The sequence below is a fragment of the Nicotiana tomentosiformis genome, chromosome 1, assembly GCF_000390325.3.
Source record: "Nicotiana tomentosiformis chromosome 1, ASM39032v3, whole genome shotgun sequence".
Taxonomy (NCBI): Eukaryota; Viridiplantae; Streptophyta; class Magnoliopsida; order Solanales; family Solanaceae; genus Nicotiana; species Nicotiana tomentosiformis.
Genome location: NC_090812.1, coordinates 110,829,768 through 110,901,856, shown reverse-complemented (window position 1 = coordinate 110,901,856; position 72,089 = coordinate 110,829,768). Strand labels below are relative to the sequence as shown.

The following is a 72,089-nucleotide window of genomic DNA, read 5'->3' as shown; positions in this document are numbered from 1 at the left end:
AACATGGCCGAAAGCAATCATGGTTTGATTGTCACCGTCAATTCTTGCCTGATGATCATGAGTTTAGAAGGATGAAAAATGCATTCAAAAAGAATAAAGTGGAATATGATTCTCCACCTCCGATACTTTCAGGTGAGGAAATTTGGGAGAGGGTCCAGAACTTCAGTAAAGTTACTGAGGCTCCACCTTATAGATTCCCCGGATATGGTGTTAATCATAATTGGACGAAACAGAGTATATTTTGGGAGTTGCCTTATTGGAAGGATAATCTTCTCCGACACAACCTTGATGTCATGCATATTGAGAAGAATTATTTTGATAATTTGTTCAACACAGTGATGGATGTTAAAGGTAAGACAAAAGATAACCCGAAGGCTAGAATGGACTTACAAGAATATTGCAGGCGGCCTGAATTATACTTGCAGACAGCAAACAATGGTAAGGTGTTCAAGCCCAAAGCAAGTTACACATTCACTTTGGAGGAAAGATGACAAATTTGTGATTGGGTTACGAAATTAAAGATGCATGAGGGTTATGCGTCGAATCTTGGAAAAAAAGTAGATATGGAGGTAGGGAAGTTGAGCCATTTGAAAAGTCATGACTGCCATATTTTCATGGCGACCTTAGTGCCTATTGCATTTTGTGGTTTGCCTAAAAGAATCTGGAAACCCATCACAGAGATTAGTTTGTTTTTCAAAGACTTGTGTTCTACCACATTAAGGGAAGAAAACCTACTTCGGATGGACCAGAACATCCCTGTAATTTCTAGTAAGATGGAAAAAATATTCCCATGTGATTTCTTTGATGTGATGGAACACCTTCCAATACACCTTGTTCACGAGGCACGACTTGGAGGGCCTGTTCAGTGCAGATGGATGTATCCCTTTGAGAGGTAATATTATAAGTTTGATGTACTATTCTATTTTATTTGAATGTTATTGGCTAACATGAGATTATGTAGGACAATTGGCAAATGCAAACAATTTGTTTAGCAGAGGAATAAGATTGAAGGATCTATATGCGAAGCCTATCTTGCAAAGGAAACTGCACATTTTTGTTCTTATTATTTTGAGAGTAATGTGCCATGTTCTAGGAATAGGCCCAATAGGCACACAGTCGAATGTGTGAATGATCCATTATATCCACCAATGTCCATATTCAATCAACCAGGCCGATGTTCAAAGGATGTTAGAAAGAGAAGTTTGAGTGATATGGAGTACAAGTCAGCTACACTTCAGGTGTTGCTAAATTGTCCCGAAGTTGTACCATTTCTCAAGTAAGTATTGATTTATTAGTTATCAAAATGTAAAATTTATTGTGACTACATATTGATGCAACTACTAAAAATATTTGATATGTCACAGTCACTTCGTGGGTCAATTTAGCTATGATGCTGTATATACGAGATTTGATACGTCGTTCAAACAGTTTGTAAGTGTATATATATATATATATATATATATATATATATATATATATATACATATGTAGTGAATGTATAAAAATTGATTCATAAGTTGTGCTAACTTATGACTTTTTTTAACTCTATGTAGATAAATAATCCAAATAATGGTGTAAATTAATTTTTGAAAGATATATCTTGGGGACCTGGGCTTCAGGTCACAACAATGTTTAAGTACGTAGTGAATGGTTATAAGTTTCATACAGAGGATTGCTCTAAAAATAAAAATAGCAACAACAGCGGGGTGTGGGTTCTAGGTGGTGATGGCAACCAAGTTGGAGATATTGATTATTATGGTGTGGTCAAAGAAATATTACAACTAGAATATACAGGTTGGCCATATAAGAAATTGATACTCTTTAGATGCAAGTGGTTTGACCCAAATCCAACAAGAGGTACAAGAGTACACAACCAATACAACATAATTGAGGTTAATCATACGAGGGAGTATGCTCGCTATGATCCTTTCATAATTGCACATAACGTTAGGCAAGTGTATTATGCTCCTTATCCATTGCGGCGGAATAAGTCCGATTGGTGGGTTGTAATAAAAACTAAGCCTGTAGATAGGGGTGGAAGTCGAGAATGTGTTAGATGTTGCATATCAAAACGATATCTCCAATATTCACCAAATAGTGGACGATCAGTTAGAAAATGATTTGGAACATCCTGAACGCATATTGGAAGAAAATGATATAAATGAAGTAACAATTATAGAAAATGAGGACGAGGAATCAACTGATGAAGCTCAAACAAGTGAGGATGAAGAATTCTCGGATGAGGAACAATACGTCGATGAGGATTAAAAAGTTGGTTTTTTAAATCACTCTCATTTTAAAGCTAGTTTCTTATATGTTTCAATCTAAATGTGTATTATATTATGCAGATGGCAGGCAAGGGTCAAGGTAACAATGACCCTACTAGTTCTCAGGGTCGAGAAAAGGGTAGGAAGGGAAAGAGGAGGGTAGAAAATAATACTCCCTCTTGTCCACTTTTTTCAGAGTTGCCTATGTCTTATCCTCCACCACACGGCTATACTGAACTGCCACAGCATCACGAGCCGTACACCTTCATTCAGACACCCAGTCTTCCATCACAGGGCCACAGGACTATACGTCTGACATACAGTTCAGCTGCCTCACAGCCATCTGCATCACATCCACATGGATCGCATCCCTACATATCACAGCCACATGGATCGCATCCACCCATGTCATAGCCACTCGGGTCACAGCCACTCGGGTCACAGGCATCGGTATCACATCCACTTGGGTCGCATCCAGCTATGTCGCAGTCACAGGGATCGCAACCATCTTCATCATCGACTCCATCTATTGCAGGCCTTCGCCTGGGAGGCATTAGCTCTGACCCGCCTACACCGTCTTCACATGCATCTGATACACATGCTTCGGATGGTAATGCCGATGTAGTACATTATGATCGATATGGCAGGATCATCATAGTCCCTGAGGGTGATGGGTAAGTGTTATTCATTATTTTTGCGTCTATTGATTTGTAACATTTTTACTAAGATATTAATGTGTTTTTATTGTTAAATTGCAGGTTCAGGCCGGGTAATAAAACTACGAGGATAATCACCAATGCCATCAGAAAGCTTTATGATGGCCCTTATGCGACTTGGACTGATTGCCCATTCTCACTGAAGGAGCAAATTTTCAATCAATTTAAGGTATAAATGTTCTTTTAAACAGTTTAATAATTTATATTTATGATGTTTCCATCTAATATTTAACTTTTGAAATACAGAGCAAGTGTGTATGGGAAGACCGCTATAGCGCGGAAGTGGCTACAAATTTTCATCATAAAGCTCGCAAGAGATTGGCGGATGCTTTCTCGGATGCTAGAAAGAAGAACAAGAGGCCTGGCTGGTTACTTGAGAATTTGTGGAATGATTTGCAAAGGCAATGGCTTACCGCAGAGTTCTTAGAGAGGAGCGAAAAAGGAAAGAAAGCTCGCGCATCCGAGAAGGGAGGCTCCTTGCACACTGGAGGTGCGATCAGCCTAAGGGACAATAAAAAGAAGATTGGTACGTAATTGCTTAAATTATTTTACTTTTCTAAGTATATCTATTCTGTTTATTAACTAAATTAATTTGTTTTCAGGAAAAGAAGTATGGGCGTCCAATGAGTCATGATGAGCTATTCAAGGAGACACATGTTGTGAAGAAGAAGAAAGAGGGGGATCAAGATAGGTGGGTCGAGGACCGGGCCTCGACTGCATATGTAAGCTTTCAATTTTATTTAAGTATTATAATTTACTTTTATAAAAAACTTGAAATACTGATTTAATTTAAAATAATATAGGGTCGCTACCAAAGTAACGTGGAGGAATTCATCCGTAGTCATCCAGCTGGTGAATCGGGTGAGCCAACCCAACCTTCGGACGAGGATGCTGAAAGAATATGGTTGGAGTCTGTTGGCGGTCCAAAATGGGGGAAGGTATACGGGCTTCCTACTAAAAACTTCCATCGCTATAAGTGTGGAATGCGAGGAATAGGGACTTCCTCGCATGGCGAGCAACTTAATAGGGAGAGCCTCTCCGCTATGCGGGAGACAGTGACAAAGCTCACATCAGAGCTAGAAGCGGCCAAGGAAAGAGAAAGGCTTAGAGATGCTCAATTCCTTGGCATGCAAGCTCAGATCAGAACTCTCCTATCTAGTGGAGCTTTTCCGTTGCCCCGATCTCGTGAGTCATCTCCAGAGGGTCGACCTCCACGTGATCGTTCCTCCCGTCATGCTCGTGATCGTTCCTCCCGTCCTCCCCGTGATCGTGATTCCCGTCCTCCACAAAACCGTTCTCTATATCGTCTTGTAGATGAAAGTTCATCAGACAGTGATGTGATGTTGTACAAAACACCCCTTGACTTTTATATTCTTTGAACTAGACCAATAGAACCAGTTTTGAACTAGTTGTAATTAGTTTTAACTTGGTTTTGGATTTTTATGTTCAATTGAACTTTAATTTGTTAGTTTTAAAGTATTTATTGAATGTTTTGGTTGTTGTTGTTGTTGTGTTGTTGTTGTTGTTGTTGTTGTTGTGTTTTTATTGTTGTTGTTGTTGTGTTTTTGTTGTTGTTGTTGTTGTTGTGTTATTGTTGTTGTTGTTGTTGTATTGGTATGCTGGCATGTGGTTTAGCTATCAAAACAGGTATTTTATGCCAAAATTAATCCCAAAAAAACCGACCAACGTTGGTCGATTTTTAATATAAAAAAAAAATTATTTTAAAATACCGACCAAAGTTGGTTGGTTAATGAACGTTGAATTCCCAGAATTCAAGACTACCGTCCAACTTTGGTCGGTATTTTGCTTGCATTGTTGAGATTACCGACCATAGTTGGTCGGTAATGTTTAATTTTAATTAGTTTTAAAAAATATATATTTTCAATTACCGACCAAAGTTGGTCGGGTTTTTTTAATTTTAATAATTAATAAAAAAAGATAATTTAGTTAAACCGACCAACTTTGGTCGGTAAAATTAAATTAATAAAATATGTTTCCGACCAAAGTTGGTCGGTAAGTAATTAAACTTGTCAGATGGTCGTTTTAATATACCGACCAAAGCTGGTCGATAATTACCGACCAACTTTGGTCGGTAAGCCGTTCCGACCATCAAAATACCGTCCACACCGTAAAGGTCGCGTTTTGGTCGGTAATTTGCCATAACCGACCAACGTTGGTCGATATTTTTGGTCGGTTTTTAGCGAATTTCTAGTAGTGTATATTTTCTTACTTTAATTTGTGACATTATAGTTAAATTGTTTAATTGGTGTAAAAATACTGGAGGATATTTCCCTGATGATTAGCACTTGCAGGAGTTCAGATTACAATTTCCCTGATGATATTTGAAATGAGTCAAAATTTAACAGAGAAATTAGTTCATGAACTACTGTAACTGAGTAGAAACATGATCAAATACTATCTAACAATAAACACGCAACACATATATTATAAAATAAAAGTCCAAGGAAATAAATAAAAAATCAAAAGCATGCTCTTTATAAATTCAAAACGATGCAACATATTAAATTTGAGGAAGACTAGAGGTGATTTGAAGTTTTAACTAAACTTGAGTTAGAAATTCGGGTTATCAAATTTAGAATTTGTTTCGAGTGAGTTGTCGAAATATATCGGGTAGATCTCAAGGAGTTTGAATCTCAAATTTGAGACGATTTTGCGGAGATTTGAGGTGGTTTGAATTGAAATTTGAACCAAATTTGAAATTGAAGATAAACGCAGAAGAAGATGATATGTGATCTCACGTGCTCGTGTATCATTTGTATACCGCATATGTATCAAATGTGTATCTATGTATACTTGTGCGTGAGATACATGTTAGATATATTTGGTATAAAGAAAATTATAAACTCGAATTCAACTACAAATTTTGATTCTAAATGAGTTCAAATTGCCTTAAATTTCGTATATTACCTCATCTATGAAATTTCAACGAATTCCTATATATCATACAAAAAAGATCCTTTTTGCCTAGGTTTTTTGAATATTATAGATAACGAATTTTGACTCCAAACACTTTCAAATCACCTCAGTTTTTTCTCAAATTTTGTATATCTTCTCATATGTGTGTTTTCAATGAATTCCGACCATATCTATCGAAAACAAATCCTTTTTTCCAAGGTTTTTAAATGTTGAATATCTTTGGTAGTTTTTTTTGACTATTTTGTATAGCATGACTTAATGGTTATTTATTGATAAGTAATCTATTTGGGGCTATTTCGGTAATTTTCTCTTAGTTTTCAGTTGTTAACTCCAAGGCCCTTTAGATAATTGATTTTAGGCCCGTTATTTTAACCAAATCACCTATTTTTGAACAAGAATATAAACCGAGCCTAAAACAATTTTTTTAAGCAAACCACGTTAGAAGTAACGTTCGCGTTCCCCCACCCCATTTCTTAAACAACAAACTATGACAGAAAAAGACACTTCTTTAAAAAATTAGATCTATATACATACATCATTTTTCAAAATTTAAACTTCTAAACAACAGCCAAAGTGACAAGAAAGTCAAAGCATTTAATTGATCGGAAATATGGGGCAAGAAGAAAAACAACTACTGTAGTTCACACTGTTGAAATATGTGACATTGAAGGTGTTTGTATTGACTTTTAAGCTGGTCAAATCAACTTTTAAACTCTTTTTAGTTTTTTTAGTGTTTGATAAAGTTAAAAAATACTTAAAATAAATTAAAAATTACTTAAAACAAATCAAAAATAATAAATTGAACAACCCCAAAAAGCTAATTTTTAAAGTCAATCCAAACGGGCTAATTGTATTGTCTGAACTTTTAACTTCTAGAATAACCAAATTTGGTCAAAGTAAACGATGGCTTTTGAAGTTAAATATTGTTATTTTGCATCATTGGTATTCCTTAGTCCTATTCTTCCCAATCAAATAAGTATTTTTGCGGAGTTCACCTTTCACGTGGTCAAAACAAGACTTACGGATAACAATCAAACCTTATCAGGGACAAGAGCTAGATTATAGAGCCTAATTAAAAAAGAATTCGGACTTGTTTCTTCAATTCACATCTACGAGCGAGGATTCCTTTATCTCTTGCTCACTTCGATCGGACTCTGACAGCTTAGGAAAAAATAATGGATCGCTAACGAGGCCTCTAAATGACCTCTCTGAAGGCCTACCTATTTTTTTTCCCAATGTAAGGTTTTACAATTCTAGACTGCGATTATAACCAATCTAACGTAATAAACCTATCATAAGTTAAAGGATCTAGGAACTATGTGATTTTCACATACTAAACAAAGTAAATACATAAATCAAGAATACATACCCGATTCCATAATATTTTCTTGATAATTTATAGTGGAATTGTGTGACATTTACTTATGATTAAAAAAGTTTTTCTCTCTCTTTTCTTTTTACTTTCTTTCAAAAAAAATATTATTCTTTGCCGAGAGAGAAAACCGGTAGTTTTAACGCATAATCCCACTTTCCATCAAAGTGAGGAGTGAGGAGTTTTAATTAAAATCAACTTTCCCAAATAGCCAATAGGAATTTAGCAAATTTAATTTAATATTTATTAAATTTGCTAACTTGACCAATGTAACCAACGTGTGCCATATTTTACATCCCTCTCTTAATATTTGTGCTTATCTCAATTTAGGTTTTTCATTTTTTCTTCCAAATATCAGTTTAGCATTTAAGACTGACGTTTTAAAATGAATGAATTGAATTTGATATTTTGGCAAAGATATAAAAGAAAATCGACAAAATTAGGCTTTTTCTTTAAGTCAATTTACACTACCTCACTAGTTCAGTTACCTAAAGGAATCATCTCCCACCAGATATATATATCTACACATGATTTTAAACGAAACACCCACATAAGTTCATTTGCCATCCCTATTGCCAGTCTGCCATAAGCTACTGGTTCAAGAACACTTTGATACTCACTATACAACATAACAAGTCCGAAGGTAATGCGCATGCACTTTTGAATTAATTAACATGTGTGAAAATGTACAGTAAGTTTTTGGCAAAAGAATTTGAAATATGTCAAAATTCTGCTTTAAGGATTATACTTCTGTCCCTAATAAGGTTTCTCTTTTTCCTAGTACCTAATCCACTCATATTGGATACTCATGATTTAGTGCAGTTTTTGTTCCCCTTGATAAGACATCACCATCGTCCCACTTTCATAAACAATCATCAGGGAGAAGAAAATACTTAGGGTAAATTAGGCTAATTTATTATGATTAAATAATAAATTGAGATGTCTAAATGATACTTAGTAAAGCTGTATATACTTAAGATATCAAGCTGGGTTATAGCTTAGTTGTGGTGCTTTTATTGCTTACTTAGCGATTAATAAAATGTAATGCACTCATCGTTTTAGTGTATGGATTAGATCCTAACAAGTATTTACTTCGTTATGTAATCCTGACGCATGTATGATGCCAGCTCTATCTTGGAACTTTCCAAATTTAGAAACCTTACAAAATAGAAAGTGAACGTCATTTACAAAAACTAAACTCGAATAAACTTTAAATCATAACTGTTCATTTGGAAAACGGCACCAAAGTGACAACAAAGTCAAAGCCTTCAAGTTAGAAATATGGTGCAAATAGAAAACTTAGTTCCCACTTTTGAAATATGTGCCACTATCTCATGGTTTGAGCTTCTAACTTCTAGAGTCTAGACTAACAAAATCTGGTCAAAGTAAACGTTGGCATTTAAAGTTAAAAATTGTTATTTTGCATCTTAGAATATACAAAGAACAAAAAGAAAGATAAGTTGGAAAAACCAATTGGTTGTATCCCTCTCTTTGTGCTTTATCTCAATTTAGCATTTGAACATGATTCAAGTGAGTTGGATTTGACGTATGCACAAAGGCTGACCAAAGTTGGCTACTTTACTCTTTCTTCCCAGTAATGAATGTTAAATAATCCTGGCTAATGAGTTGATGTGTTGTGTATGTAACTGCCAAATCTTTCAAAGGACACTTAAAAGTGTATATAGTACCTCATCACTTCAGGTATCTAAAGAATCCCACTTTATCCCTTATTGGACATTTCGAGTGGACATTTCGAGCATGAATTTGGATTAGTCGGACCAGTAGATTTTGGATACCAGACAAGAAAAGTACCTAAAGAATCATCTCACACCAAATACCTCTTATTTTCACATAAGCATTTGACTATTTAGGGTTTAGTTACTACAAAGAGATTTTTTAACATAAATAATCCATTATTTAAAATAAATAACAAAAATAATACAAAAAATTCAAATATATTAAGCATTTTCAGAAATAGACTACACATATGTTCGAGTAACGTTTTAGGTAATATTATTTCCAGAATTTCAACAGGCAAAAATTGTCGGCTTATGGAGTAAAATATAAATAGAGGTAGAAAAAGTAACTGTGAGTAACATCATATTTTACTCAATGAAGTTTTGTGAGCTATCGCCATTCAATTTCCAACTGTATCTGACACAGTGATACACACTCACTAGAAAAGTATAGTATAGTATAGTCAGAAAGAAAGAAAAAAACTATATATATGTTGCTCGTTTCTGCAATTCCAATTTCCAGTGCAAGATGCATCTAACCGTAGCCATCTTCTCCAACATGCACGTGCCCCCGTAGACTATCTCTCAAACATTTTAGAAGCTTGAAACTATTTATCTGATTTGGAGCAGGAAGCAACTCGAACTACTTTTAGTTTTAGATTAATCAGAAAATATCATTGATGCACTTTAAGGATTCATACGGTGAGAAATTCAAACTCAGAATGCTAAAGCAACATGATATTAAAGGGCATTACAATGATTTAGTCCTGTATTCTCATATTCAAATAGAGCATAGTCCTCCATTCTGCACTCAAACTCTTAGTCTCAGAGCATTGAAATTAGCTCCAAGACAAAAACAAAAAAGTGATCCTTCCATTGGTACAGTTTTCTTTCCAAGTCATTAAATATTTTAGCATCAGACATATATGTTCGAAAAAATAAGGTTGCTCTATATTAAAATATACTCCTCCTAATCAATCATACAAGTAATGCAAAGTTGGTTAACGACCATGTGATACAATCTTGTGATCTTCACCACTGTCACCATCTAGTTGCTATTAACTTCATACATCACAGTATCAAGGAGCAGAGAAACACAAAGTTACAAAAAAATCCAGTACATCACCACTTATCATAGTTACAAAAAAATTACAACAAACAGTTTCCCCATATGCCACTTTCAAATTCACACATACACAACCAAAATCCATAAACTGTATAGAAATAATGAATGTCTCACAAACAGGTGTGCCAGTTTAGATATACAATAATCAAGCTTTAGAGGCTTCTGCAGAACCTTGTTTCAAGGCTCTGTCCAGTCTTGTCTCAAATGGAGTTGAATGCCAATTCACTCTCTTATCCTGCATTGTCGTGAGAACCTCTTAGTACCCCTAGTGATTGTGTAAGCAAGTCGTATCATTACTGAAAAAAATTTCATATCAACCTTACCTCTCTGTACTTGCTAGTTGAGTTTGGTATGCCTTTAAAAGAAGAAGCTGACCCAAAGTTCGTAGAGGGATTCCAGTAGGTCCCAACAGTTCCTATGATAGGCATCTCATCAGGGCTCCGACTGGGTGATTTCCTCGGGGAGGAATACGCCGACATCTGTTTCAGCTCCTCAACTGTCAAGGCACCTAAAATCGGTCTGTCTTCAAAGCTCATCACAGAGTTGGAACCCTGTGAAATACTCTTTTCTGATGTAACAGCCTCAAGCATACCGGAGCCAGCCTTCTTAGTGGTGTCAGGTGTAACCAACCAATTTGAGAGACTAGCATCAACTCCAGTTTCTTGATCCTTAAGCTTTGGCCTGAAACTAGATGATGATGATTGCTTAAATGTCGGTTCTAAACTGAATGAAGCACGAGGGCCTTCTACTTCTGCGGCAAAATTTTCCTTCTGCGGCAGCAGCTTCAAGGGTTCTGCTGCTTTTGATTTAACAGTTTTCCACTGACTGAGGTTTTCCACAGGGTTCAACACAGGATGGATATAAGCACTCCTATCTCTTACATATCCTTTTATTTCGCCCTTTCTCATTTCCTTCTCAGGCATGCCAAACATAGCAGGACTATCCACTTCCTCCTCGTCATTCACTAGATGAAAGGACTTGTCATCAACCTTAGATCCCAATGATGCAGTTACCACTGATTCAGACCACACTTGAATTCCACCTTCACAATCGGAATCCCCGCTGTAGTCTTCATCATCGAGATCACATTCGCCGTCCAAGTCACTGTCGTCACCAAACTCCTCACCCTCATCATCACTGTCTCTACAGTTCTGATACCTGTGGTTTGGAGGGTATGATCTAACACTAGATATGGCTGAACCCTCTTCAGAGGAAGTGTTGGACTGGCTTGATTTAGCAAGACAACCCTCCTCTTCTTCGTTTTCACCAGCTTTCTTGCTTTCAAGTAAAGAATCTGTACTTTCATAGATTGAAACAGGATCATATGTAGTGACCTTTGAATCAAAGGTAACTCTTTTTCTAGCACTCAAGCTCAGTTGTTCCTCAGACCTATCTCTGCATCACAAAAATCCATATTATTTAACTTGGTAAAATGTGGTGGAAAATATAGAAAACAAATTAAAGGCACTAATAAAGTCAGTAACTCACTGTGCTTCTGCAACCAAGTTTCGAGACCCATCATCTCTACATCACAACAATCCATATCATTCAACTTAGTAAAATATAGTGGAAAAGATAGATAATGAATTTAAGATACTAGTAAAAGCAGTAACTCACCGTGCTTCCGCAACAAAGTTCTCAGAGGAGGGTTCCTCTGTGATGCTTTGTTCAGTGGAGATGGTGCTTTTTGGAGGATCCCTACAGACATGTTTCTGCAGCAAAATAGTACACCAATCAAGAAATTAACTTAATTAACCCTAATGGGAGTAAAACCTTATACTGAACTTGACTATAGCTCAAATTTAGATCAAACAAATTTCAAGAATTTATTTTTCTTTCTACCCTAGGAGTATAGCAAGTAATAAAGGGTTAGTCCAAAACACTCATTTAATCAAGAATAAACTTTTCTGAAGTAAAATCTTATTTTTAACTTGTTTAAATGGTTCTAAAAGACAAAATCATAGCTCTATCCATTTGCCCAAAAACTGTTAGGATAATTTATGACACTAACCTAGAAATGTCCATCATCATCAGTTTAATTAACCCTAACCCCACTTAAACCAACTTCCACAACATTAACTAAAGCTGAAATCTTGCTCAAAAACAATAGAATTTCAGGAATTCACTTTCCAAGAATTTCATAAATAGAACAAGGAAAATAGGGAAAAGTAACAACTAAAGAGTAGCCCAGAAGGGTTATTCTGAAACACATACTTGGTCTCGAGGGATGACTTTGTGCCTCTGTTTGCTGCGACGTTTCTTGTCCTTATCACCACCAAAACACCCAAGAAAACAACCCATTTAAGCAGAACTCAAATTTGTTGTGAACTCAAATCTTGGTTTCAGATTTGGATTCTGTTCCAGCCAAGAATGGTGGAGAAATAATAACAAAGGGGTATGTATTAGCCAAGAATCCTCATGATGATAGCAGAGGAGGAGCGTTTGGGGAGTGGAGTAACTGAAACGGTCAAGAAATTTGGTGGGGGGGCTAAGACAGGAAGGGGGAAAGGGGTTTATTACTTTGAAAAAAGTGCAAGTGACCGTTATACTGGAGTTGATAATTGTAGTGGGGTTTTGTGCAAGAGAACAGCCTGTACTACCAACGTTACGTATCACAGCCGTGGATTTTGTTACTTTATTTTGATTTCTTTCTTAATAAATAATAATACTTTGTTTCAATTTACATTGACATATTTGATCGAATACGGAGTTTAAAAAAAGATAAAAGACTTTTGAATTAGTGGTGTAAAATGAGGCACATATAATTCGTGTGGTCATAAATGAATGCATAAAGGTAAATTATTTTCAAATAAAAAAAATGGTCATTCTTTTTTGCACGGACTAAAAAGGAAATAAGTTTACATAAATTGAAACGAAGGGAGTAATAATAATGGTGGGTTAAAAGAATTTTATAATATGAACTACCGGATAACTATTCATAATAAATGAATTAATAAATCAAAAAATTAAAGTAAACAATTTGCTATAATAGAATATTAATTTACACCTGGTAATATAAAAGAATCATTCCATTAGTACATATAATCTAAATCTTTTTAATAACACTTTCACTTCTTTTTTTGGAGGGACGAGATTCAAACATTACAATTCAAATCAATCTCTAACTCCACTGAAATAGCTCTAATCAGATTTAATTAGCCTATCTTGTGAGATCCGAACCACATCATCTGGTAAATCCTTTTTAGTATAATTTTTTTCTATTTTTGCAGCTCCCTCTAGGTGATGAAGTACTTCCTCTATCTCAACTTGTTGGGAACTATTGTTTATTAAAACTAGTTTGATCAATTTTTTATATTAAACAGAGTAGATTAGTTTTTTAAAAGTTAAATTTAAATATTCATAAATTACATGAAAACAACAGTAAGTTAAAATACTCCTCGTATCAAAATGACAAATGAATACAATCATAAATGTTAGTCAAAATTCATGTAAATTTTCAAATATTTTAATATAGAGAGATTAGTAATGGCACCCACTTTCCTTAAAATCAGGCAAATAGATAAAAGACACACATAATTTTGGCTCGTCAATTATATTTGTTTATTTTATTTCTTATTCTCCTTCAAATTTTATAGGGATATGCAGTTTCCTTTTCCAGATTTAGCACTATAAATGCATTCTTAAAATTGCTTTTATCGGAAAGCTTTACTTTTTCGTGTTCTCTAATCGTGCAAATAAGCTAAGATATGTTTTAAATAACAGCTTTTTATATTACATTAGAAACTTATTTACCCTCACTAAAAAAGTTATCATTTAATTACAATTTGATATATAATTTACCATTTATATACAAAATAATGTATTAGATCACAATCTTCCTCATTTTTTTCTTCCCTGGTGAATTTTGGTGGTCAACCATTTTTTCTTTTTCTGGTCACAACCACTGCCGCCTCCCTTTTCTTCTTATATCAATCGCCCCACGGCCATCAAGATTGAAACTTCTAAATGAGAATTCACTCCCAAAAAATAAGGCCTTTCAATATTGCAGACGAAAAATATCAAACAACAGTAACAATAAGTACAATGAGCTACAACCTTGATTTTTTGAATCCTTATAATCCATAAAATATAGTAGTTAAAGTTAGAAAATATCAATCTTCAGCTGAAAAATCACGATTACAGAAGATGAAACAACTGGATTTTGCATTTGGTGAAACAGAAACGTAAACATATTAATGATTTCTTTTAGCTTTTTTGAATCAATAAACTAATCATATTAATCAGAAGCGTGTAAATTAAATTGGAAGTCTGAATCTATTAAAAACTCCATTGACAGACATTAAAAAGTTTTAAATTCGAAAATCGAATTTTGCAAAATTGTTGTTTGTTTGGATTGGATGTTGTTGCAAATGATTGAGAATATCCTTTGGAGTTTATATCTCAATTTTGAGAGAATTTGGAGAAGATTCAAGGTAGTTTTGGTTGGAATTTCATATTGAAACTCAAAGAAAAAGACATAAACAAATTGTATATATTTTGTATGTTGGTGTGTATATACAACTAACATAATTGTATACAAGTTGTATATAAATTGTATGTAAATTGTAATTTTTGACCGGATTTCTGTACAAAATATTTTGTATTTAAGTTGTAAATGAATTGTAGATTTTGACCAGATTCTGTACAAAAAAATTGTATTTAAATTGTAGATAAATTGTAGATTTTGACCGAATTTGTATATATTTTATAAAAAACTTTAGTTACTTTTCGTAAATAGAAAAACTTAGACAAAATCGGGTAAATAAGTTTAAAATCTCGTATATATACGAAAAAGTCTCTGGGATAAATGTCAAATAGAGGTCCATCACAGAAGTTAATATTACCTTAGTGTGGTTTGTGACTTAACAAAAATTATAACTTCTTCTTCTCCTAAAATTAGTTTGGGGGTAACAGTTGAATAAGCAATAAAAAGAAGTCAAAGTTGCAAAGCAAAATGTAGTTTAAAATAAAGAACAAGGTATACAGTTGAAAAATAAATATTAGTCTAATCCAAATGTGATTTCCCAAGTGTGGCGATTCGAACGTAGGAATAACCCCAAAATACAAGGTAAACGTTCCCTAAATACTGAAAAATCTATCTATAGCTAACAAACTTGTACCATCTATGACATGTGTCCAACCCTCGACTAGCCAATACACGAGGACTTGATTGAAAATTAGGAAAACTAGGGACTAAATAACAAAGGCTAAAAACTTAATTTTATATATATATATATATATATTTGGACTCATTCTTGTTCGGACTCTCAGCTGGACCGGTCCAATTCTAATAATATACACAAATACCCTGTCTTACTTTAAATTTCAGAGTCTAGGTCCAAACCGTGACATCCCATAACAAACCTTGTCCTCAAGGTTTGGGTATATACCAGCAATGACATTCTTATGTTCACTTCCTTCTATTTTGTTACTCAAAATACCACTGACAATCCATTGCACATGTGGAATCGGATTGAAGGATCCCATTTTCCATTGGAAGAATTCATTCAAGTCAAAAACAGTAGTAGTTTCAGTACCAAGGACAAAAGTAGCAATATGCACGAGTCAAAACAAACTACAATTTATAATACTCTACAAAGTTAATTAAAGTTTAGAGTCACCACCTAATATTTAAGGTATACCAGGACACATATATTACACTATATAACAACAACAATAACAACAACTCAGTATAATCTCACTAGTGGAATCTAGGGAGAGTAGTGTGTACGCAGACCTTACCCCTACCCTGGGGTAGAGATGCTGTTTCCGATAGACCCTCGGCTTCCTCCCTCCAAGAACTCCCCACCTTACTCTTGGGGTGACTCGAACTCACAACCTCTTGGTTGGAAGTGGAGGGTGCTCACCACTAGAGCAACCCACTCTTGCCTTATATTACACTATATAATGTACACTAAATTATGGTCTGCGAAACCGTTGAGATTCTGAGTAAGGATTCAAGTTATCTCGAGGGGAAAGTGTTAGGACATCCCTCAAGATTCACAAAATGTGATTCATGTGGACTCAATCAAATAAATGAGTGAAGGTTCAAAAGAATGATTAATTTGATATATACAAAGAACGGTAAAGTAGCTTGAATGAGGTGTGATTAAACAAGAATGTCACATGGTAAAGGATAAATGTCTATGTATGATAAATTATATACAAAAGGGGGATGAAGTATGTGAAAATTATATTTTTTTTAAACTGACAAAATGCAAAGCAAATATGTAGTAACAAGTGAAGTATTTTGTAAATTAACTAAATATATTGTAGTTAAAGAATACACTTGAAAAAATTTGATTTATATCCAAGGGTAAATTATTTTGAATGAGAGGCTAGAGTGTAAGGAAAGGAAAACTTACTCTGAAGTAATTGGCTAAGAGAGGAAAGAATTATTTTTCGTGTAATGAATAGGGTAAGAAAAGAATTAACACAATATTTTACAAAAATACATTAAAAGGGGACAATTAATTGAGACAAGCAAATAATAAAATGTTTGTATTTACGTGCAAATGTAGTAAAAGTAAATGATCAAATGTATGAAATAATTTATATTTTTTAAAATCGGTGCACAAGACACAAAGAGGAGAATTTGGTGTTTTAAAAAAATAGGTTAAATGAGTGAAAGGTATTGATATATGTATTTGACTAACGTACAAAATATAATAAAGAATGATAGACAATAAGTAAGACAAGGTTAAATGTTACAAACACTATGTCTTGCGCCTTTCAATTTAATGAGTAGAGTATGAAAGAATTTTGTTTATGATAAATGAACAAGTATAGGAAATTGTTTAAGGAGTGAGAGTGTAAGATAATATGTGGTGATAATTAGAATATTAACAAATTGACCAAATGAACATTAATTAAAGAATACATTTTGAAAGAATTTGATTGATGTACAAAGATTAACCATTTAAGTGAGAATCTAAATTAAAGAGATGTACTTTACATGATTGACAAAAGGTGAAAAAGAATAATATTTGAACAACCTTTGCATATAATGAATAAAGTAGAAGAATTAATTTGATGAGTACAGAATGAACGTGGTATAAGAAGATGTGTCAAAATATTTATGGCATAGAAAATTATCCTGTTAATATAAAGAAATATTCGCGCTAAAGAATAGGTTATCATTCAACGAGCAACTAAAGACCATTTCTAAAGTCATGGTCTTGAAACACAAATTATGTGAGGCAAGCCCAAATGACGACAAGGCCCAAATCTCTCAAAGAATAGTATAATAATTCAATTATAACTTCTATACAAATTATATCTATCTGAAGCGTGTCAATTAAAGAAGAATTGACATACAAGGAGGTTCGGAAAGCATGCTCATATAATTTTATGACAAAGACAAAATTATTTATTTAATTTTTGGAAAAAAATGACTGTGTTGTCATTTTTTTTTTTTATGTATATAATTAATTTAATTAGTTAGGTATACACCGATTCTAAATTAATTAACCATGTTACAAAATATATCTCATACATACTTCAAGAATTACTCAACACACAATATTTCAAGTTAGTCTGACAATTCACCCTAAGTGTTTGGCAAATGGATAAACATCAAAGCAAGCAAGCAAAAATAACATCTATTTAATTCTTTACTATACTTTACGTTTGAGTACATCCCGACAACGGAAAGTATGAAGTGAGGATCGATGAGAGATTTGTCTTCGTCTCCGAACGACATCTTTCCAAAGCGTTTTGGATAAAGTACGAAACATAGGCAGCTATTAGGGAATCAAAGTTGGCCAAAATAGCATCAAGCGTTCAACAATAAGGCGACGGCAAGGCAACAAGTTCCTCACAGGCTACCACAAAACAAATAAATGGGTCTTTGTAAGAGATTCAAGACAAATAAAATCAAAGACTTGTTAAAGAATTTGAACTTCGTAGCACAGTAGGATAATATGGATGAAACAAGCAAAACAATCTCCTGTCAACTTTGCCGTCTTCAATGAAGGTCGCTGGAGAATATGGAGGTCACCGTGTGTTGAGTTGGTAGCATCGCTTCCACGGCAAACACCGGAACGACGCCTGAAACGGGGGTCAAAGAGCAGCGGTCACATGAGGTCTTCTTCTCGGTTATCTGAACAACTCTAAAGGTTTCGATCTTAGACCAACCATTTTTGTCGGTGTTCGATGGCTCGTCGGCATTTCCATTTTTTGACCACATCTAAAATGCTCCGACCAAAGTCATAATAGGGAGATAAAGGACAGGACAATAAGGTTTTCGGCCACGTGGATGGTCGACTGTCTTCTCCAAAATAAGGGGATGAAAGAGACGGATGGTTCTCCGTGTGAGAACAAGAGAGAGTATGAGGGGAGAACAATGAGAAGTGAGAAAGAAGATGGTGAATCAAGTTCGCCGGTCAGCCGGTGACAAAATCCGGCAGCGGCGGTCACTGGCAGGGGTAAGGAAGAAGGGCGTTGCCCCTTTATTCTCAAAGTAAGAGGGAAGTCTCCAAGGGGATGTAGCTGAAGGTGTATAATAAAGGGGGTTAGAGTTTTGAGAGGGTAAAGGGAACTTTTATAGTAGGGCTTTTAGGTTGTAAAAAATATCTCCTATGGGGACCTAATTTTAGTAATAAATAATTGTAAAATGGAAAGCAAAATATATGGTCAAAATTGTAAAGAATGTCATGTCACATCGATGTCATGTCACGGCATTGTCATGTCACATCAAATATCTTGTTACATTGAATGTCGACGGGACACTAATTTGAATAGATTGGATCCGTATTTTGAACTAAACTCAATTGGCTTTCGTGTAATTAATAGACTATGTTATATAAGAAAATATTTATTTAATCACTAAATATTGTAGTATTTATTTAAAATTATAATTGCTACGATGATGTAGTAATTATTATTTATTTTTGAAGGACAATAAATTGATGTCATATCCTAGTATTTGGAAAATAGGAGAATAATCAATAAATTATTCTGATTTTGTTAGAAAATGCACAAAAATGATAATATTTAACTAATTGCAATAAAATGATAAAAGTTCCCATATTTTGTAAAAATATGAGTAATTATCAATAAATTTCATTAAAACTATATAATGTGCAAAAACTATATTTTTATCATTTTTCACTAGGGAGTATGCATAAGTTAATTGTAAAATACGGATGGTCAAAATTGAGTATCAAAAACTGCCCCTCTTTGACCGGAGATGATGTAAGAGTCCATGGGCAATGAAATTGACACCATACTCGATTTTGACCCGATATGACTGAGTGGGAATGAGGCGATTTAGACGATTGTGACCGAATTCTGGTTTCTGAGTTGCCTATATATCTCAGGTTGCATGAGAATCAGGTCGCCTATAGTTCTGGAATGAAACTGAGTACTACTTATGATTCGTAGCCTCATGCAGTGGAAGATAAATGTTTGAGGACGAAAAGGTTCGTGTAATCTCGGCATTGCTTCCAAGATCGCCCTAGTGTCTGACTGTTGTAACACTAGGACGTGGATGTTGGATGATGGATGGATTTCTATGTGAATGCGGTCGGGATTTGTGTTGAGTTTTCCTACATATCTCGGATGTAACAAGAATCAAGTTGATTGTAGTTCGAGAAAGCGGTGGGATGATTTTGATTTTTGATTTTTGATTTTGAAAGTTCCCCCAACGTCAAGTTGTGATGACACTAGTGTTATTTTGATTATGGGGGTTCGGATTTCCTACACACCTTATGTGAATGGGACATAAGATGATACTTGGGGACATGCCATTGATTGCTGTTTGGAAAGCTCGACATCCGTTCTCAAAATCTGTCCCAATTTATTGATGGAAGATAATCCCACATTGTATCGTGTCAGTAGAGTTGACGAGGTGTGGACTATGAATTCTAGGATAGAACTTTTAACTCGAAAGGGACCCGGGCTAGATACCATTCCGAAGTGATCGTAGCACTTTAGATTTTGGAGGAAATCTGGCTGAGTACCAGTCCGAAGTGATCGGAGCACTTTGAATTTTGGAGGAAATCCGGGTTGAGTACCGATCCAAAGTGATCGAAGCACTTGAATGAAAAAGAAAATTCGGGTTGTGTACCAGTACGAAGCTATATCGGAGAATTTAAATCTAAGATACTCGTATTAGAAGGTGGATGCTTGTAAAATTCGAACTTGAAATGAAATGCCCATTGTTCAGAAGGGCGCCTGGAAAATATGGCTTGAAATGAAATTCTCATTGTTCATGAGGGCGCCTGGAAAAGCAAAAAGTTATTATTTAGATGCAAAATGATGGATTTTTTGAAATGATATGGTCGGGTCTGACTAAGATTGCCTACGTATCCCAATGGAATTCGGCTAAAGCGAAGTTCGATTTCAATAAATGACTGAATCCGATGTGGATTGCCTACATATTCCTACCAAAAGAAATCAAGTCGCAACGTAGTTCCGAATATATGGAAATGATTTTTTGATTTTCTATTTCAAGAGTGGGACCGGACCCTACGTGAGTTGCCTACGTATCACCCCGTGGGAAGTCAGGTCGGGCGTAGTTCTGCTACAACAAAACCTAACTACACTGTCAATAAAACTTGACTCTTTTTGTTTTATGTATTTTTTGCTGTTTTGTAGAAAATATTGTAAAGAAAGACTAAGATTTTATTGATTGATCATCATTTTTAACTTGACTTTGGTTGGTACCAACTATTAGTTTTGTGCCTAGTAATTTCCACCATATACTTTTCATCAAACCGATATCGTCTTATGGGTAATTCCAATAGCTTCGAGTGATACCTAATATATATACCTAAGTTCGACAAGATTTGTTCATCTTGCTTTAATCAAAGGTTTTGAATTCTACCTATCATCATGTTTCGAGTGCCCTCGCTAAAAGAAAGTCCTAATTTGCACACATATTTTGAAGTATTTTATATTTTGACTTTTAGGACATTTTGAGAAGTACACTCACACTTAAAAAGATGTTCAGTGCATGCACTTGAGATACCATATGCTTGATCTTTATGTGAGTACCCACTAATGTGAGGACACTTGGAATAAGATCATGTAGGCCTTTGTTATTAGCTTGTAATGTAGGCTTAAGGACATGTAGGATGTTCATTTGGGATAAAAGTGATTAATTCTCCTTGAGCGTTGCACTGTCTCCATGCCTTCTGTGTTCAAACCATGCTTCAGCGCTTGATTTTGTTCGACTCGATGTCCCTTTCTTTTGTTTTGACTACTTTTTGAACTTGTTGGAGGTTCTTCTTCCTTTTCAGAGATTTCTTCTTTCTTTTTTTCTTTTTTCTTTTTGTAGTTTCTCATGCTTTGCAGGAGTTTTTCCTTCCTTTTGTTGAAGATCCTCCTCTTTGAGTTGTGGAGTTGTCTCCTTTTTGTTGGATTTTCTTCGAATTTGCGGAAGGTTTTCTCCTTCTTGTTGGATTCTCCTTTTGAACTTCCGGAGTTTCACTTTTTCTTTTTCCTGAAGTCATATCTTTGGTTGTCTTCGACTTTGCATCTTTTGCCTTTACATACATGTCACATTCACCTTGGTGCGCGCAAGGAGGTTGGGCCAAGAGGGTGGTAGTGCTCGTAAGCACAATGAAGGGTATAGGCTAAGATATGGTTGTCCAAAGAAAAGGCTTAAGTCTCAAAGGGGGAAATGCTAGGTATTGACGTCATTTGGTAGAAATGCTCAACCGGGTCAAAGAAGTCCTATGACCATTTCCCAAATCAAGCGTTACTCAGGATTTTGCCTTAACATACATTCAGGCCAAGTTCTAGATCTACAATACAATGCAATAAATTTTAAATCTAAAGCTCACCACACAATGCACAAGAAATGATGAGGTCGGCTTTATTCTTACCCTAACTGTAAGCAGGAGATTTTTCAAGCGTCACTAGGCATAATTAAGAGGTATCACAAAATTTTATGGTTTACCCGAAACTGATCATCACCATCATACCACTTAAATACTTGTTCTTTCTCGTGCACACTCCTAACTATACTGGTACCATCCAAGCCAATACATTGGTTGATTTTATTTTTTTTGTCTTTCTTCTCTTCTTCCTCTACCTTTTGGATTTTTGATAAATGGGACCAGATGCGAGGAAGGGTTCCTCTTTTTTTGTCTTTTTTGGGTTCCCCTTTTTTTATGAGTACAGAATGAATGTGGTATAAGAAGTTGTGTCAAATTGTTTATGGCATAAAAAACTATCCTGTTAATATAAAGAAATATTCGCGCTAAAGAATAGGTTATCATTCAATGAGCAACTAAAGACCATCTCTAGAGTCATGGTCTTGAAACACAAATTATGTGAGGCAAGCCCAAATGACTACAAGGCCCAAATCTCTCAAAGAATATTATAATAATTCAATTACAACTTCTATACAAATTATATCTATCTGAAGCGTGTCAATTAAAGAAGAATTTACATATAAGGAGGTTCGAAAAGCATGCTCATATAATTTTATGACAAAGACAAAATTATTTATTTAATTTTTGGAAGAAAATGACGTGTTTTCATTTTTTATGTATATGATTAATTTAATTAGTTAGGTATACACCGATTCTAAATTAATTAACCATGTTACAAAATATATCTCATACAAACTTCAAAAATTACTCAACATACAATATTTCAAGTTAGTCTGATTATTAACTAGATGCAATTCACCCTAAGTGTTTTAAAAATGGATAAACATCAAAGCAAACAAGCAAACACAACATCTATCTACTTTTTTACAATACTTTACGTTTTGAGTACATCCGAGAACGGAAAGTACGAAGCGGATGGTTCCCATGTGAGAACGAGAGAGAGTATGAATGAGGAGCGATGAGAAGTGAGGAATAAGATGGTGAATCAAGTTCGCCGGTCAGCCGGTGACAAAATCCGGCAGCGGGGGTCACTGGCAGGGGTGAGGAAGAAGGGCGCCGCCCCTTTATTCTCTCAAAGTGAGAGGGAAGTCTCCAAGGAGATGCGGCTGAAGGTGTATAATAAAGGAGATTAGGGTTTTGAGAGGGTAAATGGGATTTTTATAGTAGGGCTTTAGGTTGTAAAAAATATCTCCTATATGTGGACCTATTTTTAGTAATAAATAATTATAAAATGGAAAGAAAATTATGTGGTTAAAAATGTTAAAAATATCATGTCACGTCATTGTCATGTCACATCAATGTCTAGTCACATCAAATATCTCTTTACGTCGGACTGGATTCGTATTTTGAATTAAATTCTACTGGCTTTCGTGTAATTAATAAACTATGCTATATAAAAAATATTTATTTAATCACGAAATCTTGCAGTATTTATTTAAAATTGTAACTACTACGATGATGTAGTAATTATTATTTATTTTTGTAGCACAATAAATTGATGGCATATCCTAATATTTTGAAAATAGGACAATAATCAATAATTTTTTTTGATTTTTTTAGAAAATGCACAAAAATGGTAGTATTTAACTAATTGCAATAAAATGATAAAAATTCTCATATTTTGTAAAACTAGGAGTAATTATCAATAAATTGCATTAAAGCTAAATAATGTGCAAAAAACTATATTTTTATCAATTTTGACTAGGGAGCCTGCAGAAATTAATTTTAAAATACGAAGGGTCAAAATTGAGTGTCAACAACGACAATGCTACCTCTCTCCAATTTTTTTTATTAGTATAACCACCAACTTTCAAGACAAATATGTTATCAATTCCTAGCAAGGATATAGTTACCCAATGGCGATAATGAGATGCAACCAAAATTAAAAGGAACTCAACAAGACAAAGTAAATAAGTTATTCCCACATTCAGAATAACCTTCCAAACCAGCAGCAATGAACCAGAAACTCCATCATCTCTAATTAAAGCTTTCTTCATAGGAACCTTGGGAAATGAATAATAAACAAGAGTAAAGGAACAAACTGATCCAAGAAGCGAGGGTTTGACAACCCTAAGAATGATAATAAGAACAAATGGAGCATTAAAAGCACTCCAACACATGTCTCCTACTACAAAATAAGGCTGCAAATAATCCTCAAAATGCAGCATACCATGTAACCTTATACAAATATTAGTCGGAGATTTCATTGAGCCAAGATTAGAGAGCCTACGACTTGTGGAGTGCCTAGACTTTCCAGTATAATACTCATAAGATGAAGATTCCAACACTAAACGACCAACTTGCCAGCCTAGCTAGCTTATGAATTCTTAGATTCTGGAACAAAGAATCTTCATTTTTAGCCATATCCTTTTGTGTAACACTTACTGCAAGTATGCATTCTCATTTTACCCTTTCCTCAGATAAATTCAGCACCTCATTGGCACAGCTACGCCTTGCAAAACTAATAATATTAAAGGGGACATGGAAGAATATACATAACATGACCATAAGAATATTGTACAAGAAGAAGTCAACATGAAAGATCTTCCTAGTTACATCTTTTGTCAAAATAGGAACCCCAATACAACTGATCGTTCTTTGTATATTAATATAAGGAAGATAGAAGGAATTGGCAAAATTGAATCTGAAGTTTTTGACTAAGCTGGACCACTAAGATATGCACGTATGCCAACACCAAATGAATAAATGCTTTGGTAGCAAAATAGTGAGAAAGAGGCACAATAATGTACTCCAGATGCTCTACTTTGTCAAGTGCAGTTAGTTGCTCAATAAATCGTCGAAGAACAGAGTTGTCTAAAGCTACCATAACAGCATTGTTGCATCGAACATCACATCAAACATGTCAAAAATAATTGTCTCAGTAAATACACCTCCCATAATATTTACTAAAACACCATTTGCATCAGTGAGTGTTTCTAAACGTTCCTTTTACTAGTGGGGAGATCTAGTTGTTCCTGCTTCCCGTTCTCTGCTACTTTCAGTTGAACAAAGTAAGTAGAAGATCACAAACTTTCTTCCTTTTTCTACATGCTCTAGAAGTTCGTGAAAGCTCTTGCTCCCAGATAGTAGTTTTATTTGCGGGAGTAAACCTTTTATAATTGCAAATTGATTGTCCTCGACTAATGCCATGCATGTGTCCCTGTTTCCTATATCATCCACCCTATCAGTATTTTTTCCAGAATCTTGTGTGAATTTAGACTCCTTAGATTCGCTAAAGGAGATATCTGGAGCAGGAATCAGATGATGTGGAATATGGTTGATTCCTTCAGTGACAACGGAAGTGAAGGGTTGGTAAATCTACTTCAAATCATTGAAGTCGGCCAACTCAGTGGTGACTTTTCTTCATCTCATATGCTAGCACTTCACCATCACCAAAGATGTGGGCCAAATCAGTCCCACAGCTACTGAAGAATTTTTTAACCTTCCCATACAATTCGTTCTCTAGCTCAAGATCGTCACTTAGAATTCAACCACCATTCTCTACGTCACATTCAGGGATTACAACCTCTTGAGAAATCTGCCTTACACTTCAAGGACATTTATCAAACACTCGATGTCACGACCTAAATTCCATAATAGGTCGTGATGGCACCCAACGATGCTGCTGGGCAAGCCAACGCGTGAACCTCCAAAGATAATTATCCATTTTAATTTTTGAAACCAGGAATTTCATAAAATAAATAGAATTTAATCTAGAACTCATAGAAACATATACTTTTCTTTACCAAATTATCGAGTATATATAAATCATAAAGCGAAGTGATAATAATAATAATAATAATAATAATAATAATAATAATAATAATAATAATAGGTACAACTGTGAGCATCCACGAGAAACCCCTAAAATCCGGTGTCACAAGTCCATGGGCAATTACTAGGAAGTACAATACTACTACAACGTCTGTCTAAAATATAAAATACACAGGATAAAGTAAATAAACAAGATGGAATCTTTGTGTGCTGCGGGCAGTAACATGGAATGCAACTCACCACAAAGTTTTCTCAACAGTTGCGCCTATGCGCCAAGATGACCACCAAATATACATGTCTCGGTACCTGCACAATTAGTGCAGAAGTGTAGTATGAGTATGTAAATCAACGTGTACCTAATAAGTATCTAGCCTAACTCCGAAGAAGTAGTGACGACGGATTGACACATACTAGTGGTCCAATAAATCAAGTACAATAAAAGTAGACAGGTATGAAGCATGGCAAGTAAAATAGTGAAGACAGATATATAAAAACGATCCTCAACAGATGAGAAAATATAAAGTCTTCGAATATCGAATATTACCGCGAATGAAATATATGTCAAGTCAATAACCAATAAAATATCATGTCTCAAGTTAGATAGAATTGATAGATACGATGACTACTTATAGAAAATCACGCACGATTCTGCCGAGGCGAACGACCTAATCCTATAAAAGTGATGGTATGATATCCTACTGTGGCGTACGGCCCGATCCCATAAAAATAGTGTACTCTACTGAGGCGAATGACCTGATCCCACGAGAATATGTTACATGATATTGATGAGTCGAACGATCCGATCCCATAAGAATGTGTTACATGATACTGCTGAGGCGAACAACCTGATCCCATAAAAGTGTATTACATAATACTGCCGAGGCGAACGACCCGATTCCATAAGAGTACTACTGAGGCACTCAGCTCGATCCCATAAGAGTGTATTATATAATACCGTCGAGTTGAACAACCCGATTCCATAACAGTATTGCTGAGGCATTCAGCCTGATCCCATTAGAATATGAAACTTTGACGGTTCACTGACCCCACTTAAATATGCGTGTGATTTGTAACATTCAAGAAAACTTTCGGACGAATACACATGACGTGAAAGAAATCCATAAAAGGAAGTATAATTTTCACGACTAATCAAGTAGCTCGTCACGTATCTGAAACAACAAGTCTGGTACTTTACGTCAGCCTAATCTCAAGCTAAAATGTAATTTAAGTTTTTTAAAACATGCAAAGAAAACTCAAGTAATACATTTAAACATGGTATGAGCCTAAGTCTACCGAGATATGATCAAGAATCTAGCATACGTACGGGCACTCGTCACCTCATACGTGCATAGCTCCGACAACACGTATCACATAACAAATATAGAACACACGGGTTAATTTTCCCCTCACAAGTTAGACATGAGACTTACCTCGCTTCGAAATTCAATAACCGACTCCAACATCTCTCTAGCACCTCAAACCAATGGCAAACGATCCAAAACTAGTCAAAGAACGTGCAAACCAATCAAAATATACTCAAAGCCTCGTAATTTAATATTTAAACACAATTTTCAACTACATACGAAAAATCAACAAACTCAACCCCCAGGCCCACGCGCCCGAATACCAAAAATTTTCTAAGATAAATACTACTCATAATACCACGAACTCAAATATATAATTTATTCCCAATTCCATGTCTATTTTTGTGGTCAAAATCCAAAATATCATTTCTAGATTTCTTCCAAAATCCCCCCATTTTTACCAATTTTCATGTCAAAATCCATTCATGTTCATAAAATAAAATTAAAAGTGGGTTAGAAATACTTACCCTCAATAGATGGATGAAATAACTCTCCAAAACCACCCCAAAATAGGCTCCAAAAGAGAAAATGAGATTGAAATGAGCAAATTCCTGATTTGCTAACTTATATTCTGCCTAGATGCTTCCTCATCGTGATCACGGAACAACCCTCATGATCACGAAGGCAAATACTGCTACCGCTGGAATTTCTTCCTTCACAATCGCAAGGGACCTCACACAATCGCGACTAACATCAACCCAGACCTATGCGAATGCGAGCCTAACTCCAAGAACGCGAAGGTCAAGCCTTCGATCTCTCAGAAATTTATTTCCGCGATTGCGGACACGACCACACGATCGCGATTAATAGCCTTCTAAACCAGGCCAGCCCCACAACACACCACGTTCGCGACCCTCACCATGCGAACACGAAGCACACCTAGATCAACCACCGCGGTCGTGATCCCCAAGTCGCGATCGTGAATAACAATTCTTCCTAGCTCCCAAAAAACACTACGCGATCGAGAGTTTTTCTCCACGATCGCGATGCACACCCCTAACACGAAAAACCAACATGCACAAAACAAAAGGAAATGGTCTGAATCCTTCCTGAAAAATATCTGAGCCCCCGCGACCCCATCCAATCATACAAGATAGTCACAATATCATATCCAAACTTGTCCAAAGGCTAGAAACGCCATGAATACCATCAAATCTCATATTAACTTTCAAACATTCAAACTTCACCGAACGCATCTAAATCACACTTAGACATTCCGGATCACAACCAAACTTCATGCACAAGTTTCAATTAATAAAATGAACCTATCCAAAATCCCGGATCACCGCTCGGAGTCCGATAATACCAAAGTCCACCCTAAGTCAAACTTAGCAAATTCGAAAACCTTCCAAAAATGCAACTTTTGATAATACACGTTGAATCGCTCCTGGACCATTCGATACATGGATATGCCCCCAAGTCAAAAATCACCTCAGAAAACTATAGGAACCTTCAAATCCCGATTCTGAGGTTGTTTTCTCAAAAGTCAAATCTCGGTCAATTCTTCTAACTTAAAAATTCCGAATTGAGAATATCCTTCCAAATTAACTCTGAATTTCCTCAAAATCAAAATCGACTACACGTGCAAGTCATAATACATAAAGTGAAGCTACTCAAGCTCTCAAACCATCGAACGACATGTTGGAGCTCAAAACAACCGATCGGGTCATTATATTCTCTCCCACATAAAAATGTGTCTGTCCTCGAATGTGCCTAGAACCGTTCTAAAGTTGCTAAAATTGCCGAATAACTCATTGTACACATACATGTGCTACCTCAATCCATCTAAGCATATTAGCACAATCCCGACTGAAGATCCTTCCTTCCACCTTAGCCCATAAGCCTTAGAACCAAATTCTAACATCTGAAATTTTATATAATGTCCGATTTCTTGCATACATACACCGTAGAAAACTCCACAAGTTGTACCAAAACATATGTATAGACCCAAGTCGTAACCACATGATGTACCGCCTCGCTCATGTGCCTATAGTTACATTATCCAACCATCATGGCTGCAACTTTCCAAACCTGGTACTAGCAATTAACCTCATGACACATAAAAGTCTTGTTCCAACCCTTGCAATACTGCAACCCTTGCAATACAGAATCTCATAACCACCCGTCAAATCAATAAATCATGGAGTTCTTCCGTTCGACAAGAACCATTACGGTATTCTAAACTGATTATCGACATCCCCCTTCCAAAATACATTATACAAGTCCGATTGGACTAATTCTAGGTCCAACAACCTCGTCTCATCCATTACAAGCTGATCGGCTGACAAGTCACACTAGATACCATCTAAAATCTCATACGACATCATCAATGCATCAACAAGCCACAACTCAAATATGACCAATAAGAAAAGAAAACCCAAGTACTGAACTATTCAACACACGTGATAGATATAATCACCAAACAAAAAACAATGAAGTTATCCCATATAGGAGAAGTAAAACACATAAAATAGCGTAGGGAATCTTACACAACATCTCACAGTTGCGGCATACAACCAGCTCCACACATGATACCTCTAGTATCATGCGTTACAAGGCCCAAGCACGACTAATGTGCAATAAATAAATCAGCATCTCAAAAGTCATCTCACTTATATCAAACCACAAGACCACACAAGATCACAACACACATGTGAATAATCAAGCTGCCTCACAGCCCACATGGCATAAAAGAGTAACACATGCAATAGACGACGACAATAGGAATAACATCCACCACGCCTGAACACCCATCCATAGATAAATGTTGTGCTATATAAACATATTCGATCTGGTGCAGAGTATACCTTCACATTAGGCGCGCCAATGGACCTCTAAACAGATTCTGAGCATCTCAAAATGGGCAAGTATCCTTTCAATATCCACAATGACCCCATTCATGACACATACAAACAACCTTCAAATCCTGAACAAACTTTCACAGTCCACAACTAAAGAAATACCACGTCTCTCAGCTATAAACTCCCCAATCTGCAACAGTACTAGAATCTCCATACCTGACCTTAATCTATACTACTTAAATAAATGATGCGTCGCACCTACATAATAATCCCATGGGAGGTACTCCTACAACCTCCCGCACCAAGTAACAAAATTTGAACATCAATGGCCACCAACCATACTATTTCCGTAGTGCTAGTCAAGCATCCACAAATCAATACACAATACTTCTTACACAAAACAGACCATCCTCAGGCTACCCAAAAATAGTGCCAACATACTCTGAACATCTGAAGTCTCCCCCCGCACCTCCGAGCTTGTGACATTTCTGTCAAAACTAAATCACAACCTTGATCATTCAATTCCAATTCCATACCGCTCACTGCACCTATAATGCTATTACGTGAGAGTATAAGAATTTCATCTTAACTCCTGAACTACTAGTAGAATAAGCACTTCATCGGCTAGAAACCTTTCACTTAACTCACTTCAGGAGAAAATCACAACACACAACCAACTTCCTATAACCGCTGAAAACACAAAACTCAAGTTGTGGTCTAAACTACCATAACTCTTTCAGGACCTATTTACACATAACAAAACCGTCATAATTAAATACCTCTAAATCAATCAAATTACGGAGATTGCCAAGCCTGCAAGTATAGCCATGAAACACCTGTATAGACTTACCACACCGATGGTACTGATCATTTCATTTATCATATCGATCCAAAACACTACTAAATGACTCAACTCCTCAATTTTTTCTTGACTTGCCTTCAAAATTAATACCTCTCTTTTATAGCACACAATGGACCTCATTCAACTCCTCCCGAGTGACCCCAAATCACAAGATCACATCGTCTCAATATCCGTAAGCCATTTTATACCCTCTCATACACTTAATAGCACCTCTAACTGATACGCACGCCCCGATGAAACCTCCTACGAATTTGAAACTGTTTCTTCCATCTTTCTATCACCGCACTGCAGACCCGGTGATATTCATAGAAATACTCTAGTTTCTTTCACACTCCACTGCAAAACTAAATCCTTAGCCATACGACGAACCCAAAAATCTTTAGGCGCCACATTTAAATTCTTGAACACACTAGAATCATTGCTTAGAGTCGCCAATCTAAGCTAGTCACAATATATATTTCCGAATAACTAGTGCTCTGTTAGTACACGAACACTGCAAAAGAAGCAACTAAAGGTATCATTTCCCTTACATATCATATCAACAACGGAATATCCAATCTGAGTCATTCCACAACCTCCATACATCAATAAGGTGAAATGTAGCACGCATTCATTAAATTCCTTGCTCGAATTACCCCTGATGTTCTCTTCCGCAATCGTAACTAATCCATCAATGTACCGATAATCATAAACTGCAAAAACATATAACCGCGCAACCCCATCATCAATGGTAGGCTCCCTCGCTTGTCTTTAAGCCATAATTGCAAGACTAAGAACCAACAATGATTTCTCCTCCTAGATACCATTATCTCACATTGTTACTCATTCAAGTTTCTCACATGCGCTTATTGCACTAATCATTACACATCCCAAATTATCAACCACAAATGCACACTCGGCCTCCTAATAGTCGCAGCATCTTCTTCAAGCGATCCAAGCACATATCGTAGTACATGCATCCCATTGGATAAAAGGCATAACTCTTTATAGGAACTTCGTCAGAAGTCATGCAATCCCTAACCTTCCCACATGAGGTAGCCCACATGTGTAACCTTATATTGACATACTCCAACGGTATTGCCATAGTTATATCTATTATGAAATCGGTTAATTCTCCTAGGTCCGCACTCATCCGCCAGCCATAAGAATTCGTTCATTCCATTAACATCAATTGAAGGTCCAACAATATATTTAAAACTTGAAGCCATATTGTACCAAAAAATGTTAATCAAGCATTTACATTCCTTTATATTCCAAACAAACTCTTTTCAACACATTCAAAATTCCTAAGTATAGAAGCCACCTTAAGTATCATCTCTCTCGAACCATCAACACTGAAAACACGGATTCGATCCTGAAGTCGCAACACATTGTCATCTCCAATAACAGCTTCTTAGGTCAACATCGCAACACCATCCCCCAAAGGCAACAAATGGAGACCATCATACTGACTAGCCTTAATGCGTTCAAATAAAGATGACGGCATCACAACACAAATAAGAATTCCGCCAAGTTTGGAGATATCAAATCTCGCTACTTCGTCAACCAGGTCTTGAACATTCATAGCCCAATCGCCTCTCCTACTTCGGGATTAAATACTGAATCTTCCAATCACTAACTGGATGAACCTTTTTCCTGAAACATTCACTGCCACAACACATGAGTAAACACCCTACCGTTCACACTAATATTGAGCGTTAACATCGCGAGAAATATCACATTGCACTAACACCAACACCAACTGAAATGATCGAACACCCTTCCATGAGGCAATGATAGAAATCTTCCCTCATAATGCAGGGAAAAACATCATGCACCACAGTTGTAGCACCACCACAACTCCTCAATACACAACTGATATCGAATGTTTGACATCGCATACTAATTAGTAGGAAGGGACTGAAGACATAAGCTTCAACCAAAATCATTCGCACGACAAGGTATCAAGAAAGGGAAGTTCTCCTAACAACTTTGTAGCCTCTCGAAGATAAGTACAGACGTATCTGTACCGATACGCAAGACTCTACTAGGCTTGCTCATGACTCGTGAGACTTAAGTGAACCTAGTGTTCTGATACCAAGTTGTCACGATCCAAATCCCAGAATAGGTCATGATGGCGCCCAACGATGTTGTTCCAACCATAATTATCCACTCTAATAAATAAATCATAAAGCAAAGTGACAATAATAATACTAAGTCCACTAGAAACTCCCAAAACCCGGTATCATAAGTGCACGAGCAACTATTAGGAGGTACAATACTACTACAATGTTAGTCTGAAATATAAAATAAACACAATAAAGTAAATAAATAAGATGGGGACTTAGTGTGTTGTGGGTATTAACATGAAATGCAGCTCACCACAAAGTCTCTTCAACAGTTGCGCCTAAGTGCCAACATGACCATCAAATGTACTTGTCTCAGTACCTGCACAATTAGTGCAGAAGTGTATTATGAGTACGTAAATCAACGTATACTCAGTAAATATCTAACCTAACCCCAAAGAAGTAGTGCAAGGGTTAAACATTGACATTAACTATTGGTCCAATAAATCAAATGCAATAAAAGTAGACAGGTATGAAGCATGGCACGTAAAAAATAGTGAAGACATATATATGTACATAAAAATGATTCTTAACAGACAAAACACAAAGTCCTTGAATATCGAATATTACCGTGAATGAAATGTATGCCAGATCAATAACTACTAAAATATCACATATCAATTCAGATAGAATTCATAGATACGTTGTCTCATAATCGAAAATCGTGCACGATTCTGCCGAGGTGAATGACTCGATCCCATAAGAGTGATAATATGATATCCTATCGTGGTGTACGACTCGATCCCATAATAATAGTGTACTCTGCCAAGGCAAACAACTCGATCCCATAAGAATGGGTTACATAATATTGCCGAGGCAAACGGCCCGATCCCATAAGAGCGTATTACATAATATTGCCGAGGCAAAAAACTCGATCATATAAGAGTATTGTTGAGGCATTCAGCCCAATCCCATTAGAATATGAAACTTTGACGGGTTATTGACCCTGCTCACGAATATACGTGTGAGTTGTAAAATTCAAGAAAACTTACGGGCGAATACACACAACACGAAAGAAATCCATAAATGGAAGTATAATTTCCACGACTAATCAAGTAGCTCATCACGTATCTAAAATAACAAGTCTGGCACTTTATGCCAGACTAGTCTCAGGCTAAAATGTAATATGAGGCTTTTAAAACAGGCAAGGACAACTCAAGTAATACAGTTAAACATGGTATGAGCCTAAGCCTACCTAGATATGATCAAGAATCTAGCATACGTGCGGACACTCGTTACCTCATACGTGTGTAGCTCCCATAACACGTAGCACATAACAAATATAGCACATATGAGGTAATTTCTAAAAATGCAACTTTCGATAATATGCGTTGAATCACTCCTGGACCATCCGATACTCAACACGGATATGCGCACAGGTCCAAAATCTCCTTACGAACCTATAGGAACCTTCAAATCCTGATTCTGATATTGTTTACTCAAAAGTCAAACCTCGGTCAACTCTTCCAACTTAAAGCTTCTGAATTGAGAATTATCCTTCCAAATAAACTCCGAACTTCCTGAAAATCAAAACCGACTATATGCACAAGTCATAATACATAAAGTGAAGTTACTCAAGGTCTCAAACCGCCAAACGACATGCTAAAACTTAAAACAACTTATCGGATCGTTAGACTTGATCAATCTCATTTTCTAAATTTTCCTCAATCTCAGATTTCAGTACTTCTCCTTCCCCACCAGTTTGGCACAAAGAAAATTCACCAAAATTGATTTTAACGTTAGGTGCACTTATATATCCCAGTTCTTCCTCGACAACTAGATTATTGCCATCCATTTCACGAGCATAGACTAAAGCATCAAGGTTTTGGAACCATTGCAACTGCTTAAAATTATATTGAAACATGGCACATGTTTTATTACATTGAAGACTTTCATCAAACAATTGGTCCTCATTATTTTCAAAAATTCTCTCATTTCTTCTTATTGACCCAAGCCGGTCTCCTATAATCTCATCCAGTTAAAGACTTTTGTCAAACATTTGGCCTCTGTTATTTCCTAAAACTATAGCATCTTCATCATTAACATCCGGTGTTCCATCAGCCAAATCGTGGAAAATGGGGTCAAATGAAATCACATAAGAAGGAAAAACAACAGACCCACTGAAATAGTTTTTGGTTAAGTCAAGTATTACCTTGGTGTCTATTGCTCCCTTTGAGAAACCAAACAGACTCCGTCAAAATCGCTAAAGCTGCAGAACCTCCGTTAAACTCGATGTTAGGGGAATCCATATAAGTGGCTCTCCATTGTCGACAGGCTTCACAATTCCACTAAAATTGCTCCGACCGACGAATGTTCTCTCACACCAATGAGTGGATTTCAAAGAAAATAGAACGTGCATTGGTGATTAGGCTGGGCTGAATTGAAATTTGTTGCTCACTTTCCCACTCTTTGAAACTCGTAGGGATTTTGTGGATAAGAGTAGTTCTACGAACTCGTCTGACTATCTTGTTAATAAATATCCTAGTATTAGCAGGTCGGCGACCAAGCTCATACTTGCGCTTCTTCCTCCAAGCTTTCTTCTTGCTACCAGTGGCACGCTTTTTGTGCAGAGGATCTTGTGGAAGGTACGTGGCTACTGAGATTCGCTCAAAGTTATATTAATTTGGATGGAAACTGAGATCTACATAGTTGGGATCTGCCGAATAAGATTGAAATATATATTGCTCAGCTGAAATCTTTTGCCCATTGGCCCATCCTTGTGCTTTATATGAATTAGGAGAATCATGAAAATAGGCATTAGGCGAGCTCTAGGAAGGAGGCTTTGTTATGGTTGCAGTAGACGAAAGTTGTAATGAGTAATAGTAATAGTAATAGTAATAATACAGTGAAATTCGGGCCGAGAAACGTTGGCTCTGATAACAAACGTAGCGGGTCCAACATTGAAATCGCCATGAAAAGGAAAGCAAGAACAACAACAACAACAACAAACCCAGTGTATTCCTACAAGTGGTGTCTGGGGAGGATAGTATGTACGCAAACCTTACCCCTCCTTTAAAAAGGCAGATTTATTATTTTGGTAGACCCTCGACTCAGAAAAGATAAAGGGAAGGGCCAATGACAAGCAAAACAATCAGAAAATCAAGCGAAAATGCACACACAACTAACACTAGTTAGTGCAATTAAAAACCGAAGCGAAAACAACAACAAGTAATAACAGAAGTCTAGAAAGACGAAAATACACGAAAGAGGCTAAGTGGTGTACTAAAGCTACTGTAACAAACAAATACAAAGATCAACTACCACTCTCTACCCTAATTCTCAACCTCCACACCTTCCTATCCATGGTCATATCCTCATTAAGTTGGAGCAACACCATATCTTACCTAATAACCCCAAAATATAAGGCGGCATTCCCTAAATACTGAAAAAACTATCTACAGCTAACAAATTTGTACCACCTATGACACGTATCCAACCCTCCACTAGCCAACACAGAAGGACTTGATTGAAAATAAGGAAAACTAGGGACCAAATAACAAAGGCTAAAAACTTAATTTATATATATACTCCCTCCGTTCCAATTTATGTGAATCTGTTTGACTGGGCACGAAGTTTAATAAAAAATGAAAACTTTTGGAAATTGTAGTCCTAAACAATTCAAAAAGGGGCACATGGTATTTGTGTAGTTATAAAAGTTTCTCATTAAGGGTGGAATTGTAAGTTTAAGCAAAAATGTTTCCAAAGTTAGAAAGGAGTCATTCTTTTTGGAACGGACCAAAAAAGAAATAGGTTCACATAAACTAGAACGGAGGTAGTAATAAATTTGGACTCATTTTCATTCGGACTCCCACCTGGGCCAGCCCAATTCTAATAACATCCATGTCTTATTTCAAATTTCTGAGTCATAGTCCAAACCGTAACACCAATCAGAAGTATCTCCATATGAAACTAAAGAAATAGGAAAATATTGTAAGAAATGTGAAAAACATTAAATATTATTAAAGACGTTTCAAATTTTAGCTCAAAGTTTGTTAGAGCGTTAGACTTTCACATATAATATTTGGGGAAGAAAGAAAAGGAAAGTATTTGCTAATACAATCACTCTACCACACATCCCCTTGTTATTATCTCTCTTGCATAACTCTTTTTTGTTGCATTCTTTTTTATTACTATTTTCTTATGATAATGTTACTATTTAACTTACTCGTCTAATACGAGACATTGAGAACAAAGTAATTGGTGATAACTCCGTCATGTACATATTATCTATTCTTTAATGTTTTTATACACTTCTTGAGAAAAATATTTAATAGGCTTAATCACAACCACATATATCTAAATTATCTTTTATCTTTAAAAATCTTATTTAATAAAACACTCCACTAATTAGACTAATAGGGGTAGAACTAGAAAAAAAAGGTCTAATAAATAATTTTTTGTTTTTCAAAAGTATCAAATATTTTAATATTTAAGACGGAAAAGAGTATTTCAACAAAAAATTCAAAACTATAAGTGAGATTTTTACATTTTAATTGGCATTTACACGTATGCCGAACTATAAAATAATAAGTACATTTATGAAAAATTAAAAAGTAAACTAAAAAGAGGAGAGAAATTGATTTGGGGCTATTTATTTAAAGAAAACTATATAGTATAGTAGTTTTAAAAAAATAATAGCCGGCATATATCTTATATATATATATATATATATATATATATAAGAGGCATGCATTGGAAGCTTAGACTCATGCATTGGTTCTTATATATATATTGATATTGGATCAGTGTCATATATATAATGTTAATATTTTAGATATAATTAGTGTATATTTTGTGTATATTTACCTAACGAATATATAGTTTAACTATTTAATAGCGGATGTATATATATTTTCACAATTCATGACTTGTAAGTGATTTATTTTAAGGATCAAATAAATAAAGGTCAAAGGTTATTTCGTGTTTCAGTTTCAGTTGGAATAGGATTTTGGAGGTTGATTGGAAATCTGCCCTAAATCAGGAAATTGTGTTCAAGATTTGCTTTGATCCCCTTTTCCGATTGAGATTGGGTCACTGTCCCCAAACCCAAGGCATGCTTCCATATAATTGCTCTGTCCCTCTCTTTCTACTTTTAGTTACTATATTTACGTAAACTGCATTATTATTATTATTATTATAGCAGAGGAAAGAATTCTTCTTTATCAGAATTATGGAATCAGATGAAGGGAAGCTATTTGTAGGAGGATTAAGATGGGAAACAACGGAGGAGAAGCTAAGAGACTATTTTAGCAATTATGGAGAAATTAAACATGCCACGATCATGCGTGATAGATACACTGGCTTGTCTAGACGCTTTGCTTTTGTTCTCTTCTCTGATCCTTCTGTTATTGATATCATTCTTCAGGACAGACACAACATTGATGGCCGTTCGGTATGAAATATTACAAATTTATGATCTTGAATGTGTACATATGATAGCCAGTACTCTAGCTCACTCTCAGAAGTCAGAACCTGCTAATTATAAATCTCCAAACCGCTTGCTGTTAATTTTTTGTGGTGTTCGTTTATTTTGATCAATCTTGTAGGCGTAACCCCGTTGTGTTTTCGTACGTTTCAAGATTGATCATGATTGAGTTTTCTTCTCTATTCTTTTCACTGATGTTTGTATGCTTTCGAAGTTTTTTGTTGTTCTGTTAATGCAGTTTTGGGATTGTGTCATTAGTTGCATCAGCATGTGTTATGTGTAGGCCTTCTAGTTTCTCCTTGAACCGTTTATATGGGTTAGTTTCGCCTTTATGTGATATTTGGGAAAATTTGAGTGATATTTTTGTTATAAAAATATAGCTTAATGATTTTCTGTGTTACTTAGCCAAAGTTGACTAAATTTTTGTTAGAAATAGTTCGGTGACTTTGATGTAATAAAATAAAAGTTTAATTTCCATCCGTGAAATTACCCCGTTTATATACATGCAAAAGAATTTCTAAAAAACGTGTATATTAGAATACACTGTCTAAAATTTCTGAATCCTGCCTTTTTGTCCAATTTCTTAAATGGGTATGATGAATCACAGTCCTGTTTCTGTTTGTGGAACTAGAGGAGTGTGGCATTCTGAAAATGTAAAGGGGGATTTAGGCACTCTTGTTCGTTTTTTACTTCCTTTTCCTTTGCTTAGCTCATCTATCACTCTTTTTACTTGTAATTTTTACTTTTAGATTATTAGATTAAAAGTGGTGCAGTGCGTTAGTGCAGAAGGTCACATTTATGAAGGAGAGTGGGAGGGCAGGGAAGAAATATTCAGCTTGTTTTGTCTGGATTGTGTGGAAATTGTAGTAGATCAGCTTTGCACGGTGGTGAGGACAAACTTCCTTAGATAATTAAGGATTCTGCTTCATATGCTTTTCATTTTTTAGTAAAATAGTCCATGTTGAGTTACTTATTTGGAAAAAAAATTACCAGAGGAGAGATGTAAAGGAGTAATATGTTAGATTTTCTTGTTTTATAGTGTTGAATATGTTTATCTGAGCTGAAGTCATTCCAAGACATGATATTCTAGTGGGCGCGATTGAATCATATGAGTCTTTTCCTTGTTCTGAAGGTTCTCAGCAGTGTTAAACATGACAAACAATTCCGCTGGTAGCTGCAACGTTGTAGCTTGGCTTCAACTAAATGACATCTGAGTTTCTTGCTGACCAAATGTCTGTTTACTTGTGTATCTGTTTTCACTTTAAACTCCAGTTTTGCTGTTCAGGTGGACACTAAGAGGGCTTTACCAAGAGAACAGCAGCAGAGCTTGAGATCGCAACTTCCTTATGCTGGCGAAGATATAGAAACAGAACCTGAAGGGAATGTCAGAACTAGAAAAATATTTGTGGGTGGGCTACCTTCTTCCCTTACTGAAGAAGAGTTTCGGCAGTACTTCCAAAATTACGGTAATGTGAAAGATAAAGTAATAATGTATGACCCAAGCACTGGTCGCCCTCGAGGATTTGGTTTCATCACCTTTGACACAGAAGATGCTGTTGATAAAGTTCTTCATAAAAACTTTCACGAGCTGAAAAATAAACTAGTGGAGGTAAAACGCGCCCTGCCTAAAGAAGCAAATCCTGCTGGCAATGGTGGTGGTGGAGGTTACTTGGGTTATGGTTCTTCTGGTCCCATTAGGTCTGCGCAGCCTACTTTTGTTGGTTACAATCCCTATAACTATGGCTATGGTTGTGAGATTTATACTTGCTACGGTGGGGCAGCTGGAGTATATGTGAATCCATCTTTGGCCAGCATTGGTTATGCTAGCAGCTTGCCCGGAGTCGCAATAAACCAGTGGAGCAGCCAGAATCATGGGTATGGTCCTTTCTATAATTTAGATGCAAGTTATGGGGCTTCTAGTTCGTGGGGTGCTTCAGCCAATCGCGCTACTTTTTTGCCATCAACTAGTAATTCTCAGGGTCATGCTTCTCAAAATGGGAATCAGGGGAATGGTTACAGCACCTACGCTAGAAATAAAGGCTCTTTTACCGATTCTGATGGTAATGAGACTAGTGATACGCATACAGATAATGCTCCAAACAGCAGTATCTGTGAGGGATCTACCGAGGCAGAGAAACACGAGGCAAATGGGCACAACACAGCAACAATCTGTGACAGCAGTAATGGTTCTTCGGGGTTTCCAAATGCAGCTTGGGTTTCTGATAAATAAGAAATTCTGGGTTAATATTGTGGTAGACTAAGGGAAAACTGACAGCACTGACCATATCATTAAATATCAGCTTCTAAGAATCACTCAAAAAGAAAAAGTAACCCTGTTATAACACCACCAGTTCGGTCGCAAGAGATCCGATGACTGGTTGAATTACTGCAGTCTATGTAGTGGTTATTTAACAGTTACATTTACATTCTTACAATGCAGATGACTAGTGTTACTTTAAACTGCACTGGTGATACAGTGTGTATTGTCTTTACTTAAAGATGTTATCTAACTGAGGTTGCTTATACCGTTGAAGGTTTTCTCTTACTTGAATGGTTATGTTTCTTCTTTCTTTGTTCTCATACATAGAGTAGCAATTTGTGTGAAACCTATTCCTACAGTTGACTACTTGAAAATGATTTCAGTTTCTAAATGTTGGCATATAAAATTTGCTTATATGACAATAAGATAGAATTCAGTTGATAGCAAATAGTTCTGAGACTTCAATTCTGTTGTTTGGGTTCTGTGGGGATTAAGCTATAGAGACTTGACATGTAGTGAAGATTCCTTCATATTATGGTGCATGATTTGGCAACATATATATTGGTCAGTTATACAAATAAGTAGACAGTAGTAGCAAATCTTAGTGTTATATATTACCCTTTGATCAAGAGGCATACCCTTGAGAGTTTTTGTTCTCTTGTCCTTGTTTACTATACAATCATGTTTTCAAGATTTATGAATTGGTTTGGAGTAACGAGAGGACTTAAAAAAGAAGAGGGTGATTTTCAACATTGATTTGATAAACCATAAGTTTCAAATCACATATGAGATGTAAATCAATTAGGTGATCTAGTAACTTCAGTGATCACTAATTTATTTCACTTCCGTCAAGGTCTAGCTAGCATATATGGCAAGACTAGCTATTCCTGCTGCTATCATAGACAATAATTGTAGAACAAAACTTCCAAAGATACTCTCCTTTTACTTCAGTTTAACTTCTATGCAATAACAATGCATAAGTTTTTTACGGTATCATGTTAAATTAACCTACAATAACATGTAACTCTCCATAGCAAGCCTGATATAATAACCTGAAAAGTAGAGTTATAACTTGTTATAACCGACTAAATTGCGCAAATAGTTTAAATAATTTTTTAGTTGTGAGTATATGTAACTGAAATTCTTGACATTAAGAAAGCAAAGTCGTTTCTTGAAAAAACCATAACCATATGAAGAAATCTTAGCCTTAAAAGGAAATTGCCAAATAGAACCTTTTGGTTATTCTTGTGGTCTGTACATTCTTGCCTGCCTGCAGACTATTATGTTATAGGGATGAGGAAACAAATTACTTACTAGATTGTTTACACTGTTATAGGAGGGAAGATCAGCTTGAATTTAAGCAGTTGTGAATAAAAATTACAATTAGTAACAAATGTAATACGTAGTATTTCTTTTTGCACAATTAGAGATTTAACTAAAAAATTTGAAAAAGTCATTACTCAAACTAAGAAAGAAAACACGAGATGGGGCACGTGTTTTTCGTCCATGACAATATCAAGAAATTGAAGTTTCCAGCACTTTTCAGAGTTAATTTTTTCTAAAACCTGCAATTCCTTAATTTTGTGGTCAAATTTAGTGAAACTGACATCCAAGCCGGCAAAGCCCTGTACTTCACAATGACATCAGTTTTTTTTATTGTTTAAGGAAATGGTCCTAATTCCAAGTTTATTGGGTTGTGTGACTAATTCCTAAATATGTCACTAACACTCTATTTTAAGTAAGACTTTCGTATCATTTTGTTTCATTGATATCAACGCTTATAATACTTTAAACCAATATATTTATAAAATTAATGAGTGTTGTTTCTTGGCAAATTTTAACTTTGTCTTACTAATATCGTATGCATTTTGTAGCTTTCGAAATTTTCCACGCAACATGATCACATCATACGTAAAGACGATTGAGGCTGACATACATGACAAGACTCATTATATTTCATAATATTAAAAACATATTAAATCAACTAAATAATGATATTTTACACTACATTTGGTCCGAAAAAATATTAATTGTATTGACAAATCGAATTGGTTTTAAAATATTTATTGTTTTAGAGAAACAAGAAGGCTTATTGATTATTGTTTGCCTAATTAACACACTTTCTGTTGCAATTGGTGGAGTAATAATTAAGTAAGACGATTAAAGAAGAGATAGAAGGATATATAGCTTAAACAAATACTCTAACGATTAAAAGCTACTAAGGTGTGCAAGAATATTTAAAAAAACAGATAATATAAAAAAGAAAAGAAAAAAAAAGGAGTACAACATTAACTTCTCTCCTCTTCTCTAGAACATGCCTATTTCTGGCTTCAGAATATTACATATTGGTCGATAACATTGATGCTGCACCTTCCAACAATATATATATGTGGACAAGATACACTTTTCCAAATTAAAACAAAATTAGCATATAACTTGGAATATAAAACTCTTTTGCTTTAGTTATAGGCTATTACTATATTTTAAATGCAAAGTAAAAGCAACATTTGGAATTATATATATATGAGGATACGCATAGAAACCTTCAATAAATAAAAGCTGGCACAAATTGTAGACTTCGAAATATATGCAGCACTCTCATAATTAGAAAGAGTCTCCAAAACCCAACCCCTAACCAAAATCTGATTTCTTCTTAATTTGTGTATCATGACTGAAGAATTAGAGAAAGGAGCTACTAATGGAAGTGAGGATTATACACAAGATGGGACTGTGGACCTCAAAGGTAGACCTGTTCTCAGATCCAAAACTGGCAGATGGAGAGCTTGTTATTTCATTGTTGGTATGTTTAGTTTTCTCTAAATTAAATATTATACATATAACATCTTCTTTGCATATATATATAGCAGAAGTTATGAATTAAGTTAAAAGAAATGATAAATAAGCGGTGAAGACTAAAAACAAAAACGTGCTGTTTTGGCAGACCTTACTAGCTACTTATTAGAATATATCTACAATATGTTGAATTATGCACCTATAGGCTATATATATATATATAAAAGTTCTTTACACTTAGATTTCAGTGTATAGATAAATTCTTAGAAATCTATCTATCCACTTGCTACTTTAATTTATGCTTGGTTAAGATTTTTATTTTTGATTCTGAGACATTATATATGGTTCTTAAACATATGTGCACTAATTTTAACACAACTTAGACAACCTTTTAAGTGGGATATTGAGCATCTCCTGATTAACAGCCTCAAAGGTGTAAATAATCTTTAAGTCTCAACAATCAAAAGAGTTGGTGATTTTCCCCACTTTTTATCTCCTTTAAATTTTAAAACATCTCACCATTATTAGAAAACTCGTGATCCTTAAAACCGGTATAATATACCAGTGTTATATATATATATATGACCAGGCTAGTACGTATTAAGCCATGTTAAGAAAATGAAATTCCATCTACTGGTATAATTCAACCACACAAAAACTAGCTTATGAGAAGAGAATTCATGTGCTCTATTAATATATAGAACGTAGGTAGTATATAGTAGAATATTGGAAAACCTTGTGCATTTATGATATGATGAAAACGTACGCACGCTTATAAATATGGACATATATAGGGTATGAAGTATTTGAGAGGATGGCATTCTACGGGATAGCAACAAATCTGGTGATATATTTAACAGACGAGCTGCATGAAGGCACTGTGAAATCCTCAAATAATGTGACCAATTGGGTTGGTACTGTTTGGTTGACTCCCATTCTTGGTGCTTACATTGCTGATGCTCATCTTGGTCGTTACTCCACTTTTCTCATATCTTCTGCTATTTACATTCTGGTAATTATTTACTCCTCTTAGTTTCAATTGAGTTTAACTTCTGTGTAAAAGATTTTTACTCTATATGTAACCCCATCCATAAAAAGTGATAGAGATAACTATTTAAAACATAAGGTAGATTACTTGCGATATATAACGTATTTTAAAAAACAATAATACTGTAAATAATTCTTTACATTAACGTTAAATCCTTTACTATTTCATGAGTTAGTTTCACGTATAGTCATTGAATTAGTAAAATCATAAAATTAATTTTTGATACATTATACTCAGTAATTAAACTTACTCACTATAACAGTAGTTACAAAATTGTTTTTTATCACACTAAAGTAATTGAACTTTATTTACTGCGACAATTTTGTGATTATATTATTGTAAAAAGTAAAGTCACTAAGTGGGTAAAGTTCAATTACTTAATATGACAAAAAAATAGTTTTACTTTTTTGTCATAATTGGCAAATTCGATGACATTTACTAGTTGTTCATTCACATCATACACTCTTTTGCCTGCTTAACCCTGTGTCTTGTTCTTTGGCACACACAACAACAGGGAATGTGCTTATTGACAATGACTGTTTCATTGAAAGCCTTGAGACCTCCAAGTTGTGGCAAAGGAATCAAAGACATAGACTGCACTAAAAGGGCTTCTGCTTTCCAAATTGGCATCTTCTATTGTGCTTTATACATAGTTGCTATTGGAACTGGTGGAACAAAGCCTAATATCTCAACAATGGGTGCAGACCAGTTTGATGATTTTGAACCTAAAGAGAAGTTTCAAAAGCTCTCCTTTTTCAACTGGTGGATGTTTAGCATCTTTCTTGGAACTCTCTTCTCCAACAGTTTCCTTGTTTACTTGCAAGACAATGTGGGATGGGGTGTTGGTTATGGCCTTCCAACTGCTGGACTTGCTGTTTCAGTAATGGTTTTCTTGTTAGGGACTCGTTACTATAGGCATAAAAAACCTTCAGGAAGTCCATTCACTAGGATTGCTCAAGTTGTTGTTGCTGCAGCTAGGAAGTGGAACGTGGTTGTCCCTAATGACCCAAAGGAGCTTCATGAGCTGAGATTGGAAGAGTATGCTACTTCTGCAGGCCTCTTCAGAATTGATCATACCACTTCTTTAAGGTGAAAATCTTATCATATTTAATTCATTTACACAGACAATTTAGTGATTTACACTTGGTCAAAGTTGTCGCCTGTGGCCAAGGGTGAAGGGTTCAAACCGCGAAAACAATCTCATGCAAAAATACAAGGTAAGGTTGTATACGATAGACCTAATGTGGTCTGGCCCTTCCTTGGACCCCGCGCATAGTGGGAGCTTAATGCATTGGGCTACACTTTAGTGTATTTTAAATTGTTGTAGCATATAACTTGCTATATTTTTTATGTTATGGGCAGTTACTTTTAGGGTGTCATGATAGTATAAAAATTCTTTTACAATTTCGATATATAGAAGCTAAACTTTATATTATTTGATTTACTCATTTTATTAGGACCATATTAATGCTTGGTTTTTAATATCTTTTCTTGGATTATATGTGATTGAGATCATGTTGAATGCAGACCTCTTGACAAGGCAGCAGTGAAAACAGGGCCTAGTTCACCCTGGAAACTTTGTCCAGTAACCCAAGTTGAAGAAGCTAAGCAAATGATAAAAATGCTTCCAATACTTATAGCAATGTTCATACCAAGCACAATGCTAGCACAGACACATACCCTCTTCATTAAGCAAGGGACAACCTTGAAGAGAGGAATTGGTCCGAATTTTGAAATTCCTCCAGCATCTCTTACTGCCTTCGTAACAATCTCCATGTTGATCACCCTTGTTGTCTATGACCGCGTCATTGTACCCATTCTTCGAAAATACACAAAGAACCCAAGGGGGATCACATTGTTGCAGAGACTCGGGATTGGCCTTGTCTTGCATATCATAGTCATGCTCACTGCCTCGTTCGTTGAAAGGAAGAGGCTCAGTGTAGCTAGAGAACATGGAATTACTGGGAAAAAACAGATTGTTCCTCTATCTATTTTCTTTCTGCTTCCCCAGTTTGCCTTGATGGGAGTGGCTGATAACTTTGTGGAAGTTGCAAAACTTGAGTTTTTCTATGACCAAGCACCAGAGAGCATGAAAAGCCTTGGGACTGCATATGCTACAACAAGCTTGGGTGTTGGCTACTTCCTCAGCAGCTTTCTGCTGTCAACTGTGGCAGATGTCACCAAGAAGCATGGACACCATGGGTGGATATTGGACAACCTCAATATCTCTCATTTGGACTATTATTATGCATTTTATGCTGTCTTGAGCTTTCTCAACTTTCTTTTCTTCCTGTTTGTAGCAAAATTCTTCGTTTATAACACCGAGACCAACAAAACCAACAAAGAGTTGCAGGAGGCCATGCAACCCTCACTTAGCAAGCCCATAATTGAAGAGAAGGCACCGGTTAAATAGCCAGTTTGCAAACCTCCTTCAGCTAAACACTTTACTGAAATGTGTAATACAAACTTGTGCAACTTATACATTTCCAAAACTATAGGTAGAGCCAAGGCTGTTATAGCCCTATTTCATAATGGATTCCTTTTCAGTATGTTCAGTATATAAGATCAAAGTTTATTTTTGTTTTCGCATACTATACAACGTCATACAAACATCAGAGATGCTTTGCCCTCATCTATCACAGATATAAAGTCATCCAGTGGGACCTTTTTTACTCGCGACAATCCCTCATCAGCAAAAAGGTACCAGTTTACATGCAGCAACACACTCCAGAATCCAAGTATGCTGAATGACCTGACAACCAATTTGCTTGGTGAGATCCTCAGCTTCAGCTAATCTTTGCTGCAAAATATTGCTTTCTTCTTCAAACGTGCAACCCCGTGGGGGATCACAGTTGTATACAACTAGATAAGGTGGGTGAGTTTCCTGTGCAGCATGAGTCTGTTCCACCAACTGTTCCTTGCTCTGAATGCTAGCACCTCCAGCCTTCTCAACTAGATCTAACAGGTCAACTTTGTAAGTTGGCACAAAATCCCCACTCAAATAAAACCTGAAACCATCAAAAAGCTTTGGCACCTGCAGTATAAAGGAAGAAGGGTTTACTGTATACATAAAAGCTTTTAACATGTGCTACATCAGTTTGGAACCAGAAAAAGAAAAGATCTTTAGCCGTGAATCGTATTCACAAGGAATATAATAAACTAGTTTCTCAATATCTTGCAATTACCGGACACTTACATTAGTTGAGGCCCAGAGCCTTCCAGCTTTGGGGCCCCCAGAACAGCCGTGATTGTCTAGACTTATTTCATAAGGTTCTTCCTTTACTGGACCATTTGCTGCAATACAAGCTTTTACCCCTGCAAACAAACAAGTTCATTGATAGAAGAATGGATTTTAAATAAAATAATCATACTTTTCCATTAGGCAACTAAATAACTATTGACCAAGGCCAAGCAAACTATTTCCAAAAGAAGCCCATGCCCTCAAGTGGCTTTGGAGAAGTCACACATGTACCCAGGTGTTTCTCTCATATTTCACTCCCCTCAACACCAAAGAAACTTTTCTTATGTCACCACACATTCCACTTATTGCATTTGTTGCTTCTATGGAAATTCAACATGCCCCCTCATTCCATGGAGAACTAAATGAACGTTCTATTTCAAAAATACTTTTAGATAAAAGGAAAAGTGCTTACAGTCCATCGTTAGGATCCATTTTCCACTCAAAATTGCCATGAGAACTTTAAATGTTCTGGTGCATGCACCCTTTTCATCTGTTGCTGCAACAACATGTGTGACATTTGGTTTCCAAAACTTGCACACAGTCGCACCGCACATATTAGCAAATGTCACCAACATATACTGCAAGAATATCAAAAATACACTAAGATGGATTAATAATGTTAGAATATTTCAACTAACAAATCTCAAACAGAAAGAAGTTACCATTTTTCTACTTCAAAGTCTCTCAAAATAAAAGGACATTTAAGTGGGACAATGTGCAAATGCCTCCAGGGCTCAGTTCAAGTGGCAAAGGTTGAGGGAATTGTGACTTAAGTCATAGTTCGTGCCCTGAACCGTGCGAACTAAGCCTGGTATTTAAGTGGAGAAGGGCCATTATCCCAAGTTTCGAAGGCTGCAGTTGGACCTAATGGTTGGCCTCAGACGTGGGACAAAGTACAAATACTGTACAATTAAATAAATAAAAGTAAAGACACCAAAGCGGATAATTCATACACTGCTTTTTCCAGGACATGCATCAACCAGGACTGAGACAATTCAACTTAATGTTGACAGACACCAAGCTAAACCATCTATGCATGACCATAATAAGTTGACTCCTCTAGTGTACCAGAGAAAGCTGAAATAAACAAACAGCTTCTACCTCGAAATATGCCAGAGGCAAAGCTTGCCCATAAAAAGGACCATGTCACTCGTAACAACATTCATTATTGTGAGACTGATCAAACAGTTTTAAAACAGATACATGGGACATATTATAGAACTAGCAAAGCATATTGGCAATGCAGAAAGGATAAACCAACCTTCTCTTCTGAGGATAGAGCAGACCCACAAAGAACCCATTCTTTGGGTCCACCTGATGATCTTGCCCAAAAACTCAATTGCTCAGTGGTTCTACATGCACAATGGTCAAAAAGGAAAAAAATAGTTATGGAATTGCTTACAGATGAGGACAACTATCCTGCACATTCTAATGAATATACATATCTAAATTGCTCTTTGATTTATGTAAAAGAATTAAAATCAAAATGTAAGACAATACAAACAGCATGTTTGTTATGTATTTCATGAATCAATACGACGTTTTTCAATTAAGAAATGTGGCTACCTTCCTGTAACAGAGCATCCCCATCCAATTAATTTCAACAGATAATCTAGCCAACTTCTTGACAAGGATATTACTTCAGTAGAAGTATCCCCATTTTACATTAATGATCGACCCTATTAGACTACCAAGTAAATTCCAATGACTAATATAACTGGACCAATAACTTAAAATAATAAGCAAAACTCCTATGTACATCTGTATGTAAAGATACTCCTATTAGATATAATAATGCTAACAGGCCTCAGCTCACATGACAATCAAATGAGATACACTTGCTTAGCAAAAGCATTCTGAAACCTAATTATACCAGCAATTCAAGCAGTTCTTTACCGCATCAACTTTCCAACTATCAACAAGTGTAGATCCGCAACATGTTTATGGCAAGTGACACCAACACCTTTGGCAAGTGACATTTGTCATTCAATCATCATCTACTTCTCTATATCAAGACAACCATTTATGTAGGAAAAATAGTAGTCTACATGACTCATATCTAGAGAATCAGCATAAAATATTGACGGTATTAGGAAGGTATCACCAATTTCAAACTTATCAGCCTTAAACCAAGGAGCTTGATAGGAGTGACTGGCTTCAATTGATAAAACACAGATTTAAGGTTCCTATAATGATGTTTTTCTCATTCTCATCAACCGCCTATAATATAGGAGGTAAAAAAACAGCACAGAAGTGCCACTATATACACTCTTCTTACAGAGGAGGAATATCTGAAGTTGCCCGATGCACTTCCCTCCTAACGTGCTTCCTGGACTTTGACTTCTCAGTTGGAAATTTAGTAGATTTATGAATCGGGCACAGCATGAGATAGTTGTCCTGTAATTAAAATAGATGTGGACTTTTATGGAAAACATGAAGACAAAAACTATACAGTGCTCAATTTGATCAATTTATTAACTAGCTGTATTTACTTACCATATCCCATCGACAATCCTGGATTTCAAATGCACAGGGCACGTGATAACTCCTCCGGCAAGATTTTACGTAGCAGCCAAGTGCTGCACCTTTCATGCCACAACTACGACATCTGAGTTTTGCAGCTCTTGCCAATTCACTTTTCAAATTCTTTATAGTATCTCCATCATAAAATACTTGAGGTGTCCTGTAACCAATGAAATTAAGTACCGAAAAGGTACCCAATCAAAACCTAAGTGGTATCGACTATTAAACAATTGTGCAGTTTTACGAAATACTGCAGAATGCTAAAGGGTCAATAAGAATATGATGTAATATATGAATCGAGATTATGCTTTAGTAGTGGATGTACAAGTATTGTAGTGGAAACAGCCTACAGGCATTGCCTGGTTGGCTCCCTATAATTTCAAGCCCTATCTAGATTATTCTAATTTGACTACAGTCACTAAGAGCAGAGCTTTCATAAGCAAAACAGATTATAATATTCAATTGCTAAAGTCAAAGGTTGCTAAAGTTCCCTTTTTTTCTTCAGCTCCAATTGTTCATAACCATCTACTACAGCTAAACAACTCAAGCATAAAGATGAAGCAGCTGCCACTTAACTACATACCTAAAGCTCTCCCTTATCAGTTGCGCAACCATAAAACAATATTATATTGGAATATACAGCTAAATGATTAAATCCACATACCATTCAATGCATTTACTGTGCACACATATGACTTTGGAAGGAGAAGAGACATTTTCCACCACTTCCTTTCCATTAGCATAGTACAAGAACTGTCCAGTTCCCTGCAAATATTTAACAAAGACCGGACAGATTAATAATAAGAATTGGTTAAATGTAGCAGAATATGTCCAGATAAACATGTGTGTACATGAGCAAAGGATGAGGAGCACAAAATAAGTGGATAATTTTCCAAATGATAGCAGTGGAAGAGAGTATTAAAAATTTCTAAAAACAACAAAATAATCGCAGCTGATAGTTCGAAGTTTTTCCTATCATATACAGCGCAGATAAACTCACCTTTGTGGTCTTAGGCGAATGACAGAAACAACAAACACTTCCTTTCAGAGCATGTTGATCTGAAACTGATTTTGGCTGAGCAACAGAAGGAGATTCACTATTTTTATGCTCCATATTGCAGTTGGAATTAGCAACAATTTCAGAACTAGGACATCTTAGTTGAATATGACCATGACTTTCTAAGCTCATTTGTGACGAACCAGAACTTAGTCTCGTTTTCCTCTTCACATCCCTTTCATGAAAAATATCTTCACGCCCGACTATGCAGCGCATTCGACGTCCGCCACATTTGAATTGTCCTCTACTGATCTCTTTGCTGTAATGTTCTCTATAATCTGGAAATGCAAGGATCACATGTGCTTAAAATAGTCAAAAAGAAGAAAATATATAGGAGAGAACACTTGAATAAAAACTTTGTTCCATCCTTTGTTTAATCTAACAAACCATTTACTCCTTCTATCCCATTTTACCCGCACACTTTCCTTTTTAGTTCGTTCCAATAAGATTAACAAATTCTTATATACAGTTTAACTTAAAACTTACTATTTTAACTTTAATGAGATGCTGTATTGTCATAAAACACAAGTTTCAGAAGTCTTTTCTTTGTTGAACTACGCGTCAAGTCGAGCTATACCACATAAAATGGGACAGAAGGACTAAAAATTATCACAACCCAAGAATCACAAACCATTCGTTAGCAAGCATCTACTGTTAGTCCGCAATAGACACTAGAAATTTTCTAAGCAACAACAGCAAAAATCAAGAAAATAAAAGAAATCAAGCTACAAATGCCCCCACGATATTACAACCTTGAGCATAGAAAAACTTACATGTTAATTGCCATATATAACATAATTACAGAACAGAAGTAAATTGTCAGCTGAAAGGACAAACGAGAAACCAAAAGGGGAATCTTGCAGTGTACCTTTACATATACTCGTTAGGGTCAATGTTGTTGGACGGTCAGGATCTGATGATTTCTAGTGGCAGATGATAATTTGATGGTGGATATCGTTTTACTTGCAGATTCTTTGTACAGCGTTGGAAGTCGCTTGATTGTTTTCCAGGAATTGTCTCCCGCTTCTTTGCAATTATGGGTTTCCTTCATCCCTCTACGCTGATTTTGGGGGGCGCAAATAGCCTTTTTAGGACCCTAATTTAAAGAAGGGAAAAGGGACAAAAAAAAATGGGTATTGAAAATGGCTCAATTTTGTCATCCTCCGTTGGGACATAAATGCCCTTAACATTAGGTTTGGGACTCAAACTTACTCATGTATCTTCACAGAAGAACCAACAATACCTCTAACGTATTAAAAATGGCTCAAAAATATATTATGTTAATTTTTTAGTCCGCAAATATTCCTAACATTTATTTTTGGGCTCAAACTTACCCCTATATATAACAGAACTAACTTGGTCAATTTTTTAACTTTAACTTCGTCATGTGTTATTTTCTTAATTCGCCACGTATATTATTTGTATTAAATAAACTCACATGTATCTTTTAAAATATCCAACGACCCTGACCCGCTCCTATATATTTGGACGGTCGACTAAAAATAATTACATTCGCTGGTTAAATATATAAAAAACTATACATTGATTATATATAAAAATATATATATTAAACCATAATATTTTAATATATATTTTACATGATATTATTTTTAGGAGAAATTATACGGTGTAGTTTTTCCTATTAATTATGATCTATAACTCGAATTTATTAAGCAAATCTGACAATGGAACAACAGTTTTTGCTAATATTTTAGCTTTATCGTTATATATTAAAACAATATTAGTTCTAATTGAAAAGATCATGTGAAGTCCATTAATGTGCTAAGCAGTTGGATATGTATATAATTAAAGGTTTTAAATAATTTTCTTTCCATCTGTTTCTTTGCTTCTCCTTTCGAATCATATAAATAGAACATTGTCATTTTTATGTTTGCAAATTAAAATTTATATTTGTTAAACTTATTAAGATTTGCAAAATTTGAAGGAAAAACTACACCGTATAATTTCTCCTAAAAATAATATCATGTAAAATATATATTAAAATATTAATGTATAATATATATATTTTTATATATAATCAATGTATATTTTTATATATATTTAACTAGCGAAGGTAATTATTTTTACCCGACCATCCAAATATATAGGAGCGGGTCAGGGTCGTTGGATATTTTAAAAGATACAAGTGGGTTTATTTAATACAAATAATACATGTGGCGGATTGAGAAAATGTCACATGGCGAAATTAAAGTCAAAACATTGACCAGGTTAGTTCTGTTATATATAGGGCTAAGTTTGAGCCCAAAAACAAACGTTAGGGGCATTTGTGGACCAAAAGGTTAACAGAAGGTATTTCTGAGCCATTTTCAATACGTTAGGGATATTGTTGGCCCTTCTGTTAGATATAGAGGTAAGTTTGAGCCTCCAAACTAACGTTAAGGGCATTTATGGCCCAATACGTGAAAGGGGGACAAAATTAAGTCATTTTCAATACTTTAGGGGCATTTTTGGCCCTTTATTGTTTAAAGAAATAGCTGATATTTATAAATTATTTAAAATTTAGCCAGTCTCAAAATCAACTTCAAATTGAAGTTAGGCTCTGCCTAATCCTAACTTCATATCTTAGGTCTGAGTTGAAAGCAGTTCAATCAGACAAAGCTTCCGTGAAAGCATAACTTCAGACACAATGGTCTGAAGCTGACCTGAAGGTTTTAATAAGAATGCTTGAAGTTTGCAAAAAGGCTAAATGTTAAATAGTTTTTAAAAATTGGATATGTTTAAAATAGGGGTACTCAAAGCGGCTATTTGGTGTCATTTGAATCCACTATTTATATTTTATCCACGTTTAAGAAAGATTTGCAAAAACAGCCTTTACGCTACACACCATGGAAAAATTATGCTTGTTCAGTTGTTCAAAATTATGCGAGACAGGGACGTAACTATGGTGGTATCTTCATTCCGCATTTATTGTAAAATTGTTCGCATATTTTGCTGGATATGGGAATCTTGCCTGTTCACAAATTATATCGGCGAACATAACTTTGGTATTATCTTCATTCAATATATCTTTTTTAATTGTTCGGAAGTCTTGTCGGACAAATCTTGTGAGTTATTTAATTGTTCAAAAAAATTATTGGACGGACATAACTTAGTATTATCTTCATTCTACCTATCTTGTCAAATTATTCACAAGTCATCTGATGAGCAAACCTTGCAAGTGGTTGTTCACTTATTCTCAAGTTTTGCTAGACGGGCGCACAACTGGTACTATTTTCATTCTACCTATCTTGTTAAATTGTTCACAAGTCTTATTGAATAGGCAAATCTTTCTTGTGTTGTTCAAATATTGGCAAGTTTTGTCAAACGGACATAAATTGGCACTATCTTCATTCTACATATCTTGTTAAATTGTTCACAAGTCTTACCGAATAAACAAATCTTGCATGTGGTAGTTGTCAAGTACGACCATAGCATTATAGCAAATGTCACGCAGTATAACTATTCAATGTAATTATAAGTAGAATCATGTTTACATCATATACGCCCATAATTAAAAGAAAATAACAACAAGCACACCTACGGGAGAAAATGTGGGTTGTTTGTCTTGTGCGCGGATATGCGAGTGTATCTATACTGTAGGTTGCTCTTCTTGTGCATGACATGGAACCGTTTCCATATCAGTTAATGACATTTGCAATTGCCTCTTCTAGAGATAATAATAATGGATTGCTTTCATTTCCTTCAACTTCAACAGAAGTCCCTTTCTGTCTCAGCAACGAAATTTGCAATATTACTATATATGATGGCGGCCATTTTTTTCTTCATCACCTTCCTTAGGTACAACACATGTTTCCAGAATCTTGGTACAAGATGTAACCTCTGGTGCATCCAGGGGTCTTAATACCTCTACCGAGTTAGTAGCATCGTTGCTCCCAAATGATTCAGTAGAGTTGTGTAAACTAGATTCATTTGTTTCATCTTCAGTAGCATCAATAATCTCATTGCTAAGCATTTCCCTTTTATCAAGTTCATGCAGCTTCTCTAGTGTTTCAATAGCAGCCCTTGTCGCCCATCCAATATAGCTCATGTGCCTGGAAGATAACAAGGCAATATGCTGAAAAACTGAAAACTTTGAAAGGAAGTCTAACTTTTCTTGCTCTTTTCCCAAACTGGACCAACCAGCCAACACAATCTAAATAATGAATTTTTACACTGCTAGTGTAATTTAACCTATTACACCAGGTTAAGGTCACCTTATTTTCCAGGATACTAATTTCACTTATTATGGACAGTTACTTGTACTCGTCTTTTAGTTAACCTGTTTATGTGAAAAAATTTGTGCGTTGCTCATGTCTAGAAGCTAAACTCAACAAAATAGTCCGTCCATAGGAGATGAAAAGTTTTTTATCACCATCATGAAAGAAAAGTTACCTTTCAGGATCCATCCCAGCAGAGAGGAATGCAGATTTTGTACGAGATTCATAATTCGAATAGGCATTCATGACGGTATCAGACAAGTATCCTCCCCATTTAGCAATTTCAAGGAGAAAGTGGATGTCAAGTGTAAGCTGTTTAACATACAAAATGAGTATTCACTCAAAAGCTGTGAAAGAAGAAGATGAAGAATGAAAGCAGATAAATCCATCTATCACATGGTCTCTACACAAACAGAAACTAAATTCTTCTCTTATTTTTAACAGAATATGGCCACTGCATTCACCTATTCATCTATATTTGTTTTCCTATTTACAATTATTCTGTCGGTATAACGTCAATTTTGTATCTAAATTGGAACTCATTCATTGGAAATCTTTCTTGGTTGCAGACTGACTACCACAAGAAATTTGACCGTGAATTAGAAAGTCAGGACAAGGGTTGTGGAATCAAAGCTTATTCTAGAGACAGAAAATGCAGATACCTGTACAAACTTGTCACAACTTTTATTTGGCAAATGCTCTTTAGTGATATTGGAAATATCTTCTTTATCCAAAATCATCTCAAACATCATCTCCATCAGCTCACTGAATAGATCCTTTAACCAACTCATTTTGATAAGAGTGTCCTCAGCGTGCTCTTTTAGATTCCTTAGCGCGAAATACAATTCCTGGTAGTTTGATGTCCCAAACAAAGAAGTTTTAATCCATAAAAGTGGACAAATAATATGCTTTTATCATTATATTATCCAACAAGCGGCTCCACCTTCTTGTGAGTGAAAAGATTTAAATAAGACATCTATCATAACTGTGTTAATACTTCTGTTCTAAATGGCATACCTGGTAAGAAGAAGAGGGCTCTAGATCAGTGCAACAAGCTGGAGAAGGATTACATCTATAATCACTTTCAAGTGGCAAGGATTTAAGAATTAATTGCTTGCAGAATTGAGATCTTAGTCGCTCACAGTTTTCATGAATGAAGAGCTCATAATCATCAATCTCAAACTGCAAGTGGTAGGTGTCATTGAAAGCCCTCCTAATCATGCTGGAGAATATTTGTGCTATTATTGATAAGTTAGCAATAAGGGAAATTTGTTGTTCTACTGAATCTGCAATATTGATTCTTGAATCAACTCCCTCACTTTCTGTCTGATTGGTTAGTGCACTTTCGAGAATAGTAGAGTACTCTGTAAAAAGATCCAAAAGCCCTCTCAGAAGTGAGCCTTCAATATGCAGTTCGATTAGAGGAGAAACCTCTTCAATTATAGCCTATAAAATATTACAAAGGACCATTAGCTTCTTGCTTTACATCTTAATTACTTAAAAACTGTCTGCAGTTTGAGTAGGAAATAAACTTATAATCAGGCAACTCTAAGATAAACAATTAAAGCTGTTGTTTTCCTCCCAAGCAAGTGATGACGGGACACAATCTAGTAGTGCAAACAAGTAAAATGAATTGTAGCTATAGATATGGCTTCAATTTAGTCTTAAAAATGATTAACGTAGAGGAGCAATATAAGCGAGTATTAACCAGATTTTTATACTGCTAGCACCCTAGCTCTTTCTCAACTCACCTGAACTATTCCAATACCTTATATGCTAATATATGCATCATAGGTAGAAATAGGAAAAACCTGACTTAGTGTTATGAATTTCCGACCACTGTTTGCAAGCAGACAATACTCCGATAGCTGGCCACTGTTAGCGGAATAACTATCAGGCGATAGAATTCCTGATACTCGATACCTTCCAAGAACCCAAGTATCAGATGAGGTAATGATACCAATCACTTTCTTAAAGTGTTCTATATGGATCTGTAAAACTTCTTGTATACTGGGACGGATATGCTCTATCAAAGATGATCGTAATTCAATTCCCTGTGCCTCTAACAAAGAGCAATAAGACATTGTAGATTGCACAGCTTCCACTGCTGTCGATAGGCCACTACTTAGCTCTACCATGGATATAACATAATTATTGAAATACACAGCAAAAGTCGCAGTTTGTTCCATCACCCACCGATGTAATTCTGATTCGTAAGAAGAATTCTCACCATGCAAGAGAGTGAAACTTTTAGCTGCTTGGGAGATCATGGAAAATAAAAACTTCGAGACATCTCCAAGATATAGTCCATGTGGATATACCTTTGAGAAAAACAAATCATGTGTGCTAGATGCAATACGTGAATGATAATATTTAAGCAATAGTTGAGTTGCAAGATTACTGTCACCAATTCTTCGGAGCCCAACCAATGCTTTCTGCAGTTCAAGTGCAGAAACTCTAGGATTTTTAGCAACCAGTGTCAAATGATCTGCAATCATAGACCTCTTCTCTGATATTCTAGAGTTATAGCCCAGGAGTTCATCCGATGAAGTCTCTGCCAACTTGAAATCTTTGAAGAACTCAGCTTCCTTCTCCAAGAAAGAAATAGCTTCGTCCAATCGCTGTTCTGAAAGAAGATCATCCAATATTTCAGAGACCTCTTTGGTGTGAGCAGCAATAATGCTGGACAAAGATGTGTCATCTGGTAAGCTTTCTTCGAGCTTTGATCCTATCGTCTCCTCTGCAAGAAACTTTAGAAAATCGCGATTTGCAAGGTCTTTTATGAGCCTTTTCTGCTTTGAAACCTGGTACTTCAGTTGCAATAAGTCACTCTCTAGATTTTTAGTCCCTTCAAATATCCTGCTAAGAAAGATACTGTCAGCTAGCAGCAGAAGTCACTGAAATTCATCAAAAATAGCTTTTTTCATCGGTTCATAGAGCTAATAACTAACCCTATAAATGCTGAATAATTGGTAAAGACAATTTTCTGAAAATCTTCCTTAGACTCTCTTTTCAACTCAAGGAGTTCTGAACAAAGATGAGTAATGCCCTGCAAAATCAAACATCATTAGATAGAATTTACCAGCAACAAGGAGTACCAAGTGATTGTTGAGGTTTTTATTTTAAGATGAATATTCTTAAAATGAGGGTGAATGTGAAATGGAGGGAAAATGAAATTTTGAGTAAAATTTTAAGTTTCCCCTCTTAACAATGAGACATTGTCCCATATTGGAAGTGGAAGACATTTTTGGTGGGTATATATATAATTGCTCTTCTTGTAGCTCTTAAAGAGTTAAGAAGAAAGCAAGCCTCGCGCCGTCGTCGTCGTCGCTCGGCTCGTCTTCGGCTTCGGCTTCGGCTTCGGCTTCGGATTTGGTTTCGGCTTCGGCTTCGGATTCGTCGAAAATACGGATAAAATTAATCAATCAATCGATCATTTGACCAAATCCAAATCCAAATCCGAAGCCGAATCCGAAGCCGTAGCCGAAGCGAGCGACGACGACGACGGCGCGAGACTTGCTTTCTTCTTAACTCTTTAAGAGCTACAAGAAGAGCAATTATATATATACCCACCAAAAATGTCTTCCACTTCCAATATGGGACAATGTCTCATTGTTAAGAGGGAAAACTTAAAATTTTACTCAAAATTTCATTTTCCCTCCATTTCTCATTCACCCTCATTTTAAGAATATTCATCTTAAAATAAAAACCTCAACAATCCCCCACATGAATGGGGAATGGCTATATCTCGGAAGTATGCATGAAAAAACTGTGTGATTTACAAGCAAGGATTAATCGCATCTGGATAAGTAGGTTTCCCTTTGAACTTTCCGTAGTAAACTTATGTCGGATATACTCGGTCAATCGGTAGATTTGATATCTTTGAACCGTCGATCTTTGGTGTATACCTAGACAACCATAAGTCACACAATCAACCCTTAACCGTCTTTGGTTCTCATTGTTGTGTTCGTTTCAGCCATGAACACCGCCTGGTTTCATAAGTGCGTAGAGAACTGGCCTTACAAAGTTCTCCTTGAAGCGGCTAACACTTCACACTTACATAGGTGATTCCTAAACGTGTCATCCTGTAGATACACTATTTGATATACCCCGTATCAAATTTAGAAATCATTAAAAAGCCTTAATGCTTTATCCTTGATACTGAACATTGTCTCATCACGAGAATGGACTAAAATTTTATTTGACAATGTTGAACCGTCATTAATGACTTTGTTTGATCTCCTTGAACCTAGATCTTGGGATCTCCAGTCTTCTAGGTAGAGTTACCGCCACAATGACTTGTTCTCGGCCATAGCCCCATTCCCCTTGATGATTTCTCAACTACCTCTCTAGTTAGGCCTTTTGTAAGTGGATCCGACACATTATCACTTGACTTTACATAGTCAATCGTGATAATTCCTCTAGAGAGTAATTGCCTAACGGTTTTATGTCTTCGTCGTATATGACGAGATTTACCGTTATACATAACGCTCCCAGCCCTTCCAATTGCCGCTTGACTATCACAATGTATGCATATTGGTGCCAACGGTTTGGGCCAAAATGGAATGTCTTCCAAGAAATTCCGGAGCCATTCAGCTTCTTCACCGGCTTTATCTAAGGCTATGAATTCAGCCTCCATTGTAGAGCGGGCAATACATGTTTGTTTGGACGACTTCCAAGATACCGCTCCTCCACCAATAGTGAATACATATCCACTTGTGGACTTAGAATCAGTTGAACCGGTGATCCAATTTGCATCACAGTATCCCTCAATCACCGCAGGGAAATTACTGTAGTGCAATTCAAAGTTTTGGGTATGTTCTAAATATCCCAAAACTCGTTTCATTGCCATCCAATGAGATTGGCCTGGATTGCTCGTATATCGACTCAGTTTACTTATAGCACAAGCTATATCTGGTCGTGTACAATTCATGATATACATTAAGCATCCCAATACACGAGCATAATCCAATTGTGATATGCTTTGGCCTTTGTTCTTTGCTAATGCAAGATTCACGTCAATTGGAGTCTTTGCAACTTTAAAGCCCAAGTGCTTGAATTTTTCAAGTACTGTCTTAATATAATGAGATTGTGACAATGCCAGACCTTGAGGAGTTTTATTGATCTTAATTCCCAGAATTAAATCAGCAATTCCCAAGTCTTTCATATCAAACTTGCTATTGAGCATACGCTTAGTAGCATTTATGTTGGCAATGTCATTACTCATTATCAACATATCATCCACATATAGGCAAACAATGACTATGTGATTTGGAACATTTTTAATGTACACGCATTTATCACATTCATTTATCTTAAAACCATTTGACAACATTGTTTGGTCAAATTTCGCATGCCATTGTTTGGGTGCTTGTTTTAGTCCGTAAAGAGACTTAACAAGTCTACATACCTTCTTTTCTTTACCTGGAACCACAAACCCTTCAGGTTGTTCTATGTAAATTTCTTCCTCCAACTCTCCATTTAAGAAGGCCGTCTTAACATCCATTTGATGAATTTCAAGACCATACACTGCAGCTAATGCTATTAACATCCGTATAGACGTAATTCTTGTAACTGGAGAGTACGTATCAAAGTAGTCTAGACCTTCTCGTTGTCTATACCCTTTGACTACGAGCCTTGCCTTGAATTTATCAATAGTGCCATCATCTTTGATTTTTCTCTTAAAAATCCATTTAGAACCCAAAGGTTTATTTCCAGGAGGAAGATCAACCAATTCCCATGTATGGTTATTCAATATGGATTCTATTTCACTATTGACAGCCTCTTTCCAAAACAATGATTCCGAAGAAGTCATAGCTTCTTTAAATGTTTGAGGCTCATTCTCCAATAAGAAAGTCACAAAATCTGGTCCAAATGAAGTAGATGTCCTTTGACGTTTACTACGTCTTGGATCCTCCTGATTATATGTACTTTCTTTTGTTTCTTCCCGAGATCGTTTAGATCCTTCACCAACCGACTCACATTCCTTTTTATACGGATATATATTTTCAAAGAACTCAGCATTATCTGATTCTATAACCGTATTATTATGAATGTCGGGATTTTCTAATTTATGAACCAGAAATCGATATGCTTTACTATTTGTCGCATATCCTATGAAAACACAATCAACGGTTTTCGGTCCTATCTTTACCCTTTTGGGTTTAGGAACTTGCACTTTTGCCAAACACCCCCACACTTTAAAATAATTCAAGTTGGGCTTCCTTCCTTTCCATTGTTCATATGGAATGGATTGTGTTTTGCTATGGGGCACTCGATTTAATATTCGATTAGCCGTAAGAATGGCTTCCCCCACAAGTTCTGTGGCAAACCAGAACTTATCAACAACGCATTCATCATCTCCTTTAATGTGCGATTCTTTCTTTCCGCAATCCCATTAGATTGGGGCGTGTAAGGGGCTGTTGTTTGATGAATAATTCCATATTCTAAACATATTTTTTCAAAAGGAGATTCATATTCACCACCCCTATCACTTCTTATCATTTTTACTTTCTTGTTAAGTTGCGTTTCAACTTCATTTTTGTATTGCCTGAATGCGTCTATTGCTTCATCTTTACTATTCAGTAAGTAAACATAGCAATATCGAGTACCATCGTCAATAAAAGTTATGAAATACTTCTTTCCACCGCGAGATGGTATTGACTTCATGTCACAAATATCTGTGTGAATTAAGTCTAAAGGATTTGAATTCCTTTCAACTGACTTATAAGGATGTTTAACATACTTAGATTCCACACATATTTGACATCTTAATTTTTCGCATTCAAACTTGGGCAGTACTTCCAAGTTAATCATTTTCCGCAAGGTTTTATAATTGACATGACCCAAACGTACATGCCATAAATCATTTGACTCAAGTAAGTAAGAAGAAGCTGAAATATTATTATTATTTTCAACAACCATTACATTTAGGTTGAAAAGGCCCTCGGTGAGGTAACCTTTTCCCACAAATATTCCATTCTTACTAATTACAACCTTGTTGGATACAAAAACGCACTTAAAACCGTGCGTAACAAGAAGTCCAGTAGAGACTAAATTCTTTCTCATTTCGGGAACATGAAGGACATTGTTCAAAGTCATGACCTTGCGAGAAGTCATTTTTAGAAATACCTTCCCATATCCTTCAACTTTTGCTGTTGAAGCATTTCCCATATAAACTGTCTCTCCGGGTTCAGCAAGAGCATAGGTAGCAAAAGCCTCTCTAACTGCACAAACATGGCGAGTGGCTCCTGAATCAAACCACCACATTTTAGGATTTCCCACCAAGTTACATTCAGAGAGCATGGCACACAAGTTATCAACATCATCATGGTTTACTACCATGTTTGCTTGACCCCTTTTCTTGTCTTTCTTCGGAGCACGACACTCCGTAGACTTGTGTCCAGTTTTCCCACAGTTGTAGCAGTTTCCACTGAACCGCTTCTTGCTTGGGTTGTACTTCGGACCAGAAGCCTTCTTCCTTCTTCTTGTTAGCTTCAACAATATTTGCTCCCATTATTGTTGAATTTCCACGGCCTCTCCTTTCAGCAGCTTTATTGTCCTCTTCGATTCTCAACCGAACAATGAGATCTTCAAGGGACATTTCCTTTCGTTTGTGTTTCAAATAATTTTTGAAGTCCTTCCACAATGGAGGCAACTTCTCAATCATTGCTGCTACTTGGAATGCTTCGTTGATTACAAGACCTTCAGCAAGTAGATCATGAATAATCACTTGCAATTCCTGGACTTGAGTAATAACAGACTTGCTATCTATCATTTTGTAGTCCAGAAATTTTGCGGCAACGAATTTCTTCATCCCGGCATCTTCAGTCTTATATTTCTTTTCAAGCGCATTCCACAATTCTTTGGATGTCTCCATGCTACTGTATACATTATACAGATTATCATCCAGTCCGCTAAGAATATAATTCTTACATAAAAAATCAGAATGCTTCCACGCTTCAATCACGAGAAAGCGTTCATTATCTGGAGTTTTATCCGGCAGATCAGGAACATCTTCCTTGATGAACTTCTGTAGACATAACGTAGTCAAGTAGAAGAACATCTTCTGCTGCCAGCGCTTGAAATCAATCCCGGAAAATTTTCCGGGTTTTTCTGCCGGTGCCAACGCCGGTGTTCGGCTTGTCGTTGCGTTGGCAGTTGCCATCGGAACAGCTTGGTGCCAACGGTTTGGGCCAAAATGGAATGTCTTCCAAGAAATTCCGGAGCCATTCAGCTTCTTCACCGGCTTTATCTAAGGCTATGAATTCAGCCTCCATTGTAGAGCGGGCAATACATGTTTGTTTGGACGACTTCCAAGATACCGCTCCTCCACCAATAGTGAATACATATCCACTTGTGGACTTAGAATCAGTTGAACCGGTGATCCAATTTGCATCACAGTATCCCTCAATCACCGCAGGGAAATTACTGTAGTGCAATTCAAAGTTTTGGGTATGTTCTAAATATCCCAAAACTCGTTTCATTGCCATCCAATGAGATTGGCCTGGATTGCTCGTATATCGACTCAGTTTACTTATAGCACAAGCTATATCTGGTCGTGTACAATTCATGATATACATTAAGCATCCCAATACACGAGCATAATCCAATTGTGATATGCTTTGGCCTTTGTTCTTTGCTAATGCAAGATTCACGTCAATTGGAGTCTTTGCAACTTTAAAGCCCAAGTGCTTGAATTTTTCAAGTACTGTCTTAATATAATGAGATTGTGACAATGCCAGACCTTGAGGAGTTTTATTGATCTTAATTCCCAGAATTAAATCAGCAATTCCCAAGTCTTTCATATCAAACTTGCTATTGAGCATACGCTTAGTAGCATTTATGTTGGCAATGTCATTACTCATTATCAACATATCATCCACATATAGGCAAACAATGACTATGTGATTTGGAACATTTTTAATGTACACGCATTTATCACATTCATTTATCTTAAAATCATTTGACAACATTGTTTGGTCAAATTTCGCATGCCATTGTTTGGGTGCTTGTTTTAGTCCGTAAAGAGACTTAACAAGTCTACATACCTTCTTTTCTTTACCTGGAACCACAAACCCTTCAGGTTGTTCCATGTAAATTTCTTCCTCCAACTCTCCATTTAAGAAGGCCGTCTTAACATCCATTTGATGAATTTCAAGACCATACACTGCAGCTAATGCTATTAACATCCGTATAGACGTAATTCTTGTAACTGGAGAGTACGTATCAAAGTAGTCTAGACCTTCTCGTTGTCTATACCCTTTGACTACGAGCCTTGCCTTGAATTTATCAATAGTGCCATCATCTTTGATTTTTCTCTTAAAAATCCATTTAGAACCCAAAGGTTTATTTCCAGGAGGAAGATCAACCAATTCCCATGTATGGTTGTTCAATATGGATTCTATTTCACTATTGACTGCCTCTTTCCAAAACAATGATTCCGAAGAAGTCCAAACAAACATGTATTGCCCGCTCTACAATGGAGGCTGAATTCATAGCCTTAGATAAAGCCGGTGAAGAAGCTGAATGGCTCCGGAATTTCTTGGAAGACATTCCATTTTGGCCCAAACCGTTGGCACCAATATGCATACATTGTGATAGTCAAGCGGCAATTGGAAGGGCTGGGAGCGTTATGTATAACGGTAAATCTCGTCATATACGACGAAGACATAAAACCGTTAGGCAATTACTCTCTAGAGGAATTATCACGATTGACTATGTAAAGTCAAGTGATAATGTGTCGGATCCACTTACAAAAGGCCTAACTAGAGAGGTAGTTGAGAAATCATCAAGGGGAATGGGGCTATGGCCGAGAACAAGTCATTGTGGCGGTAACTCTACCTAGAAGACTGGAGATCCCAAGATCTAGGTTCAAGGAGATCAAACAAAGTCATTAATGACGGTTCAACATTGTCAAATAAAATTTTAGTCCATTCTCGTGATGAGACAATGTTCAGTATCAAGGATAAAGCATTAAGGCTTTTTAATGATTTCTAAATTTGATACGGGGTATATCAAATAGTGTATCTACAGGATGACACGTTTAGGAATCACCTATGTAAGTGTGAAGTGTTAGCCGCTTCAAGGAGAACTTTGTAAGGCCAGTTCTCTACGCACTTATGAAACCAGGCGGTGTTCATGGCTGAAACGAACACAACAATGAGAACCAAAGACGGTTAAGGGTTGATTGTGTGACTTATGGTTGTCTAGGTATACACCAAAGATCGACGGTTCAAAGATATCAAATCTACCGATTGACCGAGTATATCCGACATAAGTTTACTACGGAAAGTTCAAAGGGAAACCTACTTATCCAGATGCGATTAATCCTTGCTTGTAAATCACACAGTTTTTTCATGCATACTTCCGTGATATAGCCATTCCCCATTCATGTGGGGGATTGTTGAGGTTTTTATTTTAAGATGAATATTCTTAAAATGAGGGTGAATGGGAAATGAAGGGAAAATGAAATTTTGAGTAAAATTTTAAGTTTCCCCTCTTAACAATGAGACATTGTCCCATATTGGAAGTGGAAGACATTTTTGGTGGGTATATATATAATTGCTCTTCTTGTAGCTCTTAAAGAGTTAAGAAGAAAGCAAGCCTCGCGCCGTCGTCGTCGTCGCTCGCTCGGCTTCGACTTCAGCTTCGGCTTCGGCTTCGGCTTCGGATTTGGATTTGGATTTGGATTTGGATTTGGTCAAATGATCGATTGATTGATTAATTTTTTGGACCAAATTTATTTGTTAATAGTAAATATTAACGTAAGATTATCCGTATTTGTAACGGATATTTTCCAATCCGTGTATTTGATCATTGGCAGCCGGATAATGGTCTTCCCACCATGAAGTGCTTGCTCCACCATGAAGTGCTTGCTCCACCATGAAGTTAATGCTTGCTCCAACAAGAAGGGTGGACGTTTTGGTCTTGCACTCCCTCTTGGCTGCTATAAATATGAGCAGCAAGTGTTGAAGAAATTGCTCAGAACTCAACATACAATTCGCTCAACAAATTGGCTATACATTGCACTCCTTCCTCTCAGAACTTCCATACGTTTTTCTGAGTATATACTCCTTCGTTCTGCATTGTTTTTAACTTCAAACAAAGCAACTGTAAGTGTGATTTGCTACCGAACTTTGTGTTCGCTGAAACACTGGGGTTTGAAGTACCGCTATACCAGTGTGTAATTCGTTCTATCCTGGGAGGAAATAATCCATTACCTTGGGTACTAGGAGGGGATTAAATTCCTTAAGGAAACACTGTGAATTCAGTGGGCTCGAATTTATTATTATTGTTTCATTACGTTAATTTATATTTTGCAGAATTAGAATTATTATTTACAAATACAGCATTATTAACGGGGAATAACAGTGATTACACATAATTGGGGGGAAAAAAAGGAAGATTGTACATATCCATAAGATGGTTGTGTTAAAGATAACTAAATAAATAAAAGTATCTCAAACAATTTAAGCTTTCGGATAAAATGATTCAATATCACAACCAGGAAGTGTAGCTTTGAAGTCTCCTTGTCACCTTTCATCGTTAAATGGATTTCCACGTGCTTGTAGCATTGCGCATAAGGATCAAAAAAATATTCCAGGACACATAATATTCTTAAAGAATAAGAACTCCCCCACCAATGTAAAGGACACACATTTATTAATAAGTAAAGAGTTTAACTTTTGTGCAACTCTTCTGTACTGAAATATTTTCTAAACGCTGTTTCCTGAGTAAATAAGCATAAGACAGACCTTAGCAGTCATGGAGTGGAGCTCATGATCAGAATTAAGTTCGCTGGAAACAGACGAAGAGTCATCGCTGGAATGAGCATCGGTTGAATAATGTTGATCGGCGGGGATATCTTGACTGTGATCCCTAAACCTAAACCTTCTTGATGTTGAAGAAGCAGTAACCGTGTCCATGTGTGGATTGTTGATGGTGTCAACAAGAATGAATTTGAGGTGTTGACTGTTGAGTGAGGAAAATGCTTGTAATCTGTTGTGTTTCGGCCATTGTAAATTTCTGTAAATGGACAAGCTTTGATCTTGACGTTAGAAGCTGCCGAATGAAGAGACTGGTTGGCGGGACAAGGAAATAATTAATGTCTCTATACTTTTTACTTTCTCGTTTCCTTGTGCTGTGGCCTGCCAATGCCCGCATCTTTTTTGGACGTAGTATATTTAATTAACTATCATGATATGTTTTTTTTCTTTGAAATACAATCATATTAAGCTATTACGTACGTAGTTATTTTTTCCATGTCATCTATCATCTCGCACTTCCCCCTCACCGGATCGACTAATAACGTTCCCACATAAAATGATGAATCAGTTTTTTTGAAAAACTTCTAGTGGCTTAATAAAAAAGTTTTACCTTCTTTTGCCTATAGTACCCTTTTTCCTAATATAATTTCAAGTCCACAACATTCATCCGATCCCCATAATATGAGACTAAATGGCAAAATTGCAGACCATCTTGTCATGAAAGTAATGGAGAATAATTTGCAATTTTTGAAACTAATCGAATGGGATAGCAATGGTGACTCCAACTTCATCCTTCCACTGTAAACCCCAAGAAATACAAAGAACTGTTAGGATCGGGAATTCGGGTAGTGTGAAATATAGCCAAACAACGGTATAATGGCAATAACAAAGACAATGGAAGTTGATAACAACGACAATTAAAGTAGATAAAGAAGACACAAATTTAACGTGGTTCGGTCAAAGGGACCTACGTCCACAAGCGGAGACGGACAATTTACTATAACAATAAGAGTACAAAAGAGAGTACAAAATTAGAGTAAATACTCTAATTAATCCCAAATACCCTAAGGGAATAACTTCACAAGATCACTCCAAAGAAAGGGTTTACACAAGTGCTTCCAACACTAACTCTCATACAAAACACTGTTAATAAAGGAAGAAAGTAAGAAACAAGAAATAAAGACTCAAATCTTGTTAGTGTGTTTCCAAATGAGTAGAGGGTCCTCATTATATAGGAAGAGAAGAAAGAAATGCTTGACCAACAATTGGCCACATCCTCTCAAAATACAAGGCCATTTATTTGGCCAACAAGGCTAAAATAAAAGGCTCCAAATGTGTCAACAAGGCTCACAAATAAAAAACCTAAAAATAAGGCCACCTTTTACAAATCTCCACATTGACCTAATTTTGGCTGATATAATAAATTTGCTTCACCTTCTCCGCAAAAGTCCCAATGGGCATATGTCAAAATTTAATGCCATCAAAATCAGACAAGTTATCTGATACCGAAACTGCAATAGGGCCTATAACAGTGGAGCCCAATAAAGTATACAACGAACCAGATCTGTGTGCTTTCATGATCGCAAGAGCATCTTGAAAAACTTTTAAAACTCAACCTTCACTAGTGAATTTGCACCCAAGGGATTCTAAAGTGCCCAAAGATATGAGTTGTTTCTTCAACTCAGAAACATATCTAACATCGGTGAGAGTTTTCATAACATCATCGTGTATTCTGAACCGAATTGTACATTTGCCAATAACGTTGCAAGTAACATTGTTACCAGTTAGAAAACTCCACTTGCAACTAAATCATATGTAGAAAACAAGTCCCAGCTAGGACACATATGATATGAACAACCGGAATCTAAAATCCACTCATTTTCTAATCTGAAAGTGGGTTTCAGTTGCTAAAAATATAGTTTCCTCAATCACATTAGTTGCTACACTAGCTTCGGCAGTGTCAGTATTTCTGTGCTCATTTTTTCTTTCTTTATGCTTTTCTTTATTTTTCAGTTTATAGCATTCAGAAATATTGTGACCTTTCTTATAACAATAGTGACACTCTAAATTATTGTATATGGAATTGGAGTCGGATTTGCCCCTAACAAACAAGCTAACTCCCGCTTGAGTTCCACTAGCTTCCCCAGTAATATCACTATCTATCTGTTCTTTTGATTTTAAGATATATTTAATATCCTTATAAGAGATATTATCCTTTGCAGAAAGCATAGTATCTCTTATATGCTCAAAATATGAGGGTAAAGAACAAAGTAGTAACACAGCTTGATCTTCATCTTTAATTTCAGTATCTATATTACTCAAATCCATAAGAATGAAAGCAAATGTATCAAGATGAGAGAGAATAGAGGTACCTTCACCCATACGAATTGTATAAAGTTTCTGCTTTCAGGTAAAATCTATTTTCCACCGTCCTCTTCATATATAAAGTTTTCAATTTTTTCCGCATGCCTTTGGCTGTGGTTTCTATAAAAACTTCACGTAAAACCTCATTTGAGAGATTTAAAATGATACCGATTTTTTGCCCTTTTGTCTATGACGGTAAACTCCTCATCCGTCATTTTATCCGGCTTCTTCTCCTTTCCATGCAACGCCAAGTCTAAGCCATCCTGAATTAGGATAGCTTCCATCTTTAATTGCCACATTCCGAAGTTTGCACTTCGGTCAAATTTTTCAACATAGGTCTTTGTTAGAGTCATATTGGCTACTGAAACAAACCCAATTTGATCCGGCTCTGATACCAATTTGTTAGGATCGGGAATTCGGGTAGTGCGAAATATAGCCAAACAACGGTATAATGGCAATAACAAAGACAATGGAAGTTAATAACAGCGACAATTAAAGTAGATAAAGAAGACACAAATTTAACGTGGTTCGATCAAAGGGACCTACGTCCACAAGCGGAGACGGACAATTTATTATAACAATAAGAGTACAAAATTAGAGTAAATACTCTAATTAATCCCAAATACCCTAAGGGAATAACTTCACAAGATCACTCCAAAGAAAGGGTTTACACAAGTGCTTCCAACACTAACTCTCATACAAAACACTCTTAATAAAGGAAGAAAGTAAGAAAAAAGAAATGAAGACTCAAATCTTGTTGGTGTGTTTCCAAATGAGTAGAGAGTCCTCATTATATAGGAAGAGAAGAAAGAAATGCTTGACCAACAATTGGCCACATCCTCTCAAAATACAAGGCCATTTATTTGGCCAACAAGGCTAAAATAAAAGGCTCCAAATGTGCCAGCAAGGCTCACAAATAAAAAGCCTAAAAATAAGGCCACCTTTTACAAATCTCCACATTGACCTAATTTTGGCTGATATAGTAAATTTGCTTCACCTTATCCGCAAAAGCCCCAATGGGCATATGTCAAAATTTAATGCCATCAAAATCAGACAAGTTGTCTGATACCAAAACTGCAATAGGGCCTATAACAGTGGAGCCCAATAAAGTATACAACGAACCAGATCGGTGTGCTTTCATGATCGCAAGAGCATCTTGAAAAACTTTTAAAACTCCACCTTCACTAGTGAATTTGCACCCAAGGGATTCTAAAGTGTCCAAAGATATGAGTTGTTTCTTCAACTCAGAAACATATCTAACATCGGTGAGAGTTCTCATAACATCATCGTGCATTCTGAACCGAATTGTACCTTTGCCAATAACGTTGCAAGTAACATTGTTACCAGTTGGAAAACTCCACTTGCAACTAAATCATATGTAGAAAACAAGTCCCAGCTAGGACACATATGATATGAACAACCGGAATCTAAAATTCACTCATTTTCTAATCTGAAACTAGTTTCAGTTGCTAAAAATATAGTTTCCTCAATCTCATCAGTTGCTACACTAGCTTCGGCGGTGTCAGTATTTCTGTGCTCATTTTTTCTTTCTTTATGCTTTTCTTTATTTTTCAGTTTATAGCATTCAGAAATATTGTGACCTTTCTTATAACAATAGTGACACTCTAAATTATTGTATCTGGAATTGGAGTCGGATTTGCCCCTAACAAACAAGCTAATTCTCGCTTGAGTTCCACTAGCTTCCCCAGTAATATCACTATCTATCTATTCTTTTGATTTTAAGATAGATTTAATATCCTTATAAGAGATATTATCCTTTGCAGAAAGCATAGTATCTCTTATATGCTCAAAAGATGAGGGTAAAGAACAAAGTAGTAACACAACTTGATCTTCATCTTTAATTTCAGTATCTATATTACTCAAATCCATAAGAATGAAATCAAAGGTATCAAGATGAGAGAGAATAGAGGTACCTTCACCCATACGAATTGTATAAAGTTTCTGCTTTCAGGTAAAGTCTATTTTCCACTGTCCTCTTCATATATAAGGTTTTCAATTTTTTTCGCATGCCTTTGGCTGTGGTTTCTACAGAAACTTCACGTAAAAACTCATTTGAGAGATTTAAAATGATACCTATTTTTTGCCCTTTTGTCTATGACGGTAAACTCCTCATCCGTCATTTTATCCGGCTTCTTCTCCTTTCCTTGCAACGCCAAGTCTAAGCCATCCTGAATTAGGATAGCTTCCATCTTTAATTGCCACATTCCGAAGTTTGCACTTCGGTCAAAATTTTCAACATAGGTCTTTGTTAGAGTCATATTGGCTACTGAAACAAACCCGGTTTGATCCGGCTCTGATACCAATTTGTTAGGATCGGGAATTCGGGTAGTGTGAAATATAGCCAAACAACGGTATAATGGCAATAACAAAGACAATGGAAGTTGATAACAACGACAATTAAAGTTGATAAAGAAGACACAAATTTAACGTGGTTCGGTCAAAGTGACCTACGTCCACAAGCGGAGACGG

At 36.0% G+C, this 72,089-nt stretch overlaps 5 protein-coding genes across 8 annotated transcripts; 2 read left to right on the top strand and 3 right to left on the bottom strand.

Annotated features, from left to right (window-relative positions):
• Positions 1 to 10,130: 10,130 nt before the first annotated feature.
• On the bottom strand, positions 10,131 to 12,639 carry LOC104117810 (protein JASON). The gene is made up of 5 exons (XM_009628920.4): positions 12,369 to 12,639; positions 11,772 to 11,866; positions 11,643 to 11,678; positions 10,478 to 11,549; positions 10,131 to 10,389 (listed from the first exon to the last, which is right to left on the bottom strand). The coding sequence occupies exons 1-5, from the start codon at positions 12,453 to 12,455 to the stop codon at positions 10,300 to 10,302; spliced, it is 1,380 nt and encodes a 459-aa protein (XP_009627215.1). The 5' UTR covers positions 12,456 to 12,639; the 3' UTR covers positions 10,131 to 10,299.
• A 25,143-nt stretch (positions 12,640 to 37,782) lies between these two features.
• On the top strand, positions 37,783 to 40,879 carry LOC104117808 (heterogeneous nuclear ribonucleoprotein 1-like). Its single transcript, XM_009628917.4, has 2 exons — positions 37,783 to 38,295; positions 39,614 to 40,879. The coding sequence occupies exons 1-2, from the start codon at positions 38,074 to 38,076 to the stop codon at positions 40,556 to 40,558; spliced, it is 1,167 nt and encodes a 388-aa protein (XP_009627212.1). The 5' UTR covers positions 37,783 to 38,073; the 3' UTR covers positions 40,559 to 40,879.
• A 2,254-nt stretch (positions 40,880 to 43,133) lies between these two features.
• LOC104117805 (protein NRT1/ PTR FAMILY 5.2-like) lies at positions 43,134 to 47,020 on the top strand. Its single transcript, XM_009628915.4, has 4 exons — positions 43,134 to 43,388; positions 44,176 to 44,393; positions 44,944 to 45,518; positions 45,957 to 47,020. Exons 1-4 carry the CDS (start codon positions 43,256 to 43,258, stop codon positions 46,840 to 46,842), a joined length of 1,812 nt encoding a protein of 603 aa, XP_009627210.1. The 5' UTR covers positions 43,134 to 43,255; the 3' UTR covers positions 46,843 to 47,020.
• On the bottom strand, positions 46,970 to 52,322 carry LOC104117807 (BRCA1-associated RING domain protein 1-like). 3 transcript variants are annotated; one of them, XM_070189571.1, is made up of 9 exons: positions 52,119 to 52,322; positions 51,194 to 51,528; positions 50,858 to 50,958; positions 50,167 to 50,353; positions 49,949 to 50,067; positions 48,932 to 49,022; positions 48,083 to 48,248; positions 47,626 to 47,744; positions 46,970 to 47,463 (listed from the first exon to the last, which is right to left on the bottom strand). In XM_070189571.1, the coding sequence occupies exons 2-9, from the start codon at positions 51,464 to 51,466 to the stop codon at positions 47,119 to 47,121; spliced, it is 1,401 nt and encodes a 466-aa protein (XP_070045672.1). In that variant the 5' UTR covers positions 51,467 to 51,528; positions 52,119 to 52,322; the 3' UTR covers positions 46,970 to 47,118. The 3 variants fall into 3 exon arrangements, with proteins under 3 accessions (XP_070045672.1, XP_033517578.1, XP_009627211.1); XM_033661687.2 differs by having other exon boundaries at positions 52,125 to 52,322; XM_009628916.4 differs by lacking the exon at positions 52,119 to 52,322 and adding an exon at positions 52,024 to 52,080.
• A 2,377-nt stretch (positions 52,323 to 54,699) lies between these two features.
• On the bottom strand, positions 54,700 to 68,366 carry LOC104117804 (exocyst complex component EXO84A-like). 2 transcript variants are annotated; one of them, XM_070189603.1, is made up of 7 exons: positions 67,224 to 68,366; positions 58,419 to 58,516; positions 57,279 to 58,326; positions 56,485 to 56,913; positions 56,130 to 56,315; positions 55,643 to 55,779; positions 54,700 to 55,302 (listed from the first exon to the last, which is right to left on the bottom strand). In XM_070189603.1, exons 1-7 carry the CDS (start codon positions 67,392 to 67,394, stop codon positions 55,005 to 55,007), a joined length of 2,367 nt encoding a protein of 788 aa, XP_070045704.1. In that variant the 5' UTR covers positions 67,395 to 68,366; the 3' UTR covers positions 54,700 to 55,004. The 2 variants fall into 2 exon arrangements, with proteins under 2 accessions (XP_070045704.1, XP_070045709.1); XM_070189608.1 differs by lacking the exon at positions 67,224 to 68,366 and adding an exon at positions 66,974 to 67,038.
• Between the last annotated feature and the right edge of the window lie 3,723 nt (positions 68,367 to 72,089).

Excerpts from the sequence above, each read along its gene's own strand:
- LOC104117807 (XM_070189571.1), bottom strand. The coding sequence starts at position 51,466 with ATGCGCTGCATAGTCGGGCGTGAAGATATTTTTCATGAAAGGGATGTG. Across the intron at positions 50,959-51,193 it reads ATTCGCCTAAGACCACAAAG|GGAACTGGACAGTTCTTGTA; the intron begins GTGAGTTTATCT and ends AAATATTTGCAG. Across the intron at positions 49,023-49,948 it reads ACTTCAGATATTCCTCCTCT|AACCACTGAGCAATTGAGTT; the intron begins GTAAGAAGAGTG and ends TTGTGCATGTAG.
- LOC104117808 (XM_009628917.4), top strand. The coding sequence starts at position 38,074 with ATGGAATCAGATGAAGGGAAGCTATTTGTAGGAGGATTAAGATGGGAA. Across the intron at positions 38,296-39,613 it reads ACAACATTGATGGCCGTTCG|GTGGACACTAAGAGGGCTTT; the intron begins GTATGAAATATT and ends TTTGCTGTTCAG.
- LOC104117810 (XM_009628920.4), bottom strand. The coding sequence starts at position 12,455 with ATGGGTTGTTTTCTTGGGTGTTTTGGTGGTGATAAGGACAAGAAACGT. Across the intron at positions 11,867-12,368 it reads AAGTCATCCCTCGAGACCAA|AAACATGTCTGTAGGGATCC; the intron begins GTATGTGTTTCA and ends ATTTTGCTGCAG. Across the intron at positions 11,679-11,771 it reads AACTTTGTTGCGGAAGCACG|AGATGATGGGTCTCGAAACT; the intron begins GTGAGTTACTGC and ends GTTGTGATGTAG.
- LOC104117805 (XM_009628915.4), top strand. The coding sequence starts at position 43,256 with ATGACTGAAGAATTAGAGAAAGGAGCTACTAATGGAAGTGAGGATTAT. Across the intron at positions 43,389-44,175 it reads AGCTTGTTATTTCATTGTTG|GGTATGAAGTATTTGAGAGG; the intron begins GTATGTTTAGTT and ends GGACATATATAG. Across the intron at positions 45,519-45,956 it reads GATCATACCACTTCTTTAAG|ACCTCTTGACAAGGCAGCAG; the intron begins GTGAAAATCTTA and ends TGTTGAATGCAG.
- LOC104117804 (XM_070189603.1), bottom strand. The coding sequence starts at position 67,394 with ATGGACACGGTTACTGCTTCTTCAACATCAAGAAGGTTTAGGTTTAGG. Across the intron at positions 55,780-56,129 it reads GTTGTGACAAGTTTGTACAG|CTTACACTTGACATCCACTT; the intron begins GTATCTGCATTT and ends TATGTTAAACAG. Across the intron at positions 55,303-55,642 it reads GCTGGGATGGATCCTGAAAG|GCACATGAGCTATATTGGAT; the intron begins GTAACTTTTCTT and ends GTTATCTTCCAG.